General features: G+C 36.8%; 1 protein-coding gene and 2 long non-coding RNA genes across 6 annotated transcripts; all 3 read left to right on the forward strand.

Annotated features, from left to right (window-relative positions):
- Window positions 1-41,987: 41,987 nt before the first annotated feature.
- LOC130996287 (uncharacterized) lies at window positions 41,988-43,090 on the forward strand. Its single transcript, XR_009092482.1, has 2 exons — window positions 41,988-42,563; window positions 42,785-43,090. It is a non-coding gene; the product is annotated as an uncharacterized LOC130996287 (long non-coding RNA).
- A 13,690-nt stretch (window positions 43,091-56,780) lies between these two features.
- Window positions 56,781-58,586, forward strand: LOC130994560 (sucrose nonfermenting 4-like protein). 4 transcript variants are annotated; one of them, XR_009091790.1, is made up of 7 exons: window positions 56,782-57,117; window positions 57,270-57,340; window positions 57,439-57,472; window positions 57,539-57,889; window positions 57,982-58,041; window positions 58,302-58,391; window positions 58,514-58,583. XR_009091790.1 is itself a non-coding variant. In XM_057919604.1 (6 exons), the coding sequence occupies exons 3-6, from the start codon at window positions 57,845-57,847 to the stop codon at window positions 58,550-58,552; spliced, it is 234 nt and encodes a 77-aa protein (XP_057775587.1). In that variant the 5' UTR covers window positions 56,781-57,117; window positions 57,439-57,472; window positions 57,539-57,844; the 3' UTR covers window positions 58,553-58,586. The 4 variants fall into 4 exon arrangements, 2 of the variants coding, with proteins under 2 accessions (XP_057775587.1, XP_057775586.1); XR_009091789.1 differs by having other exon boundaries at window positions 56,781-57,117; window positions 57,439-57,889; window positions 58,514-58,585; XM_057919604.1 differs by lacking the exon at window positions 57,270-57,340 and having other exon boundaries at window positions 56,781-57,117; window positions 58,514-58,586.
- A 124-nt stretch (window positions 58,587-58,710) lies between these two features.
- LOC130994561 (uncharacterized) lies at window positions 58,711-59,062 on the forward strand. The gene is made up of 2 exons (XR_009091791.1): window positions 58,711-58,804; window positions 58,898-59,062. It is a non-coding gene; the product is annotated as an uncharacterized LOC130994561 (long non-coding RNA).
- Window positions 59,063-60,948: the final 1,886 nt, after the last annotated feature.

Genomic DNA, 60,948 nt, shown 5'->3' on the forward strand with positions numbered 1-60,948 from the left:
GCCGCCTCCTACGTCTGTGAAGTCGGTGCGGAGTTTTCTGGGGCATGCAGGATTTTATAGGAGATTCATCAAAGACTTCTCTAAGCTGTCCAAGCCACTTTGTGCTTTGCTAGAGAAGGATGTGAAGTTTGTCTTCACCGATGAGTGCCTCGTCTCCTTTGAGAAGTTGAAAGCTGCACTGACCACTACGCCAATTTTGATCACACCGGATTGGAGTGCCCCGTTTGAGTTGATGTACGATGCTAGCGATTGGGCCGTGGGAGCTGTGTTGGGGCAAAAGAGAGATAAGTTGTTCAAGGTAATTTACTACACTAGTAAAACTTTGGATTCTGCGCAGATGAACTACACTACCACGGAGAAGGAGCTGCTAGCTGTGGTGTATGCCTTTGATAAGTTCCGTTCTTATTTGATTGGAACTCATTCAATTGTCTACACTGATCATGCCGCCATCCGCTACTTGTTTACGAAGAAGGACTCTAAGCCCCGCTTGATTCGTTGGATCTTATTGCTGCAAGAGTTTGATATGGAGATCCGAGATCGCAAGGGATGTGAGAATGTGGTAGCTGACCACTTGTCTCGATTGGAGAATCCGATCGAGGGGGATGATCCGAAGATGGCCATTAATGAGTCTTTCCCCGATGAGCAGATTTGGGCGGTACTATTTAAGGATCCTTGGTATGCCGATTATAGCAACTACTTGGTTATTGGAGCTCTTCCCGAGGGGTTGTCGCACTATCAAAAGAAGAAGTTCCTCCATGATGTCAAGTTCTATTATTGGGAGGATCCTTACCTATACCGGAGGTGCGCCGATGGCTTTATTCGGCGATGTGTTAGGGAGCATGAATGGCCGAAGATCATTGAGGAGTGCCATAACTCACCTAGTGGAGGTCACTTTGCAGCCAACCGCACTGCCATGAAGGTAAATCATAGTGGATTTTATTGGCCTTCAATTTTTGCAGACTGCCATGCTTTTGTGAAGTCTTGTGATCGATGCCAACGCATGGGCAACATTACCAAGCGGGATGAGATGCCGCAAAACATCATTGTTGAGGTAGAGCTATTTGATGTTTGGGGAATTGACTTCATGGGTCCTTTCCCTCCTTCATGTGGTTTTTCCTATATATTGCTTGCGGTTGAGTATGTGTCTAGATGGGTGGAGGCGATCCCGACTGTCACCAATGATTCAAAGGTAGTCATTAAATTCTTGCAAAAGAATATTTTGACTCGATTCGGAGCACCGAGAGCGCTGCTTAGTGATGGGGGTTCGCACTTCAACAACAAGCTGCTAGCAAGCGTTTTGGCAAAGTATGGAGTAAAGCACAAGGTGACGACTCCATATCATCCTCAAGCTAATGGGCAGGCAGAGTTGGCAAATCGAGAAATCAAGCAGATTTTGGAGAAGAGTGTCGCCAACAAGAAAGATTGGGCCAAGCACTTGGATGATGCTCTTTGGGCGTATCGCACCGCCTACAAGACTTCAATTGGTATGTCTCCTTATCAACTTGTGTTTGGCAAATCCTGTCATTTACCTGTTGAGATAGAGCACAAGGCATATTGGGCGACGAGGAAAATCAATTTGGAGTTCAAGGAGGCCGGTCATACAAGAAGAGATTTGTTGACAGAATTGGATGAGTGGAGGAATGAAGCGTATGAGAGTTCCCGTATTTACAAGAAAAGGGCGAAGAAGTTTCATGATTTGAGCATTCGCACAAAGGAATTCAAGCCGGGACATGAGGTACTCTTGTATGATTCTAAGCTTCGACTTTTTCCTGCCAAGCTGCAGTCTAGGTGGAGAGGTCCATATGTGGTTCACAAGAGCAATTGGAATGGGACTTATGAGTTCCTTGCATCGAATGGGTCCACTTTCACTGTTAATGGACATCGCCTCAAACCGTACTTCAAAGCTGAGATGGACCACGACGTGGAAGTGGTAAATTTCATTGATCCATGATTGGAGGTATCGTCAAGCTATAGACGTTAATTTTAGCACTTGTTGGGAGGTAACCCAATTTTATTTTTTTTGTTAGTTTTTGCTTGTTTTTCTTTGTTTTCGTTTGTCGTTTCTTTCTTCTCGTTTTTACTTAGTCTTTTTTTTTTGTTAGTTTATGTTCGTTTTTATGCTTTTCCTAGTGTGTTTCGTTTTTGCAGTAAAAAAAAATGGAAAAATCGAAAAAACGGCGACTCGACTAGAAATTCGGCGACCCAGCTCTGAAAACGGCGACCAAAACGGCGATCGCCGTCCAGGTCACCGATTTCCCTGGATGAAATTTCCGCATGTTTCCGAAATTCGGCGATCGCCGAATTCATGATTGATTTTGCCGAAAAATGGCGACCAACTCGGCGATCGCCGAGTTGGTCGCCGAACTGCCCAAGGTATCTTTTAAGTTGCGATTTTTTTCCTTTTCTCCCACTTTTCACCTAAAACACACACTCAGCACACATAGTAGTAAGAATTTCGAAATTTCTTCATCCAATTACTCCCAAACGGCTTTGAATCTTCACAATTCCTTCCATACACCCACAACCCACATCATTATCTTCCATTCCATCCGATTACTTCGGGTTTTCATCCACCAAATCGGGAGATTCACGAATTTGGGGTTTTTTCTCAAGAACACTTGAATTTTCGAAAATCACTCCTAAATCCTCAAGGTATGTGCTTCTAACTCTTAATCTAGTGTTATTCCTATGCTACTACTATGTTTCTTTGGTTTGATTGTGAAATTTTTGATGGGTTAGTAGAGCTAGGGTTTATGCTAGAACTTTTTATGAGCTTAATTGTTTAGGGAGTTTGAATCAATTGCTTTGTGTTGGTGTTTGAACTTATTGATAGATCATTGTTGGTGTTGATGAGTGATGGAATGCACAAGAGCATGCTAGTTCTAGAATTGTTAAGTCTCAAGGGGATATTGTCTTTGCTTTGATTTTGATTGGTCTTTATTTGAAGATTATATGTGATGTTGATTGTGCCATTGATAATATTCATGAGGCTTTGTATCTTTTGAAAAACTTAGCATAATGTGGGGGATTATGATAGACGCAAGAAGTTGATTTTTGTCAAGAGAGATGGAAAGGGGGTGCTAGTTGGTTTGTTTTGAAATCTTGTGGATGTTTACATGGTTTCTAACTAGCAATTAATCCAGGTACCATGGCCCCAAAGAAGCGTAGAACCGCCGGCGCCTCAAGCTCCCGCCAACCGGACGAATACACACGGGAGGACCCCGAGTTTCATGGGGTAGTCATGATATCCGACGATGATAGGGTCCGGTTTAAGAAGCTTGCCAGAAAGGGGATCGAAATCACACGATATGCCGATCACGACCTTCTCCGGGAGATGGGCATTTATGACGACGTGAAAGACTTATTCTACCATGTGGGGTGGGTCCACATCTTTAACGGTGGATGGCCCACCTATGAACGAGCAACGCTGGAGATTCTGAGCTCGTTGGATCAGTCGGCCTTCAAGGAAAACAGACCGAGAACCATCTCCTTCCAGCTCAACAATATTTGGGAGGGAGATATCGCGGTGACCGAGATCACCACGGCACTCAATTGCAGGGTAGGGGGCTACACCGTGCACTCTATTGGTACCGAGTTCAATGATGGAGCATTCTGGAGAGAAATAGCCCTGCCGAGCGCTGGGTCATTTGTGTCGGGGATGTCGAATGCGGCGGACATAAGAAATCCTGTCCTCAGAATGGTACACCGCATCTTAGCTTATACGGTGTTGGCAAGGAAGGACAACACTCATGTGACGAGGCAGGAGCTGTTCATCATGTGGGGGATGCTCACACGCACCCCAATGGATTTGACTTACATCCTCCTCAAGTTTAAGGCATCCAGCGCGACCAGAGGAGTGATTACAATTGGAGCGATGCTCACACCACTTGCCCGCCGTATTTGTCCCGCCGTTGCTCAATGGGATGCGTTGGCAGGTGATACGCTACTCAACGGTCGCCGAATGGTCCACATGCGATTCTTGACGAGCGCCCAGCCCCCATTCAAGCTGGTGCAAAGTGATGGAGACCACTTCACCCTGCCGAACCCGCCTCTCACCCGAGTGGGCGGACGCTTTGAGACGCAAAACTGGCTCATGAACACTGACGCCCATTTGAGGGTTATTGCAGGACAGCGGGTTGATGAGCAGGTCTTTCAGCAGGAGCAGGTGCATGAGGAGGAAGAGGAGCAGGAGGAGCCCGCGGCAGAAGCAGCAGGAGAACAATGGGGACCGGGAGCCCATTTTGATGTGACTGACCTCACCGATCGGATGCAGCGGTTGCAGACCTTCGTCGAGCAACAGGAGGCGCAGCTCACGGTGATGCGCACTGACGTCACAGCGGTTCGCCTGCAGCAGCAAGCGATGGATGCATATCAGCGCGAGCAATTTGCTCATTATGGCGCTTTTGAGACATACGCCCGGGAGGAGTTCAACCGGCAGGCGACCTTTGAGGAGTGGCAGCGGGCTGAGATGGCGAGACAGCAGCAAGAATATGCGAGGCAGATGGCTATGCAGGAGGAACTCCTACGACAGTTTCAGGAGTTCCAGAGGAGACAAGGAGGACCGCCATCTTGAGTGATGTGTAAGTATGCTAACCATAACTTTTATCTATTTTTCCCTCCAAACTTATTTTCGAGCATACGCTCCTTAATAAGTTTGGGGGAGGGGGATGGAGATTAGTTATGGTTTGCATTTTTAGCCTAGCATATCTTTGATCTTTTTGATGTTTTTGAGGAGATTTATTTCTTAGTCTTTTAATTCGTGGGCCTGTAATTAAATTGATATAATCTCTCAGACTTACTCCATAGTTTCTGTGCTATTTGAATGGTTGTTGCTCCATTTAGTTGATTGGTAAGGTGCCTGTGACGATTTCTGCGAAAAAGAAGGTAATTCTCAATTTTTCTTGATATGATGACATGATTTGAACCGATGTGTGTGATTGATGAGTAGATTTTGCCTTGACTTTTGACGTTGAACAAGCTAGTGAGGAATTGAGCCTTAACTGCCCATATTTGCAGTTTGTTCTTTGTTTTTGAGTGTTGTCATGCATGTAGTGCGCTTCTAGAACTTGCCATGAGTCTTGGTCGAGGTTGCTTGTTGTGTTCAAGAGTTTGAGATGATCTTAGGCCATTTTTCGTGATCCACGTTATATCCCAAACACTGTCCTGAAAATATTATTCCCTTGTTAACCGTGTTTGAGCCTTTTTAAGCTTTGATTCATTAACCGGATGATAGGGGGTGATGGAGTATATGGGGATCGTCGTATGATATTGACTGTGGGTTGATTGAAATAAGGGTGAAACATGATTCTAGTCATTCTTATAAGCTCTAGAAAAAAGAAAAAAAAAAGAGAAAAAGAAAGAAATTTTGATGAAAGTTGATTGAGAAAGTCGAGTGATAATTGAAAAATTCATAGATAGTCGACTTTGTTGTTATGAGAAAAACGAGAGCATAAAAGAATGTCTAGTTTGATTTATGATGATTATATCCCTTGGTTTGTGATGATTATGGAGATGTTAGGTGGAAGATGGAATTTATTCCATGCTTGAATGGTGAAGTCATAAGGTTGGTGAGAGCAATTTAATTTGAGTCACTTAGCCAAATTTCCCTACCTAATCCAATGTCCCTACATTAGAACCCAAATTTAAGACCTATTTGATCTTACCCTTGACACACTTTTAGCGATGGAGATTTTGAGACAATTGGCAAGCATATGGTAAGTAATCTGTATTTCATGAGTTTCGATGAGTGATACACGTCCTTTTTCCATCAATTGAGAGTTGAGCGAAACACTTTTATCTTGAGAGTCAATTGTTGGAATGTCGAGGTTGAATTTGCCATTGATATTGCTTGTTGGTGATATTTGTGTTCATGTGTTGAGAATTTGAGGGAATTCGAAAGGTTTTATTTTTCTGAGGCATCGATGATCCAATCATCTTACCCTTTCGTGTTTATTGTTTTGTTCTTCTCGTTGTTCGAGGACGAGCAACATCTTAAGTTTGGGGGAGTTGATAAACACTCATTTTGCATGGTTTTTATGGTTTATATTCTGTAGTTTAAGTCGATTTTACACCCGTTTGATTATCGTTTAGAGTTTATTGACTATTATTTCGAGATTTCACGGTTGGGTGTAGTTTTGACTGTTTCGATACAGAATTGAGTGATATTGGAGCATGGAGTGTAAGGAACATGTTGAAGAGAAGAGTTTTGAGAGAATCGAGCCCAAAAATCGAGAAAAGACGAAGATTCTGGAGTCGGGACAAAAAAGGAGCAACTCGGCGGTCAAAGGGCGTTGACCGCCGAATTTTGATGATTTAAAGGGCGAAAACGGCGACCAAGACAGCGATTGCCGGCCAGGTCGCCGATTTCCCTGGATGGATTTTGGCCTTCGGAGAGAAAAACGGCGGTCGCCGTTTTCGTGTGTTAAACGGCCATATTTCGGCGATCAATTCGGCCATATTTCACCCTAAGACTATAAATAGGTCCTCTTTAGACCTATCTAGGGTTCCCAGCTTTAGTTTTTCAGTTCTTAACATTCATATTTCAGTTTCATAGCTTTAGAACTTTTTAGCTTTCCAGTTTTCAAGGCTTGGATCAGGATTGAAGATTCAAGTCGCTACAATCGTTTTAATTCGGTTTTTATACAATTTGTTTTTACAATTGCGTTCAATTTAATTATGTTTATGTTTGATTTTATTATGTCTGGCTAGTCTTTTAATCTGAACCTAGGGTTTGTATATAGCTGATTGATTATGTGTTTTTGATTTATTGATATCAATTTGCCTTCCAACTTATGATTCATGATTCCTGGTGCCTGTTCTCTTGTGAATTATCTGATCAATGATTTACATGTTTAGCTGTTCAATTTGAGTCTTGAATGCGATAACTGTTCAGCCGATTCAGGGATGCATGATATAGTGTTAACCTTGAGTCTTGAATGCGATAGGTGAAGCTATAGGAAGCTATTCTTTATGTGCTATTTGGAGTTAATTTATTCCTTGGAGTCTTGAATGCGAAAAGGGATTTATTAATCTACGTTCATAGGTGGTCGTTAGAGACGCTTGTGAATAATATAGTGATCTTTCATCAGGTTTGGATTAAAATTGGTAATTGAATCAATAGGTTAAATACATGTAGTTGATTAGTGAAAGTACATCCCTAGGGTCAGAGTTTTCCATATATTTGAGTTAATTATCGTAGTTTTTATGCTCTTTAGTTTTATTTAGTTAATCTTAGCTCAATATTCACCTTCATAATCGTTTTACTTGCATATTGTGAGAGTCTGTGTAGGAGATAGTTATAGCAATTTCGTTTTACAGTCTCTGTGGATACGATATCCGATTACTGTTTATACTACGATTACACCGTGTTAGTTGCGGTATTTTTGTTGCTAATAAAATAGTGATCAACCACCTTTGGAAGAGAAGAAAGAGGAGAGATCTCGACATAGCTCTTGGTTCGAGAGAGTGATGAATGCGATGAGTTCTGCTTGCTCATTAAGAGGACCCGCAGCTGAACTGGAGCATGATATGCTTTCACGAGGACTAATTCAGCTAACGTTTCATAGCGATTTTTGTTAAGGGATCCTCTACGTCGGGCTGGCGACTTTAAAACTAGCGCTTGGTGGGAGGCAACCCACCGTTGGTTTAGTTTTTGTTTTTGTTTGTCTTGTTTTTTTGTTTTTTCCATTTTTGTTTCGTTCCTAGTCTTTGGTTGCTTGTGCGGATACTTTGATTTTTGGATGTTAATGACTTTGTTTTCAGCACTGCAATTTCTGCTCTGACCTTGCTGCCAGCGCTGCCCAGTCCAGCGCTGAAGAATGCTAGCGCTGCCCAGATCCAGCGCTGCCGTTTCTACTCTGCAGAAAGCCGCAAACCTCACTTTTCGCCGCCTTTCACGATGCTGCAGATTTTCAATGCCGATAATCAAGGATGTTTTCTAACTCTTTTTCTTTTGTGCCCTGAGGACATGGCATGCTTTAAGTGTGGGGGGGTATATTGTTAGACTTATGCTTTCAATTGGGCGAGATTGGTCTTTCTATGCTTAGTTTTTTCTTGGATACTTGCTAATTTTTATGAATTTGTGGAAGAGAACATGGTTTTCAATGTGAATTTCGGGTTTGTGAATGAATGGTGGTTATTCTTGTTTTACTTTTGATATATATTTCTTGTTTGTGCAAAGATTTATGAGTTTTGTTGCAATACGATTGTAAGTAAGTAAAACGTGATTTGTCCGGTAGATGCCAGAAGGAGTGTTGTCATTGTGATTGCCTACGATCGTATCCTTATCTGTGAAATGCTGGACGAATTTCCAGCTCTAAAAAGGCCACCTCTGAAACATTTGGCCAGCTCTGAAAGTGACAGCGCTGAGTCTCTGCTCCTCTAGTTTTAACTATGAGCATGGGTAACCACGTGAAAAGACTTTGGATTACATCCAAATGGTTTTATTTCATGAATTATGGCTCAACTGTCGAAAAATCTAAGTGATTAAGCACACAAGTGTGAAAAATGGTGATATTGATTATAAAGGCGATCACATTAGGGAATTCATGTCTAGCGGAGAATTGGGTCTGATCGAATTACTTGCATTACTGTTTTATTGCTTCGTAAACTGTGAGTTACTTGCATGATCAAGAGATGTGTGTTGATTGTAAAATTTTGAATTGACTTTGTTGAATGTTTGGATGGAAATAAGCATCGTTGAAACCAATTTCTTCCTAGGATTCATATTGATTTTCCTTGAGGACAAGCAAAAGGCTAAGTGCGGGGGGTTGATTTATGCTTAATTGTTCTAATTTTAGGGGTTTGCATATGCATATTTTAAGTTAAATCTTCTGAAAATTGGTGCGTTTTATGGTTTATTTTATGCTTTGTAGGAGATTTAGGTTTTCTAGATGGAAGAGTGCAATTTTGGAGATTTTGGGCTAAGAATGGCGTTTTTAGGATAGCTCTGTCGCTATAGCTGAGCTGCGAGCATAGCTTTGTCGCCAGAGCTGAGCTGACTTGCAGAGTCAGAGCCGAAATTTCCAGAGCTGAACTTCCCTATGCATAGCTAAAATCTTCAGAGCAGAGCTGAATTCTCCATAGCTGACTTCCAGCTCTGTCATGCCGTTCCAGAGCTGACTTCCAGCTCTGACTATCTTTCCAAAGCTGACGCACCAGAGTTCGCTTAAGCTCCAGAGCAGAGTTACTTTCGCCAAAGCTGAGTTCCAGCTCTGTCATGACCGCCAGAGCTGAGTTCCAGCTCTGCCATGACCGTCAGCGCTGTCCAGCCCAGCTCTGCCATGACCGCCAGAGCTGACTTCCAGCTCTGCCATGATCGCCAAAGTAAATTTGACAGAGCAGAGCTAAGGATCGACAGAGTCAACTTATGCCGAGCTGACTTTTCAGCTCTGCAATTTTTCAGAGCTTGCTAATGCAGAGCTGATTTTCAGCTCTGCACTTTCCTTTCCAGAGCTGAACGTGCAGAGTAGCCAATTTCTCGCCAGAGTTGAAGATAACTTGCAAAGCACGATTTTGTTGGACTTACCTATGTTTACACGATTCTATTCCTTTTAGAGTCTAGTTTTGCATGGCAAGTTGATGGTGATCAAGATTAGATTGAAGTCTATAAATAGGGCCATACTTTTCATTGTAAAAGACACATTCCCCTTGCCCTAATCTTTAGTTTCCGCTAGGCAGCCAAAGTTAGGTTTACATGCTTTCTTAGTCTTAGTTTCGATTAATGTTCTTAGTTAGTTTATTTTAGTTCTTTCAATTCATGTTTTAGACTAGTTCTTCGTTTAGAGTTGTAATTACGTGACATATTACTTCTCGAGACGGTTTTACGGTATTTCTTTAATCAAGTTTATTTATTTGTTTTTACTTGCTTTCTTTAAATTCTGCAATTTAAATTCTGCCTTTTTAATTATGCAATTTAGTTTATGCGTTTTTATGATGCTTTCCTTTAAATTATGCAATTTCGTTTCTGCCTAGTTAGATTAGATTAGAGGTTTTAATTTAAGTATTTAAATTCTGCCTTTACTTTTATGCGTCTAAATCTTGCCTAGGGTTTAATAATTTAATTTGCCTAGTTAATTCTTTAGCTTAAATTCTAGTTAAGTTTAAATTTACGTTAATTTATTTTCCAAGTTTTAGTTTAATAATCCCTACTTTACTGCTTTTGTGTGACATAATTAATTGCCCTTAAAGATCTTCCTTGAGAGATGACACTGGGTCAACTTACCATCACTAGGATGCCCTTGTTCTATTGCAAGTCAAACTAAAGGTGTTCTAGGTTGAATCAAGGAGGATTGAGAGCAGTTTGAGCGAACGAAGGACATAAGAGGAAGACGCCAGTGGGGGATGCAAATGATGAGGGAGAGAAGAGGGGCGTGGATGAGGAGATGAAGGTTGGGGAAATGGGTGCGTATGCAGAGCTTTTGAGAAAGATAAGGAGAGAGAGGCTCGGCATACAAACCTTAAAGGGTGAGGAGAGGGTGGAAGACGGAGAAAGTGGGAGGATATGTGAGAAGGGTCTGAGAAGGAAATATCGAATCAGTGACAGTCGTGCGAACTAACACTGTTGATTTGCCTGCACCAGGTCTATGTTGAGAAGACCATGGGCGGCACGGCGTACAACGAGAGAGGGCTCGTTGTTGTTGCCATTGTGGGAGGTGTGCAAGATACATGAGATGATCTTGATAACTAGTTGAAGTAACAAGTGGGGGCTGTTACTTCAACTTGCATCCTCCAGAAGCTTAGAAGCTACTTTGCGCCTCACATTATGATGGAAGACACTCGAATCTCCGGATACAAGTGAGAGAAGATCGAAACTTGACGTCGGAGAATGGCAGCGTTCCAGTGGTAAGGTCCTGTGTAGACCAGGTAGGCGAGCGTCATTTTTCCACTCCATGACTTCTTCGTCATTGGTCTCTCCAAGTTTGGAACAAGAGTTTTCTGTAAAAAGAATGTTCTTACAGAAAAGACTGTGCAAGATGATAAGTTATGATGAAGAAACGTTCAAGGCAAAAGGCATTTAAAAAAATACTAAGATTGTAAAGCTTTATCGATTTTTGTGCCTTAAACCAATTTTAAAAGAAAAATTCACGTCTGTCATCACTGTTGGGACGTGTGCCTCAAAAGTAGAGAAAATTAAATCGAGGTTTTCTTGTCAAATCAACTAAAGATTACAAAATTTTGTTGCAAAAGACAATGAAAGAAGCAGGACAGATTATAACAATTTCAAAACCAATTTTAAAACTTTGACTGATCTTCATTGAACTCCTTTTCCAGTTTCTGATTTTGTAGTAGCGGTTTCTCGAACAGTGATCTTAGCTTTTGATGATCAGTCATGAGCTGATCATATTCATCTACTTCATTGGTTGAAGTGCCTCTAGATTCTGAGTAATCTCTTGTAATCATAAAGGAGTTATTGGTATTAAGAGTTCTAGATTGAGAGTTTACCTCAGGCCCATTCAATTCGTTGTCGAAGTTGTTGCCTGAATTATCAGCCACACTTTTGATGTCTTTGACCATGTGGGCTTAACTCTCGTCGTCTGAGCTGGTGGAGTTGCTGAAGGATGACATAGATGTAGATCCTGAGTCTTTAGCATCGCCAGCCATCATCGCTTTCCTTCTCGCGTACTTGCGTTCCTTTTTGTCTTGAAGCTTTTTGCGTTCTTAGGGTGAGAGTTCAGGGCAATCTATTCTGAAGTGCCCTTTTTTCAAGCAACCAAAACATTCCACATCCCTCATATTGATATTGGATGATCTCTTCTCTCTGTTTCTTTCAGTAGAGTGTCTGGATTTATGCTCTCTCCTTCCCTTTATAGTTCCCCTTCCGAAACTGGTTCCTGTATATGCGGAACTTGGATTCCATTTTCTTGAATCTTTCAGTCAATAAAGGATATTGATTGAGGAAATCCTCTGGCTTCATCCTTCGACCTCATATTGAGGAAATCTCTCTGTCGGCTCCTTCGACTGTCTCTTGCTTTCCTTTGTTGAAGCTTTCAGTGCGATACCCTTTCACGATGTAGGGATGTCTTCATCTGATCCGCCTGGCTTATTCTTGTTGATGTCGAACTCATTAGCCTTGAGATCGGAGAACATTTTTTCAGATGGCAGATAATTGAATCCATATTTGTGTTGATGCGTGACTGCATAGATATGCCAATCTCCTTATAGTAGTGCACGAATGACTTTGAGATTGATATCTCGTTGATTGTATTTGTCCTTTAACATGGACTGGATTTCGTTCAGGAGTTGAGTGAATCTGTGCTCCATTTCGTCGATTAATTCATTCTTCAACATTTTGAATTAATCAAATTTCTGACAAGCAATTGATAGCTTGTTCTCAAGAATTTCTTCTGATCTAATGTGTTGGATTTGTATACTGAAAGCAAGAACGTTTTATGCTTGTATACAATGTTTCCTAAGTTCACTATTTTAATCTCCTATCTGATTGTGTTCATGATTGCATATGTATGTTCTCTATCTCTATATAAATAAATCATATGGTGTGTTGTAGATCACAGAAGACCATATAATTGGAATAACCTTAAGAGATATAATATGATCACAGCCGAAATAACTCTAGGACAAGTTATTGGTTTAGGCTGCGGTATAGATGGAAGTAGTTTGTCTTGACTACTTATCTATACTGGTACGTCATAACGTATTGATAGGACCACAGTGAGATGTATTCTTCTATCTGACTTAAGTGAAGAATCAAGATCTCGGTGACTTAATAAAATCTTAATACTAATAAGATTTCAGATATATATGTTAATTCGTGTATCACTTTGATTTACTATGAGTGAGAGTTATATAGTAACTTGAGTACTCTGTATCTTGGGTGATAGCGGTTAATATATGATATTTGATTATCTGTATTAGTACCCGTATCCGATATAGGATAATGACATCCCCTTAAGGAGCTCAATAAGGTTTATTGCGCTAAACCCTCCAGGTTGATTGAGTTCAAGCGCAATAATAAGGTTTGAGTGGTACTACTTAAGGATTACAAAGAGATTAATTAATTTAAGCTGTCAGAGCTGTAATTAATTAGTGGATGTCGGATATTTTAAATACGGGGATTTAATAAGTCTAAATGCAAGCCCCGACTCATCACCGGCAATAAAGGGGTAAGTCAATATTGGTTCTCTAGTGGAATGAACTAATATTTATAAATTAATTATGGTCTGGGCTGACCATAGATAATTAATTTATTTGAGGCCCATCTTTATTCCTTGTATTTGGTCCCTGGACTGGCCCAAAGTCTCCTAGCCCAGAAAGAGCAGGAAATCGTCCATAACCCTAAGCCTGCACCCTTCTCTGTATTTTCTTATTTAAATACAGTTGTCAGCTCTCAGGAAACACACACTGATAATATTAGGGTTTTTGAGAGAGCTGTGAGGCGCAGGAAACGTTGGGAATTTTCTAGCTTGGGACTTTCATAGCTCGTTGTCCATCCAACGGTGAAGCTGAGCGGGATACAGTTTAGAAGATCAGAACTGGAGTCATTCGATTCGATCATCGACAGCCTCTGCATACAGTTTACAAGTAAGTATTCCTAACACCTATGTGCAGTTGTTAAATTCATAGGAGCATGTTAGGGATTAATCGTTGTATGATGAATTAATAATAATCTAAGAAACGATCATCGGGCATTACAGTATTAATTCAGTTTAATATTCCTTCACTAATGCTCATTTTCTCGAGCGTTTCCCACAACTCCTTTGCAATATAACACTTCATCAGTTTGCCTATGTGTTTGTTTGGAACGGTGCCGAAGATGATGTTCTTGGCGTGATTGTCCAATTCGTCAAGCTTCCTTTCTTCAGTGGTGAAGTCTGATTTAGGCATGATCCTTACTTCGCCATATGGATCCCTAATGATGTCCACAGGTACTATCTTCTCAGTTGTCAAGATGATGATTGGACTGTTGATGCGTCTTCGACTTTTAGGCTATTTAGCCTTATTTTTCTCCTTTGTTTGTGTCAGTTCAGGTCATTGCGGGAGGAAACCAGGTTGTACTAGGGAAGCAGATCAGTACAGTGCAAATGGAGGAAAGGTGGTCGGAATGGGCATTACCAAGCCCAGATTGCAAAGTCATGTTTACCAGCATGGAGCCTAAGCGCAGTACCTCTCAAGTCTAACTTGGGGTATGAAAACCAGAAGCAACCCACCTGGTATGAGTCAAATCGAAAGCAGTAATCCGTTTGACCACTACAAGCAGAAGAGCCAGTTCTTGCCAGATTTCTGAATCAATTGCAAGAATAATGAAGGATGATCGAGGGAAGCAAGAGAAAGAAGTAGAAGGATCCAGAAAGATGGGGAGTTGACCTAATCTGCAGCTGGAAGGAAGAATCAATCAGACCTTCAATCATATCAATCAAGGATGGAGCCCAAAAAGGAAAGAAGATCCTGATGAAGATTTGAAGGCCGGCGCAGCTAGGGTTTGCCCTCCACCAGACGCCAGTATAAAGGAAGATGAAGCCCCAGCTATGAAAAAACTTTGGTCTGCTGCACTTTATTTATTATTTTAGAACTTTTATCTTTTGGCCGACTTGTGGCAATTCCAGAAACATTTTACATTTTCGTAGTTTGACACAGACAGCCTTTTATCGAACGGAGATCACCCGTTAGGCCCCTACTGTCCATGATTCAGCACAGATCCATCCGGAACCATGAGGCTCAACCGAAAGAACAAATGCCTCACGAATGTTTACATATTGACAATAGTTATTTCCACCCCTTAAACCTCACCAAAGGGACTACTCACACATAGTAGTAAACCAAAATGCAATGCGAAATAGACACAACATATAGCAAAAAGAAAATACTTAGATTGATAAGAAAATACCTAAGGCAACGACCCTTAATCTTGTTCCTTGCTACGAATCGAAATGAAAACCAAATAATAACTTGAAATGTAAATTATTTTGGATGCTAAGTAAGACGCCACAAATCGGCTTATAGGTTAAGTGCCAAAAGTAAAAGGCAGCAATAGTTCTTTTTCGCTGCACAACTTCGTCTTTAAATACTGCAGAGTGGTGGTGGGCTAACCCTAGCTGCTCCAGCTTTCATATCTTCAATCTTTGATCTTCTTTTCTTTTCTGGCTCATTTCTTGATTGATATGATTGAAGATCCGATTGCAGCTTCCTTCTTGCTGTAAACTTGGGTCAACTCTCCAGATTCTCGATCCTTCCAAGCTCCTCTCTTGTAGGGTCCTGTCAAATCTTCCTTGATTCACTTTTCTTTCTTGGCTCTGGCTATCTGCTTCATCTGTAGTGGTCGAACGGATTATTTTCTCTGGTTTGACTCATACCATGTGGGTCGCTTCGGGTTCCCAACCCCAAGTAATACTTGAGAGGTACTGCGCCCTAGGCTCCATGCTGGTAAACATGACATTGCAATCTGGGCTGGTAATGCCCATTCCGATCACATTTCTCATCTTTACCTCTTACTGGACCTTCCTTCCTCCACAATAGCATTTTCTCCTTGACAGACCTGAACTGACACAAATAAAGAGAAAAAGTAGGGCCAAAGGACCCAAAAGTCGAAGATGCATCACCTGGCTAGTCTTTTCCTCGCCCTTAAAGTTCTTTCGATCTCTAGATCTAACAAAAGTTCTTCTTTTTCTCATGCAAGGTTAGGAACGAACATACATCAAAATAACAAAACAAATAAACTTTGGCAATGGTGCCAATTTGATGATAACTAAACTTTGGATTTTAAATCGAAGTTATCGTTCTATCCTTCGTATAAATAAATTTATAAAACCTTACTCAAAACTGGCGTAGTGCCAGTAGTAAGAGATGGTCAATCCTACGAAGAATTGGGGAAGCTTGTCTCTTGTCATGAACAAAAATAGAAAATGGTGGGGTGGACTATCGTCCTGATCACAAGACACCACTCAAGACTAAACTCAGCATGACTCGAACTAACGAAAATGAACTGAAAACATTAAACATAAATATCAGTGATAAAAGGCAATTTGGTCAAGACGTTGAATTTGTGGATAATTTCTTAGTATCGCTCATTGGTCAAGATATTCACTACACTCATATGTCTACCATTATAACTTACAAATGCCATGTACCCCCATTCTCACTTGTCACGTGCACTTCCATTGTCTAAGAAAATTTATCCTTAATTGTGTTCAAGGTAAGGGACACCCTATACCATTCAACCATCTCGACCTACCCATGTAATAGGACACCTCAGAGCATGTAATTAAACCGAGAAGCATTTAGCCCTAGATAGACCCGATATTGAACTTAGGCATACCGAAGTCTACTTCAACCTCCCGTGCCCACGAATACTCTCAAGACGCATTGTAACCGTACACACCCTTAAGTCTTGATTTATTGGTGATCGAAGTCTACTTAATTAATTAATGGCCTGTTAACTAATCGAGTCAATTAAGCTACTTGGTTATCTTGCCCAGCACATCGGGAACACATTCATGCAGCTACTTAAGCACACAATTCCGACCTCACAATTTATAAGTTCATATCCACATCATCTATGCCTTACCAAGATTTATAAACTTATCTAGATATAAAGTAAATTGTGAAAATAAAAGATAAATAAAACATGGAAATAAAATAAAGGAAACTTACTATTACGGGAAATAAGGCCTGATGATAATCTTCCAGCATAAAGCATAAACTAAACGTCTTACCCAAGTTGCGCACTCACAAAATGAACAGGTATATATAAAGATCCCGGCGTGGGCCGAAGGCCAACACGCTGCTAAGGCTTCGGAAGAGTTCGACTCCAGTTGGAGTGTCTAGGCTTTACACTAGATAAAATCTTCAAGCTTGAGGACTCTTCCTTGGATAAGCTCCGCCTTTGATCCTTGCATATCCGGAGGCTTTGAACATATCCACTCGGCGCTTGGGAAAAGAGAATATTCCCCGCATCTTATCTCTATCACTAGATCTTCCACGTCAGTGTCCTTCCCCGATCACCTGGTCATTACGGCTTCCTTCCATGTTCACCTTCCCTTCATTCTTCCTACCCTTCTTCTGCCCTTGATGCCTCACGTGGTGGATGTTTAACTCTGAGCGGTAGTCAAGCCGACATCTTGGTCGATGACAATAGCCTTTGCTTTAACTCGCTCTCCCATAAATCAGCTCCAGCGTGCCCAGGATCTAATGGAACTCTTCTTCTGAGCGGTACTACCTTCTTGATCAGCATCATGCCCAGTAGATTTGCATATACAACTCTTGATCTTTGGATTGTATCCAATCTGCAGGGTTCGTTAGACTTTATCGTTGAGGCGCCTTCTCAGATCTCATCAGAATAGCTACATTGTGCCCATTATGGCTTTCAATAGTCCCTGCCCATACAAGTGTCCTCCTAGACACGAAACAAACAAAACACACACAAATGGACTCAATCTAGACCTAGACACGACACTAAAAAGAGCACAAAACTTGGGAGTTCGACATAAAGATAAGAGATAAGAAAGGAGCTATCAATCTGGTACCGAACCACTTGATCAAGCTATAAATAAGCGAAGATGATGGTATGCCCATTGTCGATACTTTCTTGATGAGAAACTATATGTTGTGTATGCCAATACGGAGAAGGAGTCTCTGTATACCCTTACCGATAAGGAACCATGGTATGCTGATATAGCCAACTATATGATTATAAAAGAGGTTCCACCAAGAAAGTCAAAATTTGAGAAACAAAAGTCAGCTGCACAAGCCCTATTCTATTATTGGGAAGCCCCTCACCTCTAGAAGATCAGAGCAGATCAGGTCATACAGAGGTGTGTTCTTGAAGATGAGCATGAACAAATACTAGAAATGTGCTACAAAACTACTTGCAATGGACATTTTGGAGGCAAACGTACAGCCTAAAGGATTCTGGAGAGCCGGTTCTATTAGCCTTCAGTGTTCACTGATGCAAGAAAATAGATAAAGAGCTGCCCGAAATGTCAAATGGTTGGGGGCATTATTACCGCGAAAGATGAAATACCTCATATGCCTATCATGTCAGTCGAAATCTTCGATATGGGGGGCATTGACTTCATGGGACCATTCCCAAAGTCGAGGAACAATGAGTACATCTTGGTGGCAATTGACTTCATGGGACCTGTTCAATTCACGCTTCAAATGATGGCTGAAAACTCTGTTCGAAATGGTCAAACCTTTTCATGGTGAAAGAAATATTCCCTAATGAAAGCATTGAAGTATATGATCTCAATGGAAACAACACATTTGTGGTGAACGGGCATCGACTAAATTCGTACTACGAATATTCAGGCATGGATAAGCAGAATGAGAAGTGCTATCTCCTTGACCCCATCTACGAAAGAGAAGAAAAAGTAGAGTCGAGCTCGAGACCACAAACAAGAGAGCTGAACAAGGCAACCTAGAGTAAAGTCATCGGTATGACCTTTACCGCTTGAATTAGTGTTCTTTTTATTTTTCTTGTATTTTGTGTTTCTTGGAGGACTAACCTTGCATATGAGTTGAGCCGCAAGATACAAGGAAGGTGGGCCGAGAAAAATTAAGGTCCAGTAGAAGATCCAAACCCACTTCGCGATGCAAAGTGTGTAGGTGGAGGCCCATGGGTGTTTTGAGTCAGAAGAGGTCTAACTGAGAAGTGACGTATGATGCGTGTCTATAGTTGCAGGACTGTTGTGACAAGACAGCACCGCTTCGATTTCCACAAGAGATTTGAATTTCAAATTCGGGTGATTCACTTTCCAAAATTAAATTTTTTTTTCCATAACCGTCACCCTCATTTTCATAATCACACATTCCCCACTCTCTCTCCCAAAACCACGAATTCTCTAAAAATGCTACACGCGATCTCCACTCCAGTCTCTCTTAAACTGCCACCACCACTCTTATAAATTGAACCCAGTTCTTTGACTCCCTCACGAACCCATAAGCTTTCCGTAATTCTCAAACTTATACTCCACACCTATGCAAGAACAAAAGGTGGCGCCGCCTCTAGTAGCACCCAAGTAACCACCACCAAGAAGAAGGGGACCATCACTGCCAAACCACCACCCGCTGCCAAACCACCAACCGCTGCTATAACGCGAATCATGCGTAAAGCCGCCTCGGAGGAGGCCATCGCTAAAGTAGCACAGGAACCAGCCGTCATCACTCTCACTGGAGAATAACCAAAAAAATCTCTCTCACCAGACATGCAGACCTCTGGAAGGGAGTGAACTGAGGAACTTGAGGGCTCTACACCGACTAAGGAGGAGCAGCCTGACCCTACACCGCCTACGAAGAAAAAAAAGAAGCCCTCAATAGAGCAACCAACGAAATCCACTCTGGCGTCTGCCTCGTCCATCCAGCGAGTGGCAACATCCATGCCTAGATCTCCTTACACCCCCTCTTAGTCAATGGAAGAAGGTAAGACAACCTCCGACGATGACGAGGAGGAGCGCGAGGATGAAGAAGAAGAAGGAGAGGGCAACACTCCTACGCCATCTAAGGAAACTGAAGTTCCAACCCCCCAAAGCAACAAGGAGAAAGTAGGGGTGAAGAGGAAATTAACTGGAGGTTTCAAAACCTCATTTTCATCCCTATAAGGTCAAAACAGGCACGGGTTGAAGTAAGACCAAGACGAAGGGTAGTCAAAGCACGGGGGGAGGGCAACAGAGGCAAAGGAAGGAAAGGGCAAGGAAATCGAGGAAGAAAATGAAAGGATGGAGACTGAGACGATGGGCAGATCCAACTCTGGAGATGTATTGTCTTTAAGGAAACCATCCATTACCCAACACCACCTCCAAACGCAAGGGGTTAATGCGCACAACTCCATCAGGCCCAACCATATCGATAGACAGTCAACGGTATGCCGTCCTCCAAAATAGAGATATTACCCACTGGTATTTTCTCCTAACTGATGCTCTTGGGTGGTTTGGCATCAAAGAAAATGTGGTGGGCTTCTTTGACGGAATAGGATATGGTAAGGTGCTGGATTGGAACTACCTAGCCTTCAAGAACATGTCGGAAGAATTTATGGAATCAATTGACCTCAAACCCAACGGCAACTATACCATTGAGACTCCCGGCACCCTGCGCTTTCAACTACGGGGTAAAACATTCCCTCTCTCCATCAACAAGTTGAATGTCCAGTTGGGAGTGATCGAGTCTAAGGAGTCGTATGATGAAGTGTACAAGGATGCAGATACAGTGGCCCATCCGGAATGGAAATCTCATATTGAGGATTACTGGTCAATCATCTCCACCAAAGACAAGTACATGAAGAGCATCAACAAGTCCAACGAGATTCGCTACCCCGCACTGCAGATATATCACAGGTGGCTGGCCTACAACATCTACGGCCGCTTGGAAGGTTCAAACGTCGCCACCAGCAAGAAGTGTTCTTGTTGTGGTGTATGCTTTAGAAGAAGAGAGTGAACTTCGGGTTAACAGTGGCGCTGCAATTCCAGTATGGGGTATCTCACAGCAATAACTATCTCTCTCTCTACCCACTGGTGACTCTCCTTGCCAAGAACCTCACTGACTTCAATATGGAAAAGCCCGACGATATCCCCGTGGCAGATACTCGCTTCCTCGATCTAGGTCGCTTCGTGATTTGGAAGGTGATTGAGGCAGACGAGAGTGGTAACTACCATCTGGTCTACCCAGAAGGGAGCTCTGGTAAAGCAGAACCAAAAGCTGCAGGACAGCAAGTGGTACCACGCCTTACCAGTAGTGAGAATGCCACAATATTGGCAAACTGAGGGAGTTGCGAAACGAGGTGAGGTTACTCCGGCACGAGCTGGTTGTGGTTAAGACAAGTATGGAGACAGGCTTTAGGGTGCTGATGGCAAAGGAAAATGAGGAGGAGGATGTGCCATCCAACTCTAATGAATAAGTTTTCTTCCTCCTTACTAGTAGTTTAGGTTTTATTATTTATCTTTTGTTTTTATGTTTTTATTGTGTCTCTTAAGTCTTTTGTATAGTTAGAATATGTCTACCCATGTTGTTGGTCTTGGTGATTCATACATGTTATTTGGTTTGACTGGTTTGTTGGTATGATGAGCATGATCACATGATAGCAGTAGTGACCATACTGAATAACCTAACAGAAGTTAGTTTTTTTTTTTAAAAGGTAAATTTGTGAAAAATAATAGAAGAGATAAATGAAGATATTATGTTTTTAAATGAAAGATAAGATTATTTTATGGGTCATAATGACATCTATATAATATATAAAAAGGCAGTTTAACGGCTATTTTTTCCCGCCAAATTTTAAAAAACAAATTTTCTATTTTTTAGCAAGCATGTTTTCGTTCCACTTCTTTTTCTTTCCACTACACTTTTCTACTATTTTTCTATTTCTTTATTATTTTTTATCTTTTCTCTACTTTCTAAAAATTGTATAATTTAACTCATGATAAAATATTTAAAATAAATATCAAATTATAGATCATGATAAGAGCTTTAATTTGATATATCTATATATATATATATATATATATATATATGTCAAAGACAGATTTTAAATAAAAATGTTATAAAATTAAAGTCAAAAGACTCAAAATAATTTTTTTTATCACTCTTATTAGTTAGGGATATTATCTTTTACGTTTTAGTTTATTTTATTTTTTTGTATTTTTTATATTTTGATTTTATTTAATTAACTTTATTTCAATTTTATTTTTATTTTTAAGATCTTTTATCCATAGAAAAAATATGACATCAATTTATATATATCTATATCTATATAATAAAGGACAAATTTAACGGATGCTTTTTAGTGTTAGTTTTTTTTTAAAATAATTTTTTGCTACTCCAAAATGCCTATTTTTCTTCACAAGACACATTCAATCCTGTATTTTTTTTTCTTTTTTCCTCTTTTTTTTTCAATTACAATGTAATTTGACTAATGGTTAAATATTCAACATACATATCAAATTATCATAATCTTTAATTTGATATATATATATATATAAAATAAATTTAAAATTAAATATTTATAACATTTTGAAGTTTTAAACTACAAAATTATTTTCTTTATTCTCCCTTTTATTCTTTTCTCATTTGATCTTTTATAATCGAATACGATATAAAAATATTATTTACGGTTCATCGAACACATTGTCTTGCTTGATGAAACACAAGTGAATGATTTAACTACTTAAATTTTATAATTTACAATTTATAAATGAATTGCTCATAATTAATTATATATGGTATATAATTTATTGTTAATTATTTTTTTTTACTATTTTATGTAACTGTAATAATTCCCGTGCATTGCACGGGATAGCGATACTAGTTTGGTGTAAATAATGAGTTGTGTGGGTGTGTTTGTTATGTATATATGGTTTTTTATTTTAGAAAGTGCCTAATGTATTGGGACGTCAAAATAAGAAAATATGACTTATTGAATTATAATGGAGGGAGTATTTTTTTTTTCTTTAGAGTATGAATCGATAAAAAAACAAATCAAAACTTCCTTTAATGTCTTATTAAGGAAAATTATAAAATTCAGGATATTATGTATTCAAAATATACATAATAGATAGATATTAACTTTTATTTTTTATTTTTTAAATGACGTCCGGGCCAATACCCGAAATACCTATCCGGATAACTACTACATAATCGAAGGTCCAAACCTTGAAAACCTCAGCCTGCAAAAAGTAGCATAGTTTTTTTTTTTTTTTAATTAAAAGGAGCATAGTTTTCAGGTACTCTTTTTTCTGCAAATCGGTGGCCCTACTAGTGCATGGGCTTGGGGCCCACTAAAATCCCAGCTTTTCTCTCCATGCAAAAGTGCCTCGAGCTACTCAACAAAACCCACTGCCAAAAAATATTTATGGCAAAATATTAAATCCGGACTCATAAGTCATTGTCCCCAAACAGACCCCTTCACATCCTACGGTCCTAGTCCCTTCTCGAAGCCCTTCGCGATACCGACACGTGTTCTCCAGGTGGGCCCCCGGCTTAATGATAGTGTAATGATGGTTAAATAATTTGACATTCTTAGCACTGTCCTGCCACACCTACTCCCCCTCTCTCTCTCTCTCTGCTGCTACTGAAGTGTATCAGTTCATTTTTTTCTTTTCGTCTGGAGCCACATGCATTTGCTTTTTACATGTAATAAAGTAGTTGAAAGAAATATGAGTATGGAAAAATCGATCTCTAACGGAATTATTTTATTTTGCATACGATATTTTGTGGTCAATATCTGAAAAGTAGATCAAGTTTAATTATTCAAGAATGGTAAATTGCCGTTGTACATGTTTTGACTACGGATACAATGTCATTTTTATTTATACTTCACGTATCTCGAGTACTTTTTAAAAAGTAGAAGAAATAAATAAATAATGAATAATTATATGTGGAGTATAATGATATTTAATGTAAATAATGAATTATGTAAGGATGTTTGTTATATATATATATATTTATATATATATATATATATATATATTGATTTTTCATTTAAAGAATTGATTTATTAAAATAAAACGTTCAAATAAAAAAATATGACCTATAAAATTAGGACGGAAGGAATAATAATCATGTGTAAGGTATAATTGTGTGCTAGAAAGAGGTAAGTAAATTCTGGATACATATTACAAATCATACTTTATTTCATGAGTTTAGAATATTAATAAGTCTAATACTCTCTCCATCTCCAAATAACTTTTAATAAGAGGGAGGGACACAGTTATTGAATTTCATGAGTTTAGAATATTAATAAGTCTAATACTCTTTCCATCTCCATCTCCAAATAACTTTTAAATAAAGTTATTGTGAAAAAGTGTTATAAATAGTATTAAAAGCGATGAGAATTTGTTTTAATTAGTATTGGAGTGATGAAATTGTAAATGTAAAAATAAATAAGATATTATTAGTGGTGAGGTAATGTTCCAAAATGAATAGTAAATTATTTGGAGAAAGGCCTAAAAAGCAAACATAGGAAATTATTTAGAGGAAACAGAGAGTATAAATTTCAATTTATTTAGGATTAATTACGCCAAAAACTCGTGAACTATACCCCAATTTTCAACTTTTTCGTATGAACTTTTTTCTTTATCAGCAATTCAACAATTTAAAGGGTTGTTCAATTTTTCCATGCTTTCTAAAAATCCCCAAATTCATAGCTGACATGACATTTTTTAAGTGACCTCAAATATGACATCGCATCGCCGGCGAAGAACCAAAACGACGTCTTTTAATTGGGGGTAAAACGACATCTTTTAGCACCAGTCCCACTTTCTGAGCCCTAATTTCGAAGCAAATTGAAGGAAGTACAGAGTGGGGCCATGTCACCAGAGTTAATTCAAAAGTGTGGAAAAATTGAACACCCCTTTAAATTGGTGAAATTATTGATAAAAAAAATATATGAAAAAAATAAAAATTGGAGTGTAATTCATGAGTTCTGGCGTAATAAAGGTAATTTTCATCATTAAATTAGTTCCCTAGGTCTCTCTAGGGTTTCCGTTCCTTAGGTCTCTCTAGGGCTTTTGTCACTCCTGGTGAGTCTTGGTCGGGGTTATCCCCTTGTTGGTTGGCGTTACTGTTCTTCTGATTGGCGTCGTTTCTGTATTTCATTTTTTCTCCATGTTTTCCCCTGCTTCCTTTGGCCTCCTGCCCTCATTTTTTCTTTTGTGTGTTGTGGGTGTGTGCTGTTTTTCTTTTATTTTCTTCTGTGTTTGCAGGCGATGGAGCGCGGTGGATCTTCGAGGGGTTGTGGGTTTGATCCAGGAGATGTCGAGCGAACTGATCGGGAAAATGACGTTATTGAAATCTCTGGGGAATTAATTGGTGATGATTCTGTGTCGACAGATCGGAAATTCTGCTTGGTGGGCAAATTGGTGTGCTCGAAACCCCCTAATGGCTTCCACCTCATGGAAATTATGCGGAAATCCTGGAAAACGCAAAACGTCTTTGAGGCTAAGGAATGGAGAAAGAATTTATTCCTCTTCAGCTTTCAATCTCCGGAAGATAGACAATGGGTCTTGAAGAGACAGCCCTGGCACTTTGACAATCATTTATTCGCAGTTGCCGCTTTGAATGGGTCGGATCAACCATCTAGTATAAGTATTGATAGAGGGAGTTTTTGGATCCGGGCCTATGATCTCCCTATGACGTGCACCAAACCGGTGATTCTGCGCCACATTGCCAAGAAAGTGGGATTCGTAGATGAGATTGATACTGATGCAAATTATGCAGGTTGCTTCGCCCGATTCAAAGCAAGCATTGATATAAGGATGCCCCTAATGAGAGGGATTACAATCTCTTTCAAAGGAAAACAACTTTAGGGTGCCTCTGAAGTATGAAAATTTGCCTATTTATTGCTACCGTTGCGGCATAATGGATCATCACACACGAGCCTGTGAACAAGAATCTGAAGAAGACGAGAATGGCAAACATTTTGAAGACCTCCTCTATGGCCCATCCCTCAAGGCCTCTCCTCTTAAGAGAATCCGACCTGCTCGTAATTCAGACTCCCCAAGTCGGCTTTCCCAACCTCCTAATATCCCTCCTCCTCCTTCTTCCCTCACCCCGGAAACGAAAGCCTCAATTCTGACTCACAATAACAACCGTAAACCTAGACCCCCTCCTTTGGCCTATAACCCCATTGTTGACTCTCAAGGCAACATATCCTCTAAACCCCCATCCATATTAACAGGAATTGATAATCACTCGCACCCATCTCATGCTCCTGGCCTCACGCCTAAAACTCATACTGATAATCTGTCTCTCAAACAAAAAAATCCAATCCTTAATCATAATCCTATCTCTTCTACACTCACTCTACCCACCACGACCACGTCTAAGCATATTGCCACCTCTCCCAATCTTAATAAGATCTTTTCTGCTCCCCACTTACCTCTCAATCCCAATACAGACCAACTCACCCCAATCACTGATATTTTGGAGTTTCTCAAAATCAAAGCTCCAACTGAGAGCTCCGCTACCCTCACCAACTACAAAAACACTTTCCTGTCCTCCGTCACCCAGGCAGCTCCCTTCAATCCAAACAATGAACCTCTGTATCCCCCAAATGATCATCAACCTCCGGCTCCTCCTTCTGCCACTTCTCCCAAACATACTTCCGGCTCTCAACCCTCACGGTCGAAAGCAAAAAAATGGAAAAGAAGTGCTCGTATCCCGTCCTCATCCCAGACCTTAACCCTCTCAACTCCCTGCTCAGAAAAGAAACGTCACTTGAGCGAGGTGGAAAGTGACTTTCGGCCAGTTAAGACTGAATCCTCTGAGCTTGACCCCAAACGGGCCAAAGGGAACACTCTTGACAATATTTCACCTTCCTTTGCATCATCGGCAGAGATTGCGACATCGCAATCCCGCCGGGCACAATGAATTCCTTATTTTGGAATTGTCGGGGGCTTGGGAACCAACCGACAATTCGTCATCTTGTTTGGTTAATCAAATAAAAGCGTCCCGAGTTGGTGTTCCTTATGGAAACCAAACTTACTGCGGTGGATTGGCAACCTATTTTGAATGCTACAGGTTTCAACAATTATGTAGCTATTGACTGTGTCTGTTCTGATCGGGGCCGAAGTGGCGGGCTGTGTCTACTTTGGATGGATGATTTGAAGGTTACTTTGAAATCCTCTTCTGCACATCATATCTTGGAAACTATAGAGGATGGTATTCATGATGCATGGGATTTTTGTGGTATTTATGGATGGAGTAAAACTGACGAGCATGCGTTCACGTGGAACCTCATGAGAGATGTGTTATCTGATGTAAACTCTAAGTGGATCTGCGGGGGAGACTTTAACGAGACTATGTATCATTACGAAAAGCGAGGAGGAAACTTGAAGACGGATTTGAGAATTGAGTTGTTCAGGTCTACTGTGGAGTTTTGCAACCTCATTGATCTCGGATTCTCAGAAGATCCGTTTACTTGGTCCAACAATCAGAGAGGGGCGGACAACATCATGGAAAGATTGGATAGAGTTTTTGGAAGCTCAAACTAGATGAGTATGTATCCTGGGTTTGAAGTGTCTCATCTTTTAAGAAAGGCCAGTGATCACTGCCCTCTGCTTCTATCGTTGGAAACTATTTCGAAGGAAATGCAGAACAGACCAAAACCGTTTCGGTTCGAGGCAATGTGGCTTAGAAATGAGAGTTGTAAGGAGCTATGCGAGAACATGTGGCAGTTTGGTCTTGGATCACGGTCGGTTTCTGATCTCAAACAGAAAATTGAAGATATGGGGAGGGAACTTAAAATGTGGGAGAAAGAGGTCTTCGGAAATGTTAGAAAGAAATGCACTGATCTCAGGGAGCGTCTAGCCATTCTGAAAAAACCGAACAGGGAAGCCTGGTCCAAAGATGAACAACGCTTGATTGCGGATGAACTTGATGAACTTCTTAAACAGGAGGAGTTGATGTGGAAACAAAGATCGAGGGCTGATTGGATTAATCATGGGGATAGAAACACTGGTTTCTTTCACAAGGTAGCTGAGGGTCGGAAAAAACGTAACCACATCAAAGAAATTCAAAGAGATGATGGCAGTCTGACGAGGAATAATTCAGAGATGGATGAAACGTTCAGTTCCTACTTCAGGGAGCTCTTCACTTCGGGATCTCCTCATAACCCCTCTAAAGTCCTGCACTCTATTGAGCCGGTAGTCACGGAAGAGATGAATGGTGAACTCACTCGCCCCTTCACTCAAGAGGAAATTGCCCTTGCTCTCAAGCAAATGCATCCTCTCAAGGCTCCGGGGCCTGACGGTATGCCTGCTCTTTTTTATTCTTCTTGTTGGTCTGCTTCTAAGTTCGAAATTGTTCCTTTACTTCTTGACATCCTTAATAATGGTGCTTCCCCTGGTCCCCTGAATTCTACCTTTATTTGCCTTATTCCAAAAAAGAAAAAGTGTGTCACTCCTTCTGATTTGCCGCCCTATCAGCTTATGCAATGTTGTTTATAAAATTCTGTCCAAAGTTTTGACAAATCGTCTCAAAGTGTGTCTTCCTCAAATTATCAGTGAGAATCAATCGGCTTTTGTGCCTGGTCGTCAAATAACTGACAATGCTCTACTTGCTTTTGAGATTTTCCACATGATGAAGTCGAATACTGCTAAGTCTCACGGTGTGGGTTTTGCCCCTTTATTTGTGGATCTTATTATGCGCTGTGTAACCTCTGTTTCCTTTCGAGTTTTGGTTAATGGTTTTCCAGGTGCCGTTTTCGAGCCTAGTCGAGGTCTGAGGCAAGGAGACCCTCTTTCTCCCTTCCTTTTCCCGTTTTATGCTGAGGCGCTCTCAGGGTTACTTCGTAAACTTGAGACAAACAATCTGCTCCATGGTGCCCGTCTCTGTAGAACTGCATCGAGAGTCACCCACCTTCTCTTCGCAGATGACTGCATTGTTTTTGGTCGTGGGAATGATAGGGAGATTAAAGTGGTTAGCGATATCCTGCGGCAATATGAAAGAGTCTCGGGCCAAAAGGTGAATTTGGACAAGTCTTCTATCTCTTTTAGTAAGGGGATTTGTTTGGAAAAACAACAGGAGTTGGCGACTTTGTTGGGGGTTAGCCGAAGTGGGCAACGAGGTTCTTATCTCGGAATCCCAAGTTCGATTGGGAGATCAAAATGCGAGATCTTTCAAATGTTGGTTGACAGAACGAGGAAAAAATCAAAAGATTGGAAAAGAAAATTCTTGTTTGGAGCTGGGAAAATGGTCCTCATAAAGTCGGTCCTTCAATCTATACCGACTTATTTGATGAGTTGTTTTGCCATTCCGGATCAGATTTGTCAGAGGCTTAATAGTTTGGCGGCGAATTTCTTTTGGGGGCAGAAACACGAAGAGCGAAGGATTCATTGGAGGAGTTGGAAAAAACTTTGTGTTGCTAAAGGTGAAGGGGGGTTGGGCTTTCGGGATATTGGTTTATTTAACCAAGCTTTACTTGCTAAACAAGCGTGGCGTCTCCTTATTCATTAAGATACTCTCATTGCTCGTTCTTTGAAGGCACGGTACTACCCGCGAAATGATCTGCTATTAGCTGGAATCGCTCATAACCCATCTTATGTATGGAAAAGCATCCTTCTCGGCAGAGAACTTATTGCAGCTGGACTGGCTTGGAAGCTGGGGAATGGCAGTAGAATCAGGATCGGCGAGGACCCTTGGTTACCTGATGGCACGGGGCTGTTCAAGGTGGCTAGAGTTTCTGAGGAGCACAATTTATTCAGGGTGAAAGATCTGTTGAATGAGGAAACTAGCTCTTGGGATAGTCAAGTTCTGGAGACGGTTTTGAACACGGAGGACCGATGGAAAGTGTTGGCGCAGCTTCAGAGTAATCCTAATTTCAGAGATCAGCCGTTTTGGCCTGGGGAAAAACTGAACACGTATACTGTGAAATCTGGGTACAAGCTTGCAATGAAAATTCGACAAAGAAATGAAGCATCCACTTCCTCGGAAGGGAGTGCCTTGTGGAACTGGATTTGGGATTTAGATGTGATCCCTAAAGTTAAACTTTTTATGTGGAAATGTTTAACTAATGCACTCCCGACGGCTTTGGCGCTACGGAGACGGAATGTGGATGTGGATCCTTGTTGTAGGCGATGCGGATCTCATGAAGAAACCATGGAGCATGTGCTCCGGGATTGTCTTTGGTCTGAGGTTTTATGGAGAGTGTCGCCTCTCAGACTTCAACCGCTGAATGTGGAGTGTTCGACGATGGATTGGTTTGAAAAAATCAGAAACTCTACAAATCGAGAAGTTCACTCCAAATTCGCTACTTTAACTTGGTCCATCTGGTTTGCTAGGAACCTTTTGATCTTCCAGCAGAAAGATATGTCCCATCTCGATTGCCTGGCGATTGCTTCTAGAGCTCTTTGGTCGGCACCTCTGCGGGCTTCTTTGCCGAATCAGCTCCCCCTCTCGATTGATTTCTGTCGTCCGGGACAGTTGAAAGCCTCGAGTGATGCGGCGTTGAGTGTTGGTAAGGGCTTTGGTATAGGGGTGGTGCTTCGCGATAAAGATGATGATATCAAGGGCTGCAGATACGGTTTTGTTAAGGGGGCTTTCTCGATCATTGAGGGAGAAGCCATTGCTTTGCTGAAAGGTCTTCGCTTTTGCCGGGAACGGGGAGATTCGGATGTTATCTTCGAAACTGATAGCCAACTCCTTCATTGGCTGTTGATGAAGAAGGAAAATGATATGTCTTATTTGGGAGATACGCTGAGAGCTATCCAGGAGATTTTGGTTTCTTTCCACCATTTTGCTTTTAGCTGGACGCCTCGTGAAGGGAATGCGGCTGCCGACAAACTTGCTGGTTTTGCTTTATGTAATGTTTTACCTCTTTCTTCTGCTAGGGTGTTGCCTGTTGCTGTGAACTCTCCTTCGTTTTAATGATAGCTTCTTTTATTCTCAAAAAAAAAAAAGGTAATTTTCATCAAATACATGGGTAGGGATGGCAATCTACCCGCGGGTAGTGGATATCCGCGAAAACCCGAACCCATTAGGGTGGGTTTGGATACCATTTGATATCCACGGATAGTTTCGTGGGTACAATTCACTATTCATTTAGTTCGTGGGTATGGGTTTGGATACTTACTATCCATACCCACGAAACCCGTTTACCCGCGAAAAATACCCGCCAATTACCTGTCAATTACCCGTCAAATATCCACAAAAAATTCTATAAAATATGGGCTTTAAATACATATTTTGAGATTATGGGCTAGTATTTTATATTTTAAAATAGGCCCAAACAATAAGGCCCAAAGTCTAATACTGAGCTAAATGAAAGAATGGAAGCTTTTGGACTTGTCTTGAAGATGAAGAAGAAGAGTTGAATGAAGAGGGTTCTATTTCTACTGTCGAGCAATTATAGACATTGTTCTTTGTTGGAATTTATATTTTAGTTGATGAATTTGAATATTGTTCTTTGTGAATTTGAATTTAAACATTGTTCTTTGTGGATTTGAACTATGCTATTTGTGTTGATTTTTTTTTTCTATTAAATTTGTTGTAAATTTATATTTAAATTTTATTTCGTGGGTATCCAGCGGATAGTGGGTATTCGGCGGATAGCGGGTATCCGTCGGATAGTTGGTGATGGATACCCGTCGGATAGCGAGTTTCGCGGATACCCGACGGGTAGCGGGTATCCGCGGGTAGCGGGTTTGGATACCATTTGATATCCATGAATAATTTCGTGGGTAGCAATCACTATCCATTTAGTTCGTGGGTATGGGTATGGATAGTCACTATCCATACCCGTCGTACCCGATTGCCATCCCTATACATGGGCAGGTAGAATGATACGAAAAATGGGAGACTTAATCGAATAAGTCAACCACACCTCTCTAAATGCACCTTCAAATCGTTTTCTGCTCTAATTTCATCAAATATTTTACTTTCTGAATTCGTTAGCACATGTTTTCTACAAATAGAAACATAAATTTAGAAATAAAGAATTTTGAGAAAATTATCTTACACGTGTTATTGACCATGGGGTCCTATATAATAGGTAATAACCTAATATATATATTTAAAAGGTCTAATATTTAAAAGGTCAAGATTAGGTTCCTAGTTCTCATTTTAACAGAGGTTTTTATTAGAACTTCTTCCTATATATATATATATATAGGGGGCCGCTCCAATGAGACCCCCTAATTTTAGTGAGATCTAGGGCACGATCTGGTGCGTTTATTTTATCAATCCTATGGCTGATATTGTATCTGGAGGGTGATTTTTTTTCGCAGAGTTGGAATCCTGGAGGGAACAGAATATTTTAAATTTTGTTATTCATCAGTATATACTGCATTGTTCATCAGTATATACGGCCCTGTTCATTAGTATATATGTCTTATTCATTACGAATTTTTTAAATTTTATTTTTCATCAGTATATACATCTTGTTCATTAGATATACGTTTTGTTCATTAGTATTATATGTCTTATTCATTGTCCTAGTGTTTCACGAAAAATATGGGGTCTCACTGGAGCGCGCCCCTATATATATATATATATATATATATATATATATATATATATATATATATATATATATATATAGGGGGCCGCTCCAATGAGACCCCCTAATTTTAGTGAGATCTAGGGCACGATCTGTTGAGTTTATTTTATCAATCCTATGGCTGATATTGTATTTGGAGGGTGATTTTTTTTTGCAGGGTTCGAATCCTGGAGGGAGCAGAATATTTTAAATTTTGTTATTCATCAGTATATACTGCATTGTTCATCAGTATATACGGCCTTGTTCATCAGTATATATGTCTTATTCATTACGAATTTTTTTTAAAAAAAAATCATCAGTATATACATCTTATTCATTAGATATACGTTTTGTTCATTTGTATTACATGCCTTATTCATTGTACTCATGTTACACGAAAAATAGGGGGTCTCACTGGAGCGCGCCCCTATATATATATATATGAAGAGGTTCTAATAAAAACCTCTATTAAAATGAAAACTAGGAACTAATCTCAGCCTTCAATTTTATTTAACATGTGGTTAAGATTTATTAGAAGTGATTTGCCGTTTTTCTTTCTTTCTTTATACTTAAGAGGATAACAATCACTACAAGAAATCAAGGGTTTTAGCCACACATTGATGTGTGGCTAAAAATGTACTTATGTGTGAATATTGCTTTTTACCCACACATAATTCTAGATATGATAGAAATGTACTTATGTGTGAATATTCATTGCTTTTTACCCACACATATCTAGTTATGTGTCACATATTATGTGTGGCTAATATTTTTTGTTAATTTTCCACGTAAGCATATAAGATATTAAGAGTTCAACAAGAAAATAATTTAAAAAATAAATGTGAGTAAAAAAATTTAGCCACACATAATTAAATGTCATTAATTGTTTAAAATTGTCTAATGAAAATACCTACACATATTTAATTATGTGTGGATATATTGTCACACATAATTATGTGTCACAAATTATGTATGGCTAAAACTTCACATTTTTGTAGTGAATGTAATTTTCTTAATTCTAGATATGATAGTGGCCTATTATTATGGGATTGGGTATCAATTTTTGCATTATTCTTTTCTCTTTTTTTTTTTATCCGCTTATTTCATCTATTTTGATTTTGGGGTTCTAATAATAATCATTATTTACTTATTGTTATTATATTTTTGAAATTTCGTATGGCCTACGACAATAGATTATATGCATTTACGTTTGTACTACAATGCAATATATATTGTGTGCAACTTCAATATATCTATTGTGCAACTTCAATATATGTAGCATCTAATATACCTTGTGTCCAACTTCAATATACGTCGTGTGCAACTCCAATATATGTAGTATCCAATATACCATGTGTGCAACTTGAATATACATCGTGTGCAACTCAAATATAATCGTGTGCAATTCAAATATACGCCGCGTGCAACTCGTGTACACGTCGTGTGCAACTCCAATATATGTCGTGTGCAATTCAAATATACGTCGTGTGCAACTCGTGTACGCATCGTGTGCAACTTGAATATACCATATGTGCAACTTTAATATACGTCGTGTGCAACTCCTACAATTAATAATAATAATAATAATAATAATAATAATAATAATAATAATAATAATAATAATAATAATAATAATAATAATAATAATAATAATAATAATAATAATAATATAATTTTGTTAATTAAATGCAATTCACTTTTTGACTTTATCATTAATAATTTATATTTAATTTGACATCAGTTATTTATTATTAACTTTTATATATTAAAATAAAATTAAATAAAACAAACATGACCAAAGGATTGAGAGAGGCTATTCTTTGATTGAAATTAAATTTGATTTGCTTAAAGTTCGGTCGGATTTATTATAAATGTAATACTGGTTATTACCTTTTTACCCATATCAATTAAAAACATAGATAATGCGGTTAAATTTGATGATCTACATGATCCTTTAACATTGAATCCATACCATTGATCTTCATTATATGTATGGTATAGATTGGTTCTTATTTCTCATTTTAAGGGAGGTTTTTATATTAACCTTACCCTATATATATATATATATATATATATATATATATATATATATATATATATATATATTTACACGTGCTGGGTTAAGCTAAAATAAGAACTAGTTTTAGCATATAAAATAAGAACCAATATCAGCCCTTAGATTTATAAGATCTAATGGCTTCAATTAATCCAAATTTTAAGTACTAAAATTAACGCCACTTTAGAATAGGATAGATTGGTAATTTCAATACTTAATAATATCTTATTCCTTATTTATGGGGATTTCACTAATTAATTGTATATTAGTTACCATATCTAATCAAATCTACAAAATTCAATATTAAACCTAAACATAAAATAGTAGAAACACCAAAAATCAAATTCGTATGGAGCACTCTAGTACACGACACTGTAATCTTCATTTTATCATGTCTTTTTGGTTTATTCAACACGTACTAAATCCTGTTGTAGTATCGAATTCATGTGCTACATGTGTTTAATTATCGTATATTAGTTGGAATTCACATATAACCTTGGTTACGAATTCATACAAAGTAAATAAATATATTTATCATTCGTTTTAAATTTTTTAAAAATTCATACGATGATACTCTAAAATTCATCCCATGTTAGACATCTTACACTTTCGTTATTGGACTAATTAACATGAATTATTAACACGAATTAGACATTAATATGTATGAATTATTCAATATGCCCTCAACATTAAAGCATTATTATTACCCATGTACTAAATTTAAATTATTTTCACACATGAACGCTATGCATTATTACAATAAATTATAAATTAATATGCATGGATTAAATGCGAACCATTTCATTTTTTTAACACAAACAATTTCACAATTTAATGCGAACCATTTCACAATAGTTATTAAACGAATAATGCTAGAAGTCAATGTGAATCAATTCGTTAATTAACTGCATGAATTCATAGTTAATTTGACAAAATTATTTGTTGTAAGTTATTAAACTGCACGAATATATGTGGCTAGTATACGAATTTTATGTGTATAAGACAGGAAGAACATCAGATTTGGTAGTGTGTTACGTTATTGCATTAATTTTAAAGTCATTTACATATTGTTGTAATAGAATTTTACTAATTCCATATCAGGCATTGCAAAATTGAGGTTCATAAGAGTGCCAATATAAAATTAACCATATGATGAATATGATGACTATGATGACTTTGACGAGAGTGTCAATGAAAAATACACACATCATCCAGAAAATGAAATAAAATAATTCACGCCAACCATGAAATTTATTCATTCACACAGTAAACTGAAATCCAAAATTTTATTACGTGTAATGTCTATGCCAAACCCATCACTAAACCACATTTTCTTTCCCCACGCATTGAAATGTTGGTCCTCACACGAGGACAGTTCTGCAAATCTTCGGCTTCATATTCACCAGTGGCGCACACAATCTGCACATGATTGGAAAGCATAATTAACTGGTGAATTTTACAGCCCTATAATTAACATTACAGTAGCCACGCAAATTCGTGTCCACAAACATAATATTCACACACAATTTGAAAATATTCATTTAGTATCCACATAAATGTAAATTGTTTCACACACCTGTGTAGTCGATTGGTTACCAACATCAACAATCTTTGATGCATGAACACCATGAGCATGTTGTTTAATGCAAATGAAACAAACACAACCAAAAAAGAAAAAGAAAAACCACATATCATTAGTTGGTGATTCATAAATAGACCTAACTCTATGAATATATTTATGAAACTCAACATAAAACACAAAAATAAAAACAAAAATCCATTCAATAAACCTTTGCACTTGACCATACGTGCTCCCCCACCAGCAATCACAGATCTATCAACCAAAACACCCTGATATGGAATTAGTAAAATACTATATTAGAACAATCTCTAATGACTTTAAAATTAATACAATAATAATTTTTTAAGAAACAGAAAATAATCTCTACTAAATTTCACGTAATATGTGATAAAAATTCACAACAATATAATATAAAATACCACCGGTCCCGTATCAAATCCCATGAAATTCAATGAACGCTCATATCAAATCTCACCGGTCCGACTAGCCTTAGTTTGTGCCATCGCCGGAACTCCGTAAACAGGGTTGATATGCCCGAAAATAGTATCGGATTTAAGTTTTTGCCGCTTCAACTATTTCGTCGCCTCCCTTCTTTTTCCTTCAAAATAGTAAAGAGAGAGTGAATCGATTCCTAGGGTTTAACTTGATTTAGGTAGATGCATCAAATTGCACTGGTGATTCGTATCCCAAGTTTTTAAGCTATTTTTCTATCTGAATCCGACAACTAGGGACCATGAAAAAATAGTACACACACACCAATTCCTTTTAAATCCAGTCTTCGTTCACACCCCCAAAAAATGCAGAAACCTTGGAAACCTATTTAAGAACGAAAAACAAGAAATCCCATGAAATACAATGAAATTACCCGTCCGACCAGGCTTGGTTTGTGCCATCGCCGGTAGTTCGAAAACAGTGTCGCAATCACCGAAAATATGCGTCGATTCGTCAAAATTCGCCGCCTCAGCTCTTTCCGACTTTTCCTTTCTTTTTTTCTAAGAAAATTGAGGGGATAGTGAATTTGTTTTGGGTATATGAATTAAATTCCACCGGTGCATCATATCCCAATATTTTAGCATTTTTTGTGAGATTCTTTCTTATTAATTCACGCAATACTCGATTGATATCCATAGCATGTAGTGTCAATCAAATCAAATCTTCCCAGTGAAATAAATTAGGCGTCCATCTCGGAATGAATCTGGTTGGCCATTTGGAAAGTAAATAGACGATTCCAGATATACCCTCAGCCGTGTTTTGAGTGTGAATTAGTTTGTTAAATAAAATGAATCTGTTGATATATTATAATTTTGATCTCAGCCGTTAATTATATAAAGATTTAAGGTTCAAAAAGGTTCTTAATTTATATCTTAGGGGAAGTTTGTGGAATAACCACTCCCTACACGTGCCTACTTAAATATTTGGACTTTGACATATTAAATTTTGGCAAATGGATATTGGCAAATGGACATTTATAAAATTTGTTCTATATTGGAAGATTTTTTTTGAGAGAATATATTGGAAGAAATTGAGTGAACTTGAGTATTAATTTCTTAAGGTGTCCGTTTTCACATAAATTTTATTATCTGTGTTATTATCCCTATATGTTGTTTAGTATGATGTATTGAGATTATATAAAGTTAATAATAGTTATAATTAAGATTTGTATTACATATACCACCTCCATAGGTGTCATACATAATCTCTCAAATCAATATAATATTTATGAACTTTTTTTTAAGTAATATTTTTGGACTTTTAATTTATAAATATCTCCATATTTCGTATTACTTCTTATCAAATAAAATGTTAAAATGTCATAGGTATTATACACCTTAATCACTCGTATCAAACGAGCCCCTAATGTATAAATGACATAAGTTGCATCATCAACATAACTAGATGTAGGAAGATTAAGCTTTCGAAAAGTTAAGATATCATTGTTTCAAAAAAAAAGTTAAGATATCATTACGTACATCAGTTTCACATTAGTACATTCAATCTGAAGATTTCCTATCACGTTCGTGAGATTGTGATAAATTAGTTTACGATTTATTCCACAAATTAATATAGCACTTTAAACTCGAGATATATATTTTAGGCTTTTGTTTCTTTCACAAAATTCATTTTGTTCTGCCCTTTTTTCAAGGAAAACAAGTCACATACTTCTTAAAAGTGTGCAATAGAAGCAAATTTTAGTAGATCTAAATCTAAGGGGGTGTATTCGTTTCGGATTTTTATAGATTTCTGCAGACTTTTAAAATACGGGTGTATTAGTTCAAGACTTTTAAAAGTCTTTTAAAATCTGGGTGTATTAGTTCAAGACTTTTAAAAGTCTTTTAAAATCTGGGTGTATTCGTTAATCTACGGACTTTTAAGTTGGAATGATTTTCATGGATTTTGTTCAAAAAATAGTCACAAACAAATCCGACCACACACCACGAGAATTCACAAATCTGCCAAAATCACGCGCTCGCTGGGTTCCAGCGCCCGCGGCAAAGAAGCCAGCGGCCGCTGGACCCAGCGCCCGCTCATATATATATATATATATATATATATATATATATATATATATATATATATATATATATATATATCATAAGGCCAGCGCTGGGTGTCCAGCGCTGGCTGAATGCTTTGGATATCTCTTTCTTTTAGCATTTCTGCTGTGTTTGAACTCGGGAAGATATTTAGCTTGGGATGTCTACTTTTTACTACTATATGTTATTACCTGAGCATACAATTGTTGACTTCGTTGAAAGTGATGTTTCTCTTTTGTTGTTATTGCATTTTTTTCTTCTTCTAGTTTTGCAGTTGGTCATATGAATGAAGTCTGCTTTTAATCTCTCTCCTACTGACATACTGACAACTACACAAGTTCCCATTTTGAGATTCCAATAATTTCAAGTTTCAATAATTTGCATGGATATGGAACAAGAGTCTGAATCTGTTGATTGGAGAGGGAGACCTTCCAAACCTACTCGCCATGGCGGCATGACTGCTGCTCTCTTCGTCTTAGGCATGCATCTCATGATTTCAATTTCAACCCCCATCATTTATCCAATGAATGAGTTTTATATATGTTTATGTGCAGGGCTTCAAGGTTTCGAGATGATGGCAGTAGTCGTCGAGCTCTCCGGCTTCATCCTCCTCTCCGTCCAAGCCCACGTCCCCGAGCTCCGCCCCCCCGCCTTCCAGGAGGCCTTCGGCTACAAGGCCTCCATCTTCTACGGCGCCCTCTACCTTGTCGCCCTCGGCAGCGGCTGTCTCAAGCCCAACATAATCTCCCACGGCGCCGACCAGCTCGGCAAGCACCAATCCAAGAACCTCTCCACTTTCTTCAACCGGCGGTATCCAGCGCTCGCTGGAACCCAGCGCTTGCTGGGTATCCAGCGATCATGGGCTCCCAGCGGGCGCTGGGTTCCTCTCTACCGCCCGTTGAATCCCAGCGCTCGCTGGATTTGTGGATTTCAAGTCCGTAGAAATCACGTCAAATTCTTGGTAATTCATTAAAAATCCGGTGAGGAATTTATTTAAAATCATGAAGAATCTGAGAGAATTCTATAGACTTTTAAAATCCACGGACTCTTAAAATCTACAAAAATCCTGAACGAATACACCCCCCTAAGATTCATTAATTAGTTTGACTAGTACAACAAATATATACAGATTATAAATCATATGTACGTATAGGGATTGGATCGATCTTGTAATAACTACTCCTTTCATAATACTAGTCCAGTCCATTTTTAAATATATAGTAGCATTTGCACTCGTGCAACACACGATTTTTTTTTATATTTTATTATATATCTCGAATAAAAACTGATTATAATTTGATTATTATATAAAATTTCTAAATATAATTAAAAATACTATAATTTAAGATAAATATATTTTAGTTTAATATAAAAATAATAAAAAATAATTCATATTAATAAAAAATGATATTGTGAAAAAAGAAAATAATATAAGTTAAAAGATAATTGAAAAAAAATAGATTTATTCAAAAAAAGAAGAGAGAGGAGAGAGAATTTTCTTAAGTTTTAATCTTTAAATAAATATAATTTTTATATTTTGAATCCAATATTTACATAACATATTGTCATGATCTTTAATTTGATATGCATATCAAATATTTTATAATTAGTCGAATTTCACAATTTTAATAAAGAAATAAAATAGAAAAATAAGAAGTTAAAGAAAAAAAAAAGATGTGTAACTTATGAATAAACCTTCAATTTTATTCTAACTACAAAATTGTCACTCAATTTTGAAATTGATAATTGAAAACTCCCTTTTTAATATAGTACTAGCATTTGCATCAGTGCAATGTACGGGAAATAATTTTTATTTTTTATATTTATATAAATTAATACTAATTTAATTATTATATTTATAAATATAATAAAAAATAAATTTTAATTGAATATACTTAAATTGAATATTAAAAAAATAAAAAATAATTCACAATTATAAAATTTGATATTATGAAAACAAAAACAAAAAATAAGTTTAAAAAATTAAAAATAAAATATTAATACAAAATAATTAAAAATATATTTATTCAAAAAAGATGAGAGAGGAGAGAGAAATTTATAAAACTTTAATATTTAAATAAATTTAATTTTTACATTTTAAATCAAATATTTTCATAAAATATATCATATTAAAGCTCTTATCGTGATCTTTAATTTGATATGCATATTAAATATTTTATAATGAATCGAATTTCACAATTTTGGAAAGAAATGTAACAACAAATAAGAAGTTAAAGAAAATGAAAATAAAAAGAAAAATATATAGTTTAAACATAAACCTTCAATTTTATTATAACAACAAAATTGTCATTCAATTTTGAAATTAATTTGAAATTGATTTCAAATTGGAAACTCCATTTTTAATATAGTACAGATAGATATATAGATTTAAATTTGGATCACACATGCAATTTGATTACGTGGCGCATTAAGCACGCAATACGTGGCAGATGCTTTCCAAAGCCTTACAAGATAAAATACATGGAGAGGCAAAATAAGAATAATTTAAAAAAAAAAAAAAACTTAATTCCTCCGTCTCATAAAAACATGAACATTTTGTCATTTTTTACCGTCTCACAAAAACACGAATATTTTTATTTTTGTACAGTACCTCACCACAATTCCTTTACTTTTTTGCTATACTTTTCATTAAGTGAAACCCATTTTCCGCTCACAATACATTTTTATCTAATATTTATTAAAACCCGTACCACTTCCAAATATTCATGTTATTGTGAGACGGAGGGAGTAATTTTTTTTTGTCGAAAATTCATTTTTTTCGCACGGCCGCCATAAAAAATATACATATACTGTACACAAATATGCATAAACATAAACACAAAATAAACAGAAAGTTTGATAGAAATATGCATGAGAATATATATGACCCGTCACGTGCCTTTGGTCGTTGGTTACCTGACATGTCGCATATTGTTATGCATATATGTGTTTATGTATATGCATATTTGTGTTCAGTTATATACATATCACTATGCGACACCATCAGGTAGCTCTTGCCGCTGGTCACCTGACGGGTCGCAAAGTACTATGCATATTTGTATGTAATGTTATGCATATATGTGTATGTATATGCATATTTGTATTCAACTATATACATAACTATGACGGCGACGAGCAGCAACGAGAGGCACCTGAGGTTCGCATATTAATATATAGGGTTAAGTATCAAATACGCCCCTAACATAGAGGCCCCTATCACGTATAGCACCCTATATTTGACTTGGGTTCAATTAAACCCCAAAAGTTCTTAATTTGGTGCAATTAAACCCTCTGACCCAACGGCCATTTAACATCGTTAGGGCAGAGGGTTTAATTGCACCAAATTAAGAACTTCGGGGGTTTAGTTGAACCCAAGTCGAGTATAGGGTGCTATACGTGATACGAGTATCTTCCTGTCGACCGCGGCAGTGACAAACTTTTTCCTCGGAAAGGTCATCCCGGCCTTGGGCACCAGCGTCCCTGTCCATGTGTCGCACCACAGCATCGCCATCCGATCGATGCACTACTACAAAAATTCACATACATAACACCTCATACATAATGGTGTTTTTCTAGAAATCGTTATGTATGAGCTTATTTTTGATAAAAGACAACGGTTTTACAGAACTCCGTTACCTATGTAGTGTTATTCATAAGCATAGATAACGGTATGTATTAATGCATTATGTATATATATGCATTATGTATGAGCGTTATCTATTAGTAACATACATAACGGTATTATCAAACCGTTAAGCCAACCGTTATCAATGAGCGTTTTTTTATAACGGTTATTTTAACTGTTATATATGAGCGTCTTAAAACTGTTATTTATTATTTTTTATATTTATTTTTAAATTTAATAATATTATACAAAATTAAAATCCTGATTACCTAATACACACAAAGAAAACAGTGAACAAAAAAATTGAAATCCCTCTTATCCTAGCGACGCCTCTCCCAAAACCCTAGCCTCCCTGACCTCGGCGACCGCCTCCTTCCACCCCGGTGCAGCCGCGCGGCACCGTCTCCTTCCACCCCCCCAGCGACGCCTCTCCCAGAACCCTAGCCAACATGACCCGGGTGACCACCTCCCTCCACCCGGTGCAGCCGCGCGGCTCTGTCTGCCTCCACCCCGGCGAGGGAGAAGTCGATCTTTTCAATTTTCTGAACATGGAGATTTCGTTGAATTCGATTTGGGACGAATTTAGGGCTGCCGATTCGAGGTTTGCTGAGCTGGCGTTGCATTTGGAGGGGGGCTAGGGTTTTGCGATAGGACCCCTTGTAATGCTTGATTCAGTTTATTTGCTCGTCGAATAATAATATACAGAGGATTGCGAAGATGGTGGATTTCATCTCGTCCAAGGGGAGATTTTTGGAGAATGTGGGAGGATTCAATTTTTTCAAGTTCTCGTTGCTGGAGAAGCTGGCGCTCCTGTCGGAAGCTGAGCTTAGAGAGGCTGGTTTTGGGTATAGGTAGACTTTGATTTTTAGTTTTGTTTGAAGTTTATGTAGTTACAAGTTCTGGAATATCATGGGAGTCAATTTTAGTTTGCTTATGCATCACATATTTCTTGATAGATGATTCCTATTTGTGCTTTGAAGAGTTAATTGGTGTAGTCTTGCTAGCTAGTTACTGGAGTTATGGAAATCTTGATTGTGGTTTCATGATATGTGATTTTCCTTAATGATTGCAGCCAAAACTCAAGAAAGTTTTCTTCTTGGTAATCTTGACAGTTAAAATAAATTTTGTCGCCTCTTCGATAGAAAAGAGTTGAATGTACAAGGAGCTAAATATATTGTTGGCACTGTCGCGGCTTTGCAATCAAAACCTGTAGGGGGTCTGGAGTGGCTTGCTTCTCTACGTAAATTAGATCTTCAAGGGGCAACTGGTGGCCTATCTAAAACTTTTGAAAACATCTATGTCCATTTGTACGGAATGTAATCAAATGTTTTCTTTCCCATTTTATTTTTCTTTAGGAAAAAAAATGGCATTGTTGCTATAGTTCACGTAGTGTATGAAAGGTTGAGATTGATAGTGCTTTTAATTTTATTGCATAGCTAGACTCTAAAATTATTGGATTCTAATTTCTTTTGGCTCCGAGGAGAAAAGTTTTTCTAACTATTCAATCGATGGAAAAAAGTGATATAAGTTGAATTCGCGTAGCTTCTTTCTCCAACTATGTGGGTGGTCTCAGTTACACATTGCAAATTGCTACATGCTGCAAATCTGTTTTTTAGTTGACTTGCTGCTACAGCCTGGCTGAGATAAAATTGTTGAGACCTGAATTCAAAAACCGATGCAACATATGAATATGTGAGCATTTTGAGAGGCGTCATGCTTAAAGAATGAGAAGAAGAGGGGTCATGCTTAAAAAATGGTGTAAGCACTCATTTTCGTGTGAGTGTTTATAGATGTGTTTTTCTGTCTCTCTTTATGCTCCACACACACACACACATGTGTGTGTATATATATATATATAGGAAGAGGTTCTAATAAAAACCTCTGTTAAAATGAGAACTAGGAACCTAATCTTGACCTTTTAAATATTAGATTCAATGGTTAGAATTTAGTCAACAAAAGAAACTGTGCATCTATTATATTTTACTGTGCACTTAAAAAATATGCAATTTATGCAATTGAAACCAACAATGCAAAATACTCAAGCAAATCGAAATTGTGCATCTATGCAATTGAAACTGTGCATCTATGCAATCGAAATTGTGCATCTGTAGTTTAATCTCAGCCCTCTATTTTATTTAAATCAATGGCTTTAAATTGGTTCCTAGTTTTCATCTTAAGAGGGGTTTTTATATTAACCCTACCCTATATATATATAGGGTGTGATTCCATGGCAACCACCTACTTAGATGGAGAATAAAGACCATATCATGATCATTGGGTCAATCTGAATCAAGGGTCAATATAATTTCATGATATTAATTTTCGTGTAATTAAATATTGTTAAATTGCTTATATTTGGCTGCTGAAGGACAAATAAGTAATACTCCATTTCAACGAATTTAGTATGTTCAGCAAATCACGTGAATTCCTCATCTTCTATTCTGGTGTGATTCAATCTGATAGGATGGATCAAAATTGTAGGTTTCATTAGTATGTTCATTTGTATATTCATTTTCTATTTCAACGAACATATCAATGAACATTAGTATGTTCATTTGTTTTTATACGAACATTAGTATGTTCATTTGTTTTTATACAAACATATCGACGAACATTAGTATGTTCATTTGTTTTTTATACGAACATACCATCTCCCTCTCACATACCCACATTCAGATCTCTCTCCCTCTCGAACTCAGCCACCACGACCTTCCTCTCTTCCCAGAGACCTGATCTATTTCAACGAACGTATCAATGAATATTAGTATGTTTATTTGTTTTTATACGAACATTAGTATGTTCATTTGTTTTTGTACGAACATATCTACGAACATTAATTAGTATGTTCATTTGTTTTTATACGAACATACCATCTCTTATTGTTTTTACTCAGAACTCACCTGGACTCGAATTTTATATCAATAGAAACCTCTTTGAATCTAGTTTAATTTAAAAAAACGTATGTTGAAAAACTCCAAGTAGTTTAAGAGATATGACCATTTTTCCACTGTTTACTAGCTTTGGCAGTTTCAGGCAACCTGAAGTTCGGATTTTTGAAAATAAGTAAATGTTGTCGAAATGATCTCAAATTTTATATGTGTATATCTAACACATATATCTTCACACCATAAAAAGTTGAGAAGTAAATCTGATATGACCCTTGCCGATCAATCGAACACCACGCAAACGGAAGACTTGAAAAACGAACAGAAGATGGAATCCCAAAACCTCTGAATCTAACCCACGAAATGATTTAGGCGAACGGATCCCTAAACCCCAACGTGAAGTTGACGCAGCAACTCGGGGACGCTGAATGACACCCGACGAGGGTTGGTTGACTCGCCGTTACGTCGATAATTGAATTCGTCTTGGAATAATCAAGAGGAATTCAAAATTCTCAAGAGAGAGATAAAACTCACAAGTTTGTTGATAAAAGTAGGCTGAAAAATTCGTCCAACACAAAGCCTTATATATAGGCAAAGTAAAGACTAAACCTAACTTGACTAACAAGCAAAAGAATCCCTAATTTCGAAATTCACAAGGCTGCCAAACAAGGCCCTTATTAATTCGAAAATAACAGAAGCCCTTTAAACTAATGGGCTGCGAAAATAACAATACTGAAATAAATAAATGAAGTCTTCAAAATAAATAAAATCTTCAAGCTTCGGCCCACTCACACTTGATGATATTAATTAAACTTGGGCCGACTCCACCATCTCCAATGGGTCTCTTCAGCAACTCTTGAGCCCACACTTCTTGGACTAAGCTCATCAAGCTCTCCTTGAACTTCTTGGCTCGTGCTCTTGTAACCGGACCAACAGGAACATGCACCGAGTCTTGTCCTAACGAACCTTGAGCTGCATCAAAATCTCAACAGATGGTTACTGAAAGAGATGACTTAAGTGTCTGCCATACGAAAGTTCCAACAGAAACTGGCAGTGGAAGTCTTGAATTTTAAAAGGGTAGTAAATGAAATTCAGATGACTTGAAAATTTTCATGAATGTTCACCACAATCCTATCTATACCCCACAAAATTTCCAAGATTTTTGAGAAACAGGACTTCATCGAAACAAAGGCTTCGGCTCACTTTCGTCTATGTGAGCAAGAATACACTACAAGAAAATGCGGCTCTAACGACCGAAATTTCGGTCGTTAAAACCCAAAAATCGGTCGTTAATATTTTTAACGACCGATTTAACGACCGTTTTTTTCGGTCGTTGTTTGCATCGTCGCCCGAGTTTTAACGACCGTTTTTTCGGTCTTTAAATTTAACGACCGATTTTTTATTTTTAACGACCGAAATTTCGGTCGTTAAAAAGAGAAAAAAAAATAAAAAATATAAATAAAAAAATTATTTTTTTTTATTTTTTTTAAATAACGACCGAAATTTTATTTTTAACGACCGAAAATTCGGTCGTTAAAAATTAATAAAAAAAATATATTTTTTTATATATATATCTTTGTATCCCACAAGTATTTTTAGTGTATTTCTAATGTATTTTGACCTTAATTGCATACCATTTAACGAACTTCCCAGTAGGTCACCCATCTTACTTGTGCTCTAAGTCAAACACGCTTAACCTTGAAGTTCCTTTCGAGTAGTCACCAATAGAGAACACTCGTATTATTGATATATATAGTACCTATTAATTCATTTAAACTCTAATTCAATATAAAATATCATTAATCATTCATAACCTTATAATATGTCGAGATAATAACTAAGATTTGTGGTGTCGGCGAAACATTGACGATAAATATACGATCGAATTTAAAATAATAAAAAATTAATATTATCATAATTAAAAAAAGAAAAGAAAATATGAGTATGAAAAATAACAATCAAATATACAACAAAATCAATATTAAATCAAATAATCAATATTAATAAAATTAATATTTGAAAAATAATTTTATTATTTTAAAATAATAAAATTATTAATATTTTGAAAATAATGAATCTAATAATTTAGAAAATCTAATAAGTCTAATAATTTATTATAATAAGTCTAATAATTTATTATAATAAATCTAATAATTTATTATTATTTGCAAATAATATCACATTTTTATTAATAATCAATATTATCTATTTTTATAGAATAATATTATGAAAATAACAATCATTTTCAAAATATTCTCTATAATTTGAAAATAATAATTAAATAGAAAATTAATAAAAATAGTTAAATATTTATATATATATATTTATATATAATCAAAAAATAAAAATAAAAACGAAATTTAAAATTTTTAAAATTGAAAAAATAAAATTAACGACCGATTATTCGGTCGTTAATAAATAAAATAAATAAATAAATAAAATAAAATAAATAAAAAATAAATAAAAATAATTTTAACGACCGAAAAATTCGGTCTTTAAAAAAAATTAAAAAAAATATATTTTTTTTATTTAAAAAATATTAAAAAAATAAAAAATAAATAAAAAAAAATTTTAAAAAAATAAAAAATAATATTAACGACCGAATAATTCGGTCGTTAAAAAAAATTAATTTTTTTTAAAAAAAATTATTTTTTTTTCAAAAAAAAAATAAATTTTTAATAAAAAAAATAAAAATATATATATTAACGACCGAATTTTGGTTCGTTAAAATTAAAAAAATAATTAAAATATAAAAAAATAATTTTTACGACCGAAAATTCGGTCGTTAAGAAAAATTAAATATTAAAATATTAAAAAAATAATTAACGACCGAATTTTCGGTCGTTAAAAAATAAAAATAAATAAAAAATAAAATCGGTCGTTAAACGGTCGTAAATCGGTCGTTAAGGCCGCAAAATTAACGACCGAAAATTTTGGTCGTTAATTTCGGTCGTTAAACGCGTGTTTTCTTGTAGTGATAAAAGCTGTTCGCCGGGGGTTTTCCGATCGTCGTTTCGCGATGGTGTTTAGCCGTGAAGGTCTACGGCTTGGTTGTCCTTGTGCGAGGTAGATCGGGCTACATGACGGTGGTTTCTCGATCCCTTTTCGTCGTAGGGAGAACGAGAAACGAATGTCATAAGTCGGCCGGTTGCTATGTCGAGAAATCAATGTTGCTACTGAGCCGTGCCATCACAGGAGTTGCTGGCGGTTGTGTTCTAGAAGAGGGTGCGCCCCCCACCGTCGACTGGAGGGCGAGGAGGGCGGCACAGTCGTTGGAGAGATCTGAGGCGGCAGTAGGGGAGGAGAGGACGTCCAGATTTCAAACCCAAATAATAATAAAAATCAATAGTTGATATGAACATAAATAATTGAATGAAAACCTTCTGTATATTATCGTAACTAGCGTATCAGAAATATTAAGTTTCTAAAATTAAATAAGATTTGATTGATGTTAATTAAGGGATTATGCGGTTATGATTATTATGGAATGACAATTATAACCTTGTGCCACATCTAAAATGAATGTAAATGGATGAATCTGATTCGTCCAGATCATGTAAGATCAATGAACAGGATTTGGTCTCTATTCTTTGTGCAGATGATGGTCTCTATTGAACCTCTCCCTATATATATATATATATATATATATATATATATATATATATATAGGAGGGCTAGAATAAAAACACTCTTAAGTGTATAAAATATAAATGATTTTCAGCCCTTAGATCATCAAGATCTACGGTTGATTCGTAACCCTGTTGGATGAATTCGTGGTCCTGAGTTCGAATCCCAAAGGTAACAAAAAATTATTTTTCGCAATTCGTAACTCTGTTGTATAAATTCATACGTGTTCTACATAAAATTCGTACATTAAGAAACGTTTATATTTTATACACTTAAGAGTGTTTTTATTCTAGCCCTCTCCCTATTAGTGGTGCCGCCGGTTCAGGAACCGCCGGTTCCGGACCCAAACCGGCGGTTCAGGGTCCGGAATCCGGCGAACCTTGAACCGGCCCGGATGAAATTAAAAGGGCCGGTTTTCTGACCCTGAACCGGCGGTTCCGGGCTTTTTCGTTTTTTTTTTGTATTTTTTTTTATGAAATTAAATGATTTGTGATGAAATTTCAAAATTCTAATTCAACTTAAATCTTAAAATATATAATATAAATGACTTGTGTACAAAATTTAATGATTGTGATGAAATTAAATGATTTATGTCATATTTTTTTTCCTTTTATGCAATTAAATGATTTATGTCATATTTTAAAATTAAATGACTTGTGTTGAAAATTTATATTTTATGAAATTAAATGATTGTGAATTTGTGATGAAATTTCTAAATTTTAATTCAACTTTAAATATAAATTATAAACATGTGTTGAAATCGAAAATATAAACATGTAATAGTTTTTATGTCATATTTTTAAATTAAATGACTTGTGTTGAAAATGTATATTTTATGAAATTAAATGATTTGTGATGAAATTTCCAAATTTTAATTCAACTTACAATATAAAATATAAACATGTGTTGAAATCGAAAATATAAACATGTAATATCTTTTATGTCATATTTTTAAATTAATTGACTTGTTGAAAATTTATATTTTATAAACATGACAATTAATATATTTTTTACATAATATTTTGTTATGTCATCTTAATTCTTTAGTAATGCTTGTGCTTTTTTTTTATTATTATTAAATGACTTGTGTTGAAAATTGAAATACAATAAAAGTACAATAATTCTAACACATTGAGTCATTGACAATCAAAATAATGCATAAAACTTGAATTTATTCTATGTATACAAAAAATATTATAAGGATACAAATTACAATCTTCAAAATTGAATAAGTAAACAAACTAACACTAACTAAATAACTAATTCATTACAAGTTTACAATAAATTCCGAAAGAGAGTTGTCTAACAGGGGGGGAAAAAATTTAAAAAATTAAGGGCTTGAGCTCAATTTTAATATAAATATTAAAATTGAGTGGCCTACGTATCTTCATTGAATAATGAAGAATCAAAGCCCACGTAGTTCTTTTACCTTAACTTACCTAATCGTAGTCCTCGCCGGGCTCGGATCGTTCGGACTCGGTGAATTCATCGTTTGGGCTCTCGTCGGCTTGATCCCATTCATTCTCTTGTTGTCGCAACTCGGCTTTGGACCAATCATCAAGCAACATGGTGGCTTCCATGTTTCGAGGATCCATGGTGCTTCTTCTTTCGTCCAAGACAAGCCCACCAACGCTAAATGCTTGCTCGACGGAGACCGTGGAGGCCGGGACCGCGAATAACTCCTTGGCCATGGTGGCGAGTATGGGATATTCCCTCTCGTGGGAGGACCACCATCTCAAGACGTCAAATTGTATACCACCTACAGACTCGAAAGCAAATGTACTAGACAAATATATATCTAGCTCGTTAGTAGTATAGCTCCTTTGTGTATTCATAAATGAATAAGCGGCTTGAGCCCATTCGTTTTGATCAAAACTACTTCCTAAGGTGGAGGAGCCATATTGACCTTGTGAACTAGAAGTGCCACTTGAAGAGTATGAGGGGTTTGCAAGCATATATTTTTGTTCGTAGTCATTAAACAAAATTCTAAGTGTGTTATCTATTCTATGTTTAATATCATCTAAGTTGGGAAGGTACCATTCTAGCATTTCATTGTTTCCTAATCTTGACTCATAGATTTCTCTAAAGGCACCATAATAAATTTCTAATAGACGATAAACACCACCAATTTTCATAGAAGGATCTAAAATCTTAGCAATTAAAGAAACATCGGGAATTTCAAGAAAATATTTAAGCCACTTAATGATCATTTGATATGATATATCCTTCAAATCGTTTCTTTTATAACAATCATTTAAAGCAATACCAATAAACATGCAATGTTCTAAAACTTTAATACTAGTACAATAATAAACACCGGATAAATCCGTGGTAGCATTTTGAAAAACCTTTAAAAGTTGAAATAAACTACCACATTGTTTCCAATAAGAGGGCAATAAAAGCAAGTTAGCCTCGGGAGTTACTCTAAAAAAATCACATAGATGCTCAATATGTTCCATGGTAGATGCAAGCATGCCAAATGTTGAATTCCAACGTGTAGAAATATCTTTAACAAAATTTGTATATCGAATTTTTTTGTGACGACAATATTTTTGCCATTTTTTGCCAATAGCGGCTTTTCTATGCAACATATTAACGGCTTGTCTAATGGGATCAACAACATTATTAATAAGAGTATAAGCATCTTGTACACATCTATTTAAAATATGACAAATACAACGAGCATGAAAATACCTACCTTCAAAAGAGGGTGCGCACGCGGCTTGTAACTCGGGAATGGAGGCGGTGTTGGCGGATGCATTATCAAATCCAACCGAAAATATCTTGTTTAAAATGCGATACTCATTTAACACAGAAACAATCAATTGAGCAATATTAGTAGCATTATGTGTTTCATTGAAATCTCTAAATGCAATTAAACGTTTTTGAATTAACCAACATTCGTCAACCCAATGACAAGTAATACCCATATAAGAATATCTTTGGAAAGAATCACTCCATATGTCGGAACATATAGAAAAATTTTGCTTTAAATTCTTAAAATATTTTCGTAAATCACGTTTTCTTTCTTCGGCTTGTCGCCTAATATTTTTGCACATAGAAGTTCGACCAATTTTTTTGGCGGCCGGATTATAAGCATTTTTCATAGTATGTTCAAAAGTAAATTTATCGGCATGCATAAAAGGCAAATGCTCCATTGAAACATAACGAGCCATGTAATCTCGAGCATTTTGTTGGTCATATTTCCATAAAACATTACCTTGTTCATTACCTTGTCGTTCGAAAGCTTCGGGATGTAGTTGAGTTTGAGTTGTATGGATTCCAAACTCGACAGTGTGTTGCGCTGTCATGTGCCTTATGAGGGTGCCATAACCCCCTCCCGCTTTCCATTGATAAGTAGCGTTGCAATAGTTGCAATAGGCAATGAACCTCTCGGGAGCATTTGGAGCATCATTTGGATGTTTAGGAGCGAGTTCCCTCCTAAAATGTTTTATGAAAATGTTAAAAGAAAGTGTTTTACTCTTACCCTTACCCTTACCTCTAGTGGGAGGGATTTCCTCCTCAACGTTGTGACGTGCTTGGTCGGCTTCCTCCTCCGCCTCTTGTTGTCGAACTCTACGTGCATATTCTTCATCCTCCGCTTCTTGAAGTTGTCTAGCATATGCTTCATCGGCAGCCTTCCGGCGTGCGCCGAATGGTCCTCGTTCAACTGGAATTTTCACCCTTCTCCTAGAGGATGATGATGGTACTTGCACATTTTGAGTAAACTCGGGAGAAGTGGGAGTGCTATCAATATCTTCTTCGTGGTCGACATTGATAGACTTGCCACGGTTACCACGACCATGAGACATGATAACAAATAAACAAGTAGAGAAGAGAATATAGATAATAGAGGTCAGAGAATAATAAGCAAGAACAATAAAGTAAATGAGCAAGTGAGTGTAGTGATAGTGTAATTGAAATATATAATATAGTATAGTATAGTATAGTATTTAGTACTTAATAGTAGTACTGGTAGTAATATAATGTAAAGCAAGAACAATAAATTAAAGGAGCAAGTGAGTGTAGTGATAGTGTAATTGAAATATATAGTATAGTATTTAGTACTTAATAGTAGTACTAGTAATAATATAATGTAAAGCAAGAACAATAAATTAAAGGAGCAAGTGAGTGTAGTGATAGTGTAATTGAAATATATAGTATAGTATTTAGTACTTAATAGTAGTACTAGTAGTAATATAATGTAAAGCAAGAATAATAAAGTAAAGCAATTGAATAAGCAAGAGAATAGCTAAAGAATTATAGAGCAAGAGCAATTTAACAAGAGCAATAGCACATAAAGAATGGAGGAGAATTAGAAGTAGAAGAGAGGAGAGTGTAGAATTGTTAATACAATGGAGTGATTTTGAAGGTGGAAGAAGGGGGGGTATTTATAGATAAAATTGGGTGGGGGAAAATGTGAATTAGATAAAATTGTGTGGGGGAAAAAGTAGAATTATAATTATGAAAATTTGAAAAAAAAAAACAACAAAAACATAAAATTTGAAATTAAAGTGAGTGAAATGGGATGAGAATGGCCGGTCAAGGCTTGCCTAGGCGCCTAGGCGCCTGCTGCCTACCCCCCCTGCTGCTGCCCCCCTGCCGCATGCCAGCCCACCCCACCAGTCCACCACCCAGCAGCCAGCACAGCAACTCTCCTCGACCCCCGCGCCGGAACCGGCGGTTCTGGGCCGAACCGGTGGGCCGGACCGGCGGTTCAGGGTTGGGGGAAATGTAAACCTTAACCGGCCCGGATAATTGGCGGTTCGGCCCTGAACCGGCCCGTCGGTCAACGGTCCGGGCCGGAACCATTGACCGGCGGGCCGGTTAAGGGTCGAACCGCCGGTTCCGGGCGGCCCTTGGCAGCACTACTCCCTATATATATATAGGGAGAGGTTCGAACATCAAGGGCTGAAAATGGTTCCTATTTTATACAATAAAATGTGTTATTATTATAGCTCTCCCCTATATATATATATATACATATATATATATATATAGGGAAGGGCTAGAATAAAAACACTCTTAAGTGTATAAAATATAAATGATTTTCAGCCCTTAGATCATCAAGATATACGGTTGATTCGTAACCCCGTTGGATGAATTTGTGGTCCTTAGTTCGATTCCCAAAGGTAACAAAAATTTATTTTTCGCAATTCGTAACTCTGTTGGATAAATTCATACGTGTTCTACATAAAATTCGTACATTAAGAAACGTTTATATTTTATACACTTAAGAGTGTTTTTATTCTAGCCCACCCCTACATAAAAAGGAATATGTAGCATCTTGGGCGGGATGGAGGGAGTATTTTATACACTTAACAGTGTTTTTATTCTAGTCCTCCCCTATATATATATATATATATATATATATATATATATATATATATATATATATATAGGGGAGGACTAGAATAAAAACACTGTTAAGTGTATAAAATACTCCCTCCGTCCCGCCCAAGATGCTACATATTCCTTTTTGGGCCGTCCCAACGAAGATGCTACATTTCTATATTTGGCAAAAATAAGGAATTTTAAACACTTAATTAACACTAATTAAGTATTTCTTTATTACATTCTCTCTCCTACTTTATCACTTTATTACCTTCTCTTTCTTACTTTATCACTTTATTACTTTCTCTCTCCTACTTTATCACTTTATTATTACACACTTAAACATTAATCTACAACTACTTAAATCCCGTGCCGAAAAGCAAATGTAGCGTCTTGGCCGGGACGGAGGGAGTATAAATGATTTTTAGCCCTTAGATCATCAAGATCTACGGTTGATTCGTAACCCTGTTGGATGAATTCGTGGTCCTGAGTTCGAATTCCAAAGGTAACAAAAATTTATTTTTCGCAATTCGTAACTCTGTTGGATAAATTCATAAGTGTTCTACATAAAATTCATAAATTAAGAAACATTTATATTTTATACACTTAAAAGTGTTTTTATTCTAGCCCACCCCTATATATATATATATATATATATATATATATATATATAGGAGGGAGAGCTATAATAATAACACATTTTATTGTATAAAATAGGAATATCCACACATGTGAAAAAATATAATCAACCACAAAGTATTTGTATATAAATTCATGAAAAATTAATCATTAGCAGTCACTAAATTGACATTAACACATACATTCACAAACATCCAAAATCGATAGCCTAAAATGCAAACCTATCATAAGTTCATAATAACAAAATTGACAGACAAAATACAAAACGATGGCAGTAAGTTATAGATAGAAGATAATCAGTATCCATTAGGCAATTATCATTTCACTCAATAGATCTCTATCATAAAACGAATCTGATGAACATATCTAATTATCCTATGAACATAAGAGTTAAGTTGAGTGTAAATGTACCAGAAAAATGCACAATAATTCAGAATTCCCGTTGAATTTCTTCATTGTCTGTATGTTGTACTTCAAAGTTCTCGTTGCTCTGAGGCACCGACTATGCTTTGCTCAGCATGTATTCATGAATCTGAGATAAGTAAGCATGATGTTGGATTTTGATTATGGAACAATATAAGAAGAACCCAGGCTAGGGCATGACAGACCTCATCAATCAACTTTTGTCATTCAGGAGACCCAAATTTGGGAGCTAATTTGCGAGATTTAGCTGTCAGAGCTCGCCTCTCTTGCTTTGGGTAATCTAAAGATCCCAGAGCCCCATTTGGGCTGGTAGGCATAAAATGCTACCAATGGAGTATGAACTGCAAGAGATTTAAACAAAAGTGAGTTCCACATATAAAATCAATAGTCAATATAGACTACGAATTGCCCCTAGCTGCGATCGACGCGTGGCATAACATCTCCTCCATATTGTACGATATTACATCATGATTCTTCAAGTATCGCATGTCGACGCACTGCCACATGGAAGGGTCTCGGCAAATACTCTGCCACTCAGTGCACATATTGTTGCGCCGCCGTCAGTATGTCGATCTCTCCCAACTTGTGCAGAATCGTCGCGGTTATATCCCGCGCCAATTCCAGCCAGGGCGCCGTCGCCTCCTTAAGCCTGTGAACACAAACAAGAATCAACTAGCAATTCTTTTGGTGTACCTCACAAATACCAAACTTATGTTCGCAGAAAGAGTTTCAAAATCTCAATCAAATTCACCGTAACATATATTATTTGAATCACAATTTGTTTTATACAGAATTTCAAGGCCAAGGTTTAGTTCTTCAATTCGCATGAGTTCAGATCTATGAAAGATCCCCAAAAAAACAAAATGGAAACAATTACAGAACTAATTCTAATAAATCAATCGATTAGAAACCGTCTCAAAACAGATTGAATCATGAACACAAATCCAGAAGAAAAAAAAAAAAAAAAAAAAAGCCTACGTATAGCAGCAAAATCATCAAACAAATTCTTCAGTCCCATCCGCTCCGATTAGACGAATTCTTCAATTCCAGAATGAGTTCTTGTTTGCCCAACAATGCTGAACATAAAAGATTACAGCTGCAAAAATAATTGAATTGAAGAGATGCCATTTGAATGGAAAGCGAGGAATTCTAGGGATTTGATTAGGTTTGATTAGGTTAGATATTACAGCTGAAATGTTTTGGACGAATCACTACAAGAATTCAGCTCATAGACAACATGATATAGACAACATGCTTCTAAACCTGTTGTCTATGATAACTATAGACAACGGTTTTGGAAAAACCGTTGTCTATTTAGGGCGGTCATAGACAACGAGTTTCACCACCGTTGTCTATGATAACTATAGACAACGATTTTGGAAAAACCGTTGTCTATTTAGGGCGGTCATAGACAACGCGTTTCACCACCGTTGTCTATTATAACTATAGACAACGGTTTTGGAAAAACCGTTGTCTATTTAGGGCGGTCATAGACAACGAGTTTCAGAACCGTTGTCTATTATAACTATAGACAACGGTTTTGAAAATACTTAATTTTTTTTTCTCTCTTCTTTCACTAATTTTTTTTTACTAATTTTTTCTTTAATTTTTTTTATGAACATCATCAAATTTAATTCATAAAAAAAATACTTAATACTACATCTTAAATTTAAGTTAATGAAAAAATATTTAATATGGTATAAAAATCATAAAAAATAAATAAATTATGAAAAAACAAAATTAAAAAGATGAATAACAGTGTCTCTCGTTTTCGACCTAATCGCGCTGGCCTCTCTATATCTTTTATAACGATTGTCAAACCGTTACGAAAATCGTTATATATGAACGTATTTTGTAACGGTTATTTCAACCGTTAGGGAAATTGTTATGTATGATCAATATTTTTTTCTCTTTTTTCCAATTTTTTTTTCAATTTTTTTTAAATCCTAATATATTTATTTTCAAATAAAAAAATGTTCTAAAAATAAAAAAATTAGAAATTAAGTTTATTTTTAAATTAGTATTTAAATAAATTAGAGTCAAGTTTTTTTGTTTTTATCATTTTTTTTTTCATATTTTTATCATTTATTTTAAAAGTCAATTTTTTTCATTTGTTTTAGTTTGTTTTCAATTTTTTTAAAGCCATAATATATTTAATTTAATCTAATTTAAATTCTCAAACCTCTAAAATCCAAACCCTAACTCTCTTTCTCTCGTTCAATTCTCCCGCCCACAGGCCGCCGCCTCGCCTCCCATCAGTCTGACGCGCCTCCGGCAGTCTCCCCCGGTCCAACGCACCACCGGTCTCCGACCGCCCCGCCTCGGTCTGACTCGAAGCCTCCGTGGCAAGCCAAAAGTATGCTATGCCCCGTCGCGCCTCAGTGTGCGACAGCACGGCCCATCCTTTCCCGTCGTCCCGCCTCACCTCCTCCGGCCTCAGCGGCTCCGTTGGTCCGTCCGGCGACTCCAAAACACCAGCAGTTGCCAACACGGCGAGGTAATGTGGCAACTCCCTTCCCTAATTTTTTTTTCGAATTTTAGATCCCTAAATTCTTAGGTTTTGGGAGTGGCTCTTCCCTATAGATTTTGTGAATGTGATTGAGTTTTGTTTGTGGATTAAATCGAGATTGAGTTCTATATACCTTGTAGCCTGTAGGAACTTGGGGTTGAATATAACTCATTAAGATGCATTTGACCGAATGTTTTGATGGTTTTGGAAGGTAACTTAATAAAATTGCAAAACCTACCTATTATTATATTTTTCATTTGGTCTTCTGTAATTCCTTGATGCATTATTTTTTTCTGTATTGGTTCATAGAATCGACATTCTGCCTGTAATCTGATGCCCAAAGGTACAAATGGGGTTCTTTCTTGTCTATGGTAGCTGCACTCAGTAACCCCCCCTCCCCCCCTCTCAGGAAGATGAAGATCATTGGGTTCGATGATGAAGTAACCTACTATCTCTATGAAATGCCAGGAGCAGCTACCTCAGATGTTTTCCATCTCCGGTAATATATAAATTATCATGGCATCCTTCAATCTTGATTCAAGCTATAGCTCCAAATGAAACTTTAAAGAAATTGGCTTCTGTTTGCTCAAATTTCAAGCTCCTTAGTAAAGTTCTTTTTTCCATTTCAACTACTGTAGCAAAGTTCTTGTGTATTTGCACCATACTATACTAGATTCATTGACCGCCAGCTAATGTTCTTTCTTTTGCTGTATTTATGTCGACGCACATGGCCTATGAATTGCTTCCTGAGTCTGGAAAGGTAAGGATGTCTGCTGCCTATTTTAATGTTAATCCCTTTGTATTTATTTTCTCTCTATAGTTATTTTGCCTGATATATTACATTGCTTGCAGATTGTTGCCTTTGACGTCGACTTACCCGTAAAGCAAGCATTTCATATTCTGCATGAGCAGGTAAAACAATTTGGTATCTGTAGGTCGATATTTTTCCTGTCTTCCTTTAGATAATAATTCTATCTTATTAATTATCAGAGTTGGCATTGGTTTTTTATTTAAGAACTAATAATCCCATGATGGTATCAAAATGTTGGATTCTATTTTGACCCCTGCGACTGCGAGATTTGTCTTACATGTTAATTATACACACTTTTGCTTGCCTCTGCTTATGTATTTTTATTTAGTGCAATTCTTTTCAACCAACAAATTCTTTCCAGGGTGTATATACGGCGCCCTTGTGGGACTTCTCAAAGAGCCGGTTTACCGGAGTTCTCAGTGCACTGGATTTTATTTTGATTATGAGAGAGGTATATGCTCTATTATTGATATAAAGAAAAATTATCTCTATTTAGGTTCCCCTATTTTCCTGGAGTTATAGAATGTGGTTAGAAATGTTTGGGGTCATTATTTGATATCTGAGATTCTGTAGAGCAGTTCTCGGCTTTTGGTTTTGTTGAAATTGGACTAATTGTTCTGCGGGTGGAGGAAAATTTGACGAGTATGAAGAAAATTTATAATTGTATATTATAATATACACTGGTAATTGTAATTTATAATTTTAATTAAATTTTACTTCAAGACAATTTCTATAATTTCATATTTGATCACAAGTTTGTTTTTCTTATGGTTTGCAGGAGGATGCTACTCCAAAAAGGAAATTGATGAAGTAAGGATAGAGTGGGTAGAATTTGTATGTAAAATCACAGATGAGTGATGATGGGTAAGTTTTATATAAAGTTAATTTTTTTATATTTTTGAGATATAAGGTTAATAAATTTTATAAATTGATACTTGAAATATTTTAATATTGCAGATGGTGTAACTTGCTTGGTTTGCAGTTATGTTTCAATTAGTACGATGATGATGTTTGGATTCTAATGTAATGTAGGATGATGATGTTTGGATTCTAATGTAATGTAGGGATGATGATGTTGGATTCTAATGTAATGTAGGGATAATGATGTTGGATTATAATGTATGAATTTTATTATTAATTTATGTATTTTTAGCTTTTCATATTATGTTTTTAGATTTACTGAAATATAAATTGAAAAATCAGGAAATTTTAAATATAAATACAAAATAAAAACTATAATATAGAATAGACAATGGTCAAGAACTTGTTGTATATAATAGAATAGACAACAGATGATCAGTCGTTGTCTATGAGAGAATAGACAACGGGTTTTCTCATGTTGTCTATCACAGAATAGACAACAGACGCTAAGACGTTGTCTATGAGAGAATAGACAACGGTTTGGTTTCTACACCGTTGTCTATCAGAGAATAGACAACGGTCTAGAAACCGTTGTCTATAAGAGAATAGACAACGGTCCAGAACCCGTTGTCTATGACCGCACATCAATAGACAATACTCTCATTTACAACAGTTGATTTTGTAATAGACAACGGATTCTGACCGTTGTCTATTAGCGTTTTTTTTGTAGTGAATTTGGTCTTTTTTGAATTAAAAAAGAATTTAGCATATATTAAATGCATTAATAAGTCATTTCGACGAATTGATTTGGACCGTCGGATACTCTTTATTGGATGGATCTGATTTGTTCTTAATTCTTAATTTAAGGAGGCCTTCTTTATTGAAGCTAACCCTATATATATATATATATATATATATATATATATATATATATATAGGGGGTGGTTATTCAATAAACCACCCTTATTTTAAGAATTACGAACCAGCAAAAATGCATGAATTTTATGTATAACACGCATGAATAAACTGTATAAATGCATGAATTGCGAAAAATAATTTTTTGCTACCTTTGGGATTCGAACTCAGGACCATGAATTTATCCAACAAGGTGATGAATCAACCGTAGATCTTGATGATCTAAGGGCTGAAAATGGTTCCTAATTTATATTTTAAGAAGCGTTCTTATTTAGCCTTCCCCTATATATATATATATAGGGTTGCGGTTATAGTGAGAACCACAATTATCATGAGAACATAAGAACCAATAAAATTACTGCATCTGCTATACAAATTAATGCATCCGCTATTAAATTTAATGCATCCGAAAAAAATAATTTTTTTGCTCCCTTCAGGATTCGAACCCAGCACCTGCATTCATCTACCAAGATGATGCATTCACCGTAGATCTTGATGATCGAATGGCTTAAAATGATTCTCTGTTCTTATTTTATTAGTGGTTCTTATTTGAACCTCTCCCTATATATATATATATATATATATATATATATATATATATATATATAGAGAGAGAGAGAGAGAGAGAGAGAGAGAGAGAGAGGGCTACGGTAAAAACAACTCTTAAAATAAAAACTATGAACCAACAAAATGTATGAATTTTATGTAGAACACGTATGAATTCACTGTATAAATGTATGAATTGCGAAAAATAAATTTTTTGTTACCTATGAGATTCGAACTCAGGATCACGAATTCATCCAATAAGGCGATGAATTAGTCACAAATCTTGATGATCTAAGGGTTGAAAATAATTCCTATTTTATATTCTAAAATGTGTTTTTATTTTAATCTACCCCTATATATATATAGAGAGAGAATCAATTCAAAAGCTTCCCAATGCTAACCCACTTAACCATCCCTATAGAGTTTAGGTGTACATAGGTCATATTAAATATTAGTCAAAATATCAATGCATAATTAATAGCAGATAATTACATGATTATATTCGAGTTGTGAATTCTAACTTTAAAAATTCGAATTCACAAGTTACCTGTTTTTGAATTTAAGAACAATAACAATACAAACTCGATTAAATCACATTTAATTACAAAAGTAAAGTTATTTTAAATATTAAATCCAGATATCAATTGAAAATTGATAACAAAACAACACTAAATATACAAAAATCA

This window comes from Salvia miltiorrhiza, chromosome 7 (assembly GCF_028751815.1).
Source record: "Salvia miltiorrhiza cultivar Shanhuang (shh) chromosome 7, IMPLAD_Smil_shh, whole genome shotgun sequence".
Taxonomy (NCBI): Eukaryota; Viridiplantae; Streptophyta; class Magnoliopsida; order Lamiales; family Lamiaceae; genus Salvia; species Salvia miltiorrhiza.

Bases quoted from the DNA above. Each gene is read 5' to 3' on its own strand.
- LOC130994560 (XM_057919604.1), top strand. From the start codon at position 57,845: ATGTCGACGCACATGGCCTATGAATTGCTTCCTGAGTCTGGAAAG. The intron at 57,890-57,981 runs GTAAGGATGTCT...CATTGCTTGCAG, and splicing joins TGCTTCCTGAGTCTGGAAAG to ATTGTTGCCTTTGACGTCGA. The intron at 58,392-58,513 runs GTATATGCTCTA...GAGATTCTGTAG, and splicing joins TTATTTTGATTATGAGAGAG to AGCAGTTCTCGGCTTTTGGT.